The sequence below is a fragment of the Primulina tabacum genome, chromosome 7 (assembly GCF_025594145.1).
Source record: "Primulina tabacum isolate GXHZ01 chromosome 7, ASM2559414v2, whole genome shotgun sequence".
In the NCBI taxonomy this organism is placed as follows: domain Eukaryota; kingdom Viridiplantae; phylum Streptophyta; class Magnoliopsida; order Lamiales; family Gesneriaceae; genus Primulina; species Primulina tabacum.
Window position 1 is genome coordinate 11,224,883 of NC_134556.1, and position 72,089 is coordinate 11,296,971.

At 38.5% G+C, this 72,089-nt stretch overlaps 3 protein-coding genes, 1 long non-coding RNA gene and 1 pseudogene across 6 annotated transcripts; 2 read left to right on the plus strand and 3 right to left on the minus strand.

Moving 5' to 3' along the window:
• Positions 1 to 10,135: 10,135 nt before the first annotated feature.
• Positions 10,136 to 14,191, minus strand: LOC142551143 (protein FAR1-RELATED SEQUENCE 7-like; annotated as a pseudogene).
• Positions 14,192 to 14,921: 730 nt separating this feature from the next.
• LOC142551144 (serine/arginine-rich SC35-like splicing factor SCL28) lies at positions 14,922 to 18,866 on the plus strand. 3 transcript variants are annotated; one of them, XR_012821504.1, is made up of 7 exons: positions 14,922 to 15,140; positions 15,764 to 15,841; positions 15,954 to 16,118; positions 16,250 to 16,308; positions 16,483 to 16,522; positions 17,351 to 17,861; positions 18,126 to 18,358. XR_012821504.1 is itself a non-coding variant. In XM_075660205.1 (7 exons), the coding sequence occupies exons 1-7, from the start codon at positions 15,004 to 15,006 to the stop codon at positions 18,615 to 18,617; spliced, it is 756 nt and encodes a 251-aa protein (XP_075516320.1). In that variant the 5' UTR covers positions 14,923 to 15,003; the 3' UTR covers positions 18,618 to 18,866. The 3 variants fall into 3 exon arrangements, 1 of the variants encoding a protein (XP_075516320.1); XR_012821505.1 differs by having other exon boundaries at positions 17,351 to 17,868; positions 18,126 to 18,263; XM_075660205.1 differs by lacking the exon at positions 17,351 to 17,861 and adding an exon at positions 18,608 to 18,866 and having other exon boundaries at positions 14,923 to 15,140; positions 18,126 to 18,392.
• A 2,813-nt stretch (positions 18,867 to 21,679) lies between these two features.
• LOC142550502 (uncharacterized) lies at positions 21,680 to 23,236 on the minus strand. Its single transcript, XR_012821404.1, has 3 exons — positions 23,067 to 23,236; positions 22,322 to 22,461; positions 21,680 to 21,952 (listed from the first exon to the last, which is right to left on the minus strand). It is a non-coding gene; the product is annotated as an uncharacterized LOC142550502 (long non-coding RNA).
• A 14,075-nt stretch (positions 23,237 to 37,311) lies between these two features.
• LOC142551145 (uncharacterized) lies at positions 37,312 to 42,840 on the plus strand. Its single transcript, XM_075660207.1, has 8 exons — positions 37,312 to 37,570; positions 38,284 to 38,694; positions 39,181 to 39,298; positions 39,491 to 39,785; positions 41,167 to 41,239; positions 41,378 to 41,468; positions 41,537 to 41,616; positions 42,209 to 42,840. The coding sequence occupies exons 1-8, from the start codon at positions 37,490 to 37,492 to the stop codon at positions 42,341 to 42,343; spliced, it is 1,284 nt and encodes a 427-aa protein (XP_075516322.1). The 5' UTR covers positions 37,312 to 37,489; the 3' UTR covers positions 42,344 to 42,840.
• A 302-nt stretch (positions 42,841 to 43,142) lies between these two features.
• Positions 43,143 to 51,777, minus strand: LOC142550566 (acyl carrier protein 1, chloroplastic-like). The gene is made up of 4 exons (XM_075659640.1): positions 51,693 to 51,777; positions 44,155 to 44,270; positions 43,774 to 43,896; positions 43,143 to 43,508 (listed from the first exon to the last, which is right to left on the minus strand). Exons 1-4 carry the CDS (start codon positions 51,775 to 51,777, stop codon positions 43,386 to 43,388), a joined length of 447 nt encoding a protein of 148 aa, XP_075515755.1. The 3' UTR covers positions 43,143 to 43,385.
• Between the last annotated feature and the right edge of the window lie 20,312 nt (positions 51,778 to 72,089).

A 72,089-nucleotide genomic window follows, 5' to 3' on the forward strand; every position in this document is an offset into this window, starting at 1 on the left:
GCCAGCCCAGTACTATGGTTTAGTCTGATCAGGCGCATTTATGTATGGGTCACTTGCTTTGAAACATATCTCTACGTAAAATGATGAAGTTTATGTATGTTCAAGCATGTATGAAGCAAGCATGTTTATGAAAAAAAATTTATGATGATGGCACGTCTATGTTTATGCTACTACGTTCAAGTTTCAAGTATATTTATGCTATTACGTTCAAGTTTCAAGTATGTACCCTTTACTTTAAATATGCATGTGGTTTTATTATGTAGTACTTGTTATATCCAGTTTATACATGTTGAGTCTTTAGACTCAATGGACTTGATCGATTCAGGTGTTGATGACTTTGAGGAGACGAGGGGTGGGGACCAATGAGCCGGCTTGGACTGCGCAGGGGGCTAAACCCGAGGATCGCCAAGTTTTAAGATTTTATGCATGACGATTTTTAATACTCTGATTTCATGAAGTGGTTTATGATGTTTAAACGATTATTACTTTGGGAAACTTGGTTATGGTTGTTTTTATTGCAAATGTTTTTAGATGAGAAAGTTATTTTAATGCAAATTTGAAATTTTATTTTGTATTTAAGAAAATTTTTATTTTTCAGCAAATTTCAAGTAGTTCAAAATATGGTACGTGATACCTTGTACCTTGGCTAGGAATGGGCCGGGGCCCATGATCCGTTGTGGGCTCGATTTGGATGGGCTCATCCCTGGGGTATCACCAGTCTTCCGCTCCCAAGTCGAACTGAATCGCAGGTTCAAAGTTTGAGTACTTGCAGGGTTCTCGGCTTACAACATGTAAGTTGTGTATTCTTCTCCTGTCGCTCACAGCCTCGACTCCTCGTCCATCCCACAGCCTTGCACTCGCCCTCCTTCCTCTCGCCCATTCACAACATCCCCTCGCCCTCGTTGATTACCGCCCTTGCCTGTTGCCTATTTTATGCCCTCATCCATCTCCCTCGCCCTCGCCCTCCCTCCGTCTTGCCTATCTCGCCCTCACCTCTTTGCAGCCACGCCCGCTCTTTTTCTCCCCTCGCCTCTCAACTTTGCCTGCCTCTCATTCTCCCTCGCCATTGCACTCCTCGCCCACTCCGCAGCCACGCCCTCGCCATTGCATTCTCCCCCACTCTCTCCAGCAGCCCTTGCCCTCTGCACAGCCTCCTCGCCACACGCCTGTGCCACAACCCTCGACTCTCACCTCGCCGCTCCATAGCCACTCCTAGCCCTCGCCTTGCGCTGCCAGCCTCATCTTCCCTCACCCACGTCAAAGCCTCACCCTTGCCCGCAGCACCCCACCGCCTTTCCATATCGCCCTCGCCAGCCCTCGGCTCCCTGCCAGCGCCTTGCCCCCCTTGCCAGCGCCTTGCCCCCCTTGCCAGTGCCATATCCACTCCCAGCTCTCGCCTTGCGCCGCATACGCCCTTTCCCGCACCTTCCTTCCTCGCCTATTTTTCCCTCGCCGCCTTTCCATCACTTCACCCCGCACGCCCTCGCCCCATCCATCACCTGCTCCCCCTAACCACCCTCGCCAGGCCACCAATAGCCTCGCCCTCGCCTGCACATCCTCGCCCAGTACGTTGAGAATTTTATTTCGAATAGGATACAATGGAGATACAATGGATCCCCACAATTTTCGCAGCAGTAAACATTGTTTGTTATCAATAACATTGAATGAAAATAACTTCCACTTCTCCGCGCCCTTGACTCCTCTGCTAAAATAGTTCTTAGCAGGAAAAATAAAAATTTCACATCCTCATCTCTTGACTCCTCTACTAAGTTGGGTATTAGCAGGAAAAATGAAATCTCCTCCTCTTCACCCCTTTACTCCTCTGCTAGGCTATGTCTTAGTAGGAAAATAAAACTCTCACCTCATCATCTCGTAACTCCTCTGCTAAGCTGGGCCTTAGCAGGAAAAACCAAACTTCAACCTCCTCACCCTCTAACTCCTCTGCTAGACAATGCCTTAGCAGGAAAGTAAAATTTTCACGTACTCACCCTTTTACTCCTCTGCTAGGCCGGGCCTTAGTAAGTAAAATTTAATATCAATCTCCTCACCTCTGTTCCTTTACTAGGCTCAACCAAGTAGGTAAAATTTAATCTCAATCTCCTCACCTCTTCTCATCTACTAGGCTCAGCCCAAATAGGTAAAATTTAATTTCAATCTCCTCACCTATGCTCCTCTACTAAGTGATGCCTTAGTAGGTAAATATAATTTTATCTTCCACTATGCACCTCTATTAGGCGATACTTTAATAGGAAAATTTTAAATTTTCTCCTCCCCTCTACTCCTCTATTAGGCGATGCCGTAGTAGGAAAAATTTAATTTTTCTCTCTCACTCTGCTCTTCTACTAGGCGATACTTTAGTAGGAAATTTTAATTTTTCTCCTCCACTCTGCTCCTCTACTAGGCGATCCTTTAGTAGGGAAATTTAATTTTTCACCTCCGAAAAATTTAATTTTTCTCCTCCACTCTACTCATCTACTAGGAGATGCCTCAGCAGGAACGTTGAACTTCCACATCCTCACTCCCAATCCTCTGCTAGGCGATGCCTCAGTAGGAACGTAGAACTTCCACATCCTCACCCCCTGACTCCTCTGCTAGGCGATGTCTTAGCAGGAAAATAAAACTTCCACCTCCTCACCCTCTGACTCCTCTGCTAGGCGATGCCTCAGCAGGAAAATAAAAATTTCCACACCCTCACCCTCTGACTCCTCTGCTGGCCTTAGCAGGAAAATAAAAATTTCCACACCCTCACCCTCTGACTCATCTGCTAGGCGATGTCTTAGCAGGAAAATAATAAATTACACCTCTTCCTAACTCTTCTCCTCTAGTAGACGTAGTCTAAGTAGGTAAAATTTAATTTTTCTCCTCCCCAACTCTGCTCCTCTACTAGGCACTTAGGTAAAATTTAACTCATATCATCCTCATAATACAACAACATCCACAAACTTAATATAAGTACTTGGCTTTATTAAATTTCAACCGATTACATATGACAAATTCAAAAACAAAATACATCCACGATAAAGTCAAGAGTAATATTTCCTAAGGTAGTAAGAGTTCTAGGGTCTTTTTAAAGTCTTAGCCTTGCCTTGAGTATTCTCCAAGTAATAAGCTCCATACTTAAGCTTCTCAATCACTCTGAAAAGACCCTCCCACTTTGGGTCCAACTTTTCTCTCTGCTCTTCTCGTACCTTCTTCAGGACTAAGTCATCCACTTCTTCCTTTTCTAATCATGTTAACCTCTACACGCTTATTTTTCTCTCCTCCCTCACTACCCCTTCCTAACACCGACGTGCGACTTCTTGGTCTCCGCACAAGACTCCAACTACTTTTCTCACGGGAAACTTAAGCTTCTGATGACAGGTGGAAGCTACGGATCCAAAATCCTTTATGACTGGCCGTCCCAAGATTCTATTATACAATGATGGAGTGTCTACTACCGCGAAGGTTATCATCATGGTTATCCTCTGAGGATCACTCCCCACGGATAAGGGAAGAACAATTTGACCCAATGGCTGAATGACCTGTCCCGCGAACCCATACAGAGGGGTAGAGACCAGCTCGAACTCAAATCCTTCCACTTTCATCTGATCCATCGTTCTCTTGAACAAAATATTCACGGAGCTTCCATTATCAATAAAGATCCTTGCCACATCGTAATTGGCAATGGTGGCCGTTACCACCAAAGCATCATTGTGTGCAGGCACAATGCCTCGGAGGTCTTCCGGCCCAAAACTAATGATGGGATCTTGTGGTAAGTCTGCATCTCTGTATATCTAAAAGTTCTCCAACCTTCTTTCGTGTGCTTTCCAAGCTCGCCCGGAGTCTCCATCAGTAGAACCCCTCAAGATCATATGAATCATTCCTCTCGTAGGAGGGTTGTCTTCATTCATTCTCCTCATCGGATAATAGGCTCTCGAGGAACATCTTGATCTCGTCATTCCCTTCTCTGCTCCCCGACCCTCTGATCTATCCACGGAGGGCCTCGACCTCACCCGGGGGACTGACGAGACCTCGGTCGACTCTCGGATGAGGATCCTTCTTGTCTGTCCCGCAGAGGCAATCTAGCACTGCTCTCAACCTTTTGTGACTTATCCCACCTCCCCTTGGGCTCCCTCACCTCCATCACCTTGTCACGATTACTATTCAGAGGAACATGGGATGAGAATTGTCCCCTGCCCTTAGCCTTATATAAAAAAAAACTCCTCCCCATCTCCCGCACCTCTCTTTATACCTCCCCTCTATGCTCCCTCAACTCTACTTCCCCCAGACCGCTGCTCCATCCTCTTATGTCGCTGGACATCTTCTAGATTTATATATTTGTCCACCTGAGATAACATATTATCATAATTTGATGGAGGTTTCTTGAGCAGTGACTTGAAAAATTCCCCTCCTCTCAGACCTTGGGTAAAAGCACTGATCATGATGTCAGCGGTAGCCGCTGGTATCTCCATCGCAGCATTGTTGAAGCGCTGAACGAATTCTCGCAGAGTTTCAGCTTCTTCCTACTTGATCACAAACAAGCTCAATATTTTTTTGGCGCCTTTTGCTACTGGCGAATCTGTGCAAGAAAGCAGCGGAAAAATCCTCGAAAGATTGTATGAAGTTGGGCTGCAAGGTGTTAAACCATTGTTGGTCTGACCTCACCAACGTGCCCAGAAACACCCTACACTTGACTCCATCTGAATACTGATGCAACAGATCCGCGTTCTCAAACCTTCCCAAATGTTCTGGATCAGTATGTCCATCGTACTCTCCCACGTTTGACTGTCGAAAATTTGGAGAAAGCCTTCTTCCAAAATGGCAAGTGAAAAAGAACTTCCTCTCTTGGTTGCCGGCGCTCTGCTTCCCAACTTCTGCCTCAACATTCGTATTTCCTTCCATATCTCTCCCATCTCAATATTCTCCCAACTTGGGAGGGGCTGTGTCTCTTCCACCCTACTCTGGTGGCCCTCAGCATTTTCCTCTTGCTCCTGGCGAGTGGCCTGTTCTTCAGCAAACATAGACTCTTGGTTTTTCTTCATGGTTTCGTCTACTGTTCGGGTAATAAATTGGCCCAACTGTTCTAGGGTCAAGTTCCAAAAATTCTCATTGAGACGGGGTTGCTCATCCCTTGTCTCGTGACGGGGTTGTTCGGCTCTCGGCTCATGATGATGTTGTTCTTTTCTTGTCTCAAGACGAGGTTGTTCGGGTCCATCTGAGGACGCGATGATGCTGAGTTAGTTCTTCTGCTTCCTCTTCTGCCTACCATCTCTACGTCTCAACTCAAATTTCCCACAGACAGCGCCAAGTGATATTCACTGAAAATTTAAGGTCCAATTCCAGCAAATGACAATAGTCCAGACGCAGGCTTCAAATTTGCCCTGAGCCTGAAATCACGAAGAAGACCATTAAAAAGGGGTCGGAAGGGTGTCCCGGCATAGCGCCTCCGACGCTCAAGTCAGAGACTGAGGATATAAGAGGAGAGCAGCTAAGGATGCTGGTGAAAAACAATATAGTAAATCTGAATGAGTTGGACACTCAAACCTGGTATTTATAGGAGAATACATGGGCCTGTCATGGGCCTTCTACCATGGCTAGGGATGGGCCGGGGCCCATGATCCGGTGTGAGCTCGATTTGGATGGGCTCATTTCTGGGGTATCACCAGAAACCCTGTCAGGAAGGTGGTTTGTAAGGTCCAAAATTAAAACGACATAATCCAACTGCATGCAAATCTAAGAAAAATGAGAAATAGCTAATTAAATAATTTTTATTGCTTAAATTGATTATGTTTGATACGTTTATCTGGTTTTAAAGTAGTTTTCTACTTAAATGCATAAAATTGTATTTTTAAAGGTTATTCGAGTTGCGATCGAGGAACGGAGACCGATGGCTGAAAAATGGAAAATATTTTTATTAAATAATTTTTTTTAATTATTTAAAATAAGGTTGATACTTTTTGTTATTTATGAAAATAAGGAGTTTTGAGGCGATTTTATACGTCGAGACGTAATTTTTATCGGTATTCGATTTTCAACGAAAATACAAACTTTTTGACAACTCAGCTAATAATTTCACGAACGGTCCTAAACGAAATAATTTTAAAATGTACTATTGGGCTTATTGAGCCTAGTATAGCTTACTATTGGGCCCAAGCTTACACACAAATTATTTATCAAATAATTAGAGTCCAAAATCCTTCCCCATATTTTTATAAACTCACGCCCCTCACCCCTAAACCTCACAAGACTCCTAGCACACTCTAAACACACGCACACACGCATCAACAAGCAAGGAAGGCATCGGTTTTCTTGAGGAAATTCAGCCAAGGGTTTCTCGTAGCCGTTATTCGCATCATCAACGTATTTTCGTGCGTTATATACGCAAAGTCACGCCATAATTCTTTTTTTTATCATCTATCACACCTAATATGTATTTGATTATTGTTTCCATGAAAAACATGAATCCCTTTTCATTATTTTCGTTTTATGCATAAACATGTGTTTAAAGCTTGATTTTTGTTCCAAAAACATGATATATGTTTACATGAAGGGGCTGCCATGATTAAAGATCGTTTATGGAATGTTTTTGAAGGATCGTGTGTTGGGCACCTAGAGGTGCTTCAAACATAATATTCTCCAAGAGCTGCAGTAGCTCGTGTTCTAAGAATGTTTACACTGATGAATTAAATCGATTTTGATATAAATCAAGCAAAAAACACTTGAAGTAATCATTCGTTAAGAAAAATTAATATATTTTATATCCTGTCTAACTGAATAACTGAAAATATAGGGAATCAGTTGTGACATATATCAGTTCAGTTATGGTGAAGACTGAACTGACGCATGCTCTAACTGATCAAATCAGTTTGAAAGCAGTAGTTAAACAATTAAATACATAAGATATGTTTATGGATATTCAGAGACTTCAATTGCTCCAACGTCACCCCTTCTACCAACTCGGGTAGGATCCACTAGAAGACTTTGATTAATTACAACAAGTGTAATAACCTACACAGCTTAGGACTTACCCAATTGCCTAACTGAACTTCTAGACTAGATTGAAGGCAGTTCTTTCCAGCCAACACCTGTTTAACGTCTGTGTGTCAAATACTACATATACAAGTTTATTGTCTTTGTGCAAGATTATGTTTGAGTGGTGGTGGGATGTGTGTGTGTGTGTGTGAACTGATCTATGAGTTCAACACGAAAGTGTTCTCACATACTGAGGGAATTGTGCTTCTAATCTAAGCTGATAACACGATGAAGTGTTCCCTCTGGGCTGATTGCTTCTTGAAAGCTGATATGCAATACGCGTGCTTTTTCTATTGTTTTTCCACTCTTCTTTTTCTACAAAAAATTATATTGGTCTTCACTGATCTTCTATTTATAAGTGGAAAACTGATCGTACAGTGAGACTCAATAATTGTATCAGTTGCAGCTTGAATGTGTTCCTTGAGATTTGTGTCTCGACTTTTCTGACATCTATGCTGGAACATTTTGTGTTTAAGTTTTGCTGCAACGTCCATTGTTGTACCTTTAATCATACAATAACTTTTCCTCAGTGTCCATAGCCGGATTCCATTCAATAAGCTTGTCGTGTTCTGTAAACTGATTGATTTCTAACTGATGTTCTGAACTGGTCACTTGAACTGATCTTGAACTAGTTTGGTGAAATCAGTTGGCTCGTCAGCTGAACTGATTTCGCTGCTTCAGTTGAACTGGTCAGCTGAACTCTTCATCAGCTGGCCGGGCTTCCGAATGTCTTCTGCTAAACTGTCTATCAGCTGGACAATCAGTTGAACTGGTCTTTGATATATCAGTTGAACTGATTCAGTTTGGTCGATCAGTTGGTGTTTTCAGTTTGCGTCTCGATAGCTTCAGTTTTGACTCGATAACTGATCAGTTTGACGTCTGATCAGTTTCAGCTTCCTGCGCACTTAGGTAAATCATTAGAAACAAAATAAAAAATTTTATTATCATCAAAATCAAGATTGCGAACATGAAATGTTCCAACAGTTTTTACACAAGTTTAAGGGTCCTAGGATGCGAGGTATTGAAGCCACATGAACTAGAACAAGCTGGAACCAATAAATCACATTTTGATGTCAAAAGGCTCAGTTAAGGGGAAACCACGGTGCATGGCTCGGCTTTGGCTCGACCAGGGCTAGTTTGGGACGTGGTTGGGTCATTAGAGGAGTCCTAGCCATGCTAGGACTCGAGCACAATGGCTGGGAAGGTCCCAAGCCTTCTCGCATGATGTGCAGCTGTCCGCATGCGCTTGGGGCTCGGCCAGGGGGTCAGGACTGGGCTAGGCTAGGTCTGTCAAGGTCCTGTGATGGTCCAGAGGGTGAGGACTCATTGGTGGCTCGATGGTTAGAGGCCTAGCTGGAATATCAGAGTCCTACTAGATCGCGTGGCTCGGGTCCTTTGCACAAAGGGCTTCTGCGAGTTAGGGTTGGTCCAGTGGGTTCACTAAGGTCCCTGGGTTTTCTGGGAAGAGCTTGGCTCGGGGTGGCTCGGGCTTGGCTCGAAGAAAGCGTAAGGTGGCTCGAGAGTCCTAGTTAGGGTTTCAGTTTTAGGCTTTTAAATGGCTAAGGGTCGAACATGGTTCAACGGGGGTCGAATCATGGTTCACGAAGGTAAAATAAGTATAAAAAGTCTATGTTTAAAATCTGAGAATTTTATATTAAAGTTTGAATTTATTCGGGATTAAAATGCATTATGAATTGTTAATTGCGAAATAATTAGAAAGCCTAGAGTTTAAGCTAAATAAAAATATGAGAAATTTAAGTTAAGCTTAAATAATTATTTGGGATGATCTAGAGTCAATGAAAGTAAGAAAAAGTCAAAATCGAGAAATTTTACGTCTAGATGTAAAACGATCATTTTACACCTGAAAAATAATAAACGTCATGGCAGTACCGGGAATGCTGTAAAATATGCTAATATGATTATTAAAATTTTTCTAGAATTTTATGATGAAATTTTAAAGTTAAAAGATATGTTGCATGCTTAGTTTAAAAGAAAAATGATTATTATATGCATGAATTTTATAAAGTGATGAAAATACAATGAAGGAAGTGAAATAATTGTAACTAATACGATGATACAATGATACGATGATACATAAGGCCAAGGCTAAGTTGACGGGTGAGAGTGTCTATGATGTCCCCGCCGTCCAGTACTGTGGTTACATGTAGATGGATCCATCGACCTTTAATACGAAAGTAACAATTAACGATCTGAATTCAACGAAAGAAAAACATATAAATATATGATGAAAATGAATATTTTTATGATAATATGGAAAATGTTTAAGTTTATGCATGTTTATGAAATGTTATTTTAAGTAAAAATATTTTCACTGTTGTATGTGATTGTATATGTATTATTTGTTATCAAAAATATAATTTTCTGAGTCTTTAGACTCACTAGCTGTGATCGATGCAGGTGAACATGATAATAATGATAATGGAGGTTTTGATGGTTGATTTTACCTGACTGTAGATGCACATAACCCGATAACCAGCGCTAGTTTTCCGCATTTACATTTAAATTTACGTTAAAGCGACGAATTTTAGAAAATTAGCGACGAATTTTAAGTTTGGTTGATTTTATCTACTCAAAACCGTCGCTAATTAGCGACAAATTTTAGAAAACCGTCGCCAATTTTAGCGACAATGACTTTAGTGACGGTTTTAAATTCCGTCGCTAAAACCATCGCTAGACGGAAAAAACCGTCGCTAATTAGCATTTTTTTTTTGTAGTGAGTGACTATTCGAGCATTGACAAGTGCTTATGTTATGTAACACCACACTCAGATTGCTTTATGTAATTTCCCCTTAAAAATACTTGGGAAAGGTCGAAAAAGGTGAAAGAAAACAGTGGCAACAAAAATACTGCAAGATGGGATGAAAAAAAAAATTGGACTATATACAGATTATTGCAACGTGTTGAAACATGTTTCTTGCCTTTGCATCCAAAAAAGGAAAGAAAACAGGACATTGAGGTTGACACGGTACATTCTGCAGTCATAATATGTTCAAGATTGATGATATATGAGAGAAATCAAGCCCGTTGATTTGTTTTTAAAGAAGAGAGAAGAAAGGTTACAATTAGTGATGTCACATGGTGTCATGGCTGAAACTGTGCAAAAGAAGAACACAATGGTACAGTTTAACTGCATTTAAAGATCAGATGAATATTTTCTTAGAATTACAAAATATCACTCTAAGCTGCTTTTGAGATATTTGCTAGTTCTGCCAACAGAAATTCCTTCTACCCTCCTGCATGATCTCAAAAGCAAGTTTGAATCTTTCTATAGATGCAACTCCAGCTTCGATATAATTCCACGCCTCTTCTCTTAAACTCCACAGCATCAACGGTTTAAAATCTTGCAGACAACCTCCTGAATCAGCATCTCTTAGTATACCATATTTTGCATTTTTACTCCATCGATGCAAGATATAGCGAGATGGAAGCTCCTTTATATTCATTATTTGGAACACCTTCAGAGCATGCCTACAGAGAATGCCTTCAAATTCAAACATTCTACAGCTACAACTGATATTCAGATTTGATGCATTAAAGGCAATGGTGTTCCTCTCATCACCATTTCCACATTTTTGCACGAGATATCTATTAATGGCTCCTTCAACATTTATCTTTATTCCAACATAACTGTAGCATTCCAGAAGCTCCTTCAGAAAAACTTTAAACATTGTGACTGTGTAAAGACTTCTACATTGCTCTTCTATTGGGTCTTTTGTGTGCAAAACTGCTTGCAAATTATATGAGTTGAAATCTTCCTTTCTTTCCTCTTCACGGCGATTTTCCAGAGCTTTCTCATATCGCACAACGAATTCATTCAGAGGTGTTTCTGCAGTCAAAAGTGTACCGAAATACAACTTTAAGCTTCCATCCACTGGGATTCCAGCAAAGAATGTTCCCTTTATGTACAAGGGAGCCCAACTTTTCCGCATTCCGTACATCTCTTTAAGCCATGCATTCTCTCTCAGATTATATTTATTCATAATCATGTTCCAACCCGAATCAAATTCACTGGCTGTCTGACTTTGGAAAATGCAAGTTTCATATTCATATTTGAACTCAGTATTAATGGAGAGTAATGCACCCAAATTCTCCTGCTCTTTAGCGAGAATTTGCCAGGCAGAAAATCGATGATGTTTCCCAGGAAAAACTTGTGCAATTGCATGTTGAATGCTTGTGTCCTGATCGGCTATTATAGACACAGGGCGGCGTCCCAACATTGCTTTAAGCCAAGCCTTAAAGATCCAAGTAAAAAACTCCTCAGATTCATCGGCAATTAAAGCACAACCAAGAAGAACGGGTTGGCGATGATGGTTGACACCAACAAACGAAGCAAATGGAACCAAATAATTACTTCTCCTATATATTGTATCAAATACAATTGCATCACCAAACTGAGCACAGGAAAACCTAGATCGGGCATCAGCCCAAAAAATATTCATACCTTTTCCATCACGGATTTCCACAGAGTAAAAGAACCCCGTATCTTCAGATTGCCGAGATTGAAAGTATTCAAGAAGCATATTATACCAATCACATCCAATTTTGCTTTCATGAACTCGTTTGACAAGGCTAAGCCCCCATTTGTTTCAACCAAATCCAAGTTTTCCAAAACGCTGCTTCCTTCCTCTCTATATCCCTTAGATGCCACAGTCACTGGTCCACTAGGAGCCGTAGGACTACCAAACTCATGATTGTGTTCTTTCTGAAGACGATCGACCACCCACCTTCTCGATTCTTGTCTTTGAATTCTCATGTATGCTCCACAGCCAACCCTTGAAGGATGCTGACGCCCTTCCTTTGAGCACACAAATCTTCGCAAAGTAATTGTTCCATCAAGTTTAGAGCGGAATAATTGGCCGATCCTTACTTTGAACCCAGTATTAGCAGCAAAAGTGTTGTAGAATTTGTACGCTTCATTGGCAGAATTGAATTCGAGACCTTTGTAAGGTTCACAAGAGGACCCTGCATATTCATCCGTGCCTTCATTTTTTTGCCTTTTTACATCAACGTCAGATAGTTCATCAGTCTAATATGATCTGATTCCTGTCCTACTAGCTCCACCTGCTGATGATCGTGGAGTTGGAAAACTCTTCCTCTGTACCTGTGAAGGACAAAGCTCTCCAGAGACTTCAAATTCATGATTGTGTTTTTTCTTTATATTAGCTAACACCCATTTCCCAGAATCTACCTTCTGCACTCTTATGAAAGCAGGACAACCAGTTCTTGAGTTCGTCTGAAATCCCTCCTTCGAACACACAAACTTCCGGGATATAATAGCACCATCAACTCTGGATCTATAAAGCTGCCCTGTCCTGATTTTGAACCCCACTTGACTAGCATAGGTATTGTAAAATTCTTGTGCCTCTTCAGCCGAATCAAACTCTAATCCCACATAAGGTTCCATCTTAGATTCTCCATCATTCCGATGCCCATTAACTAGAGGTGGTGGCTTTGTCCTGACAGTCACGATATTTCCCAGCAACTCCAAATTCATATCAATATCTGCAAAAGTCAACAAAATAATATATTATAAAAGCAAATTATGCTATGTGCATACATATTCATGCTTATCTCATACTAGACTGCTTTTGAAAAATGAGCGCAATCATGGAAGCAACAGACAGAGATGAAAACATAAACATTGCCTCAAAAGGCCAAACAAATCTTAGCGAAGCACATAAATGCAGAAACAGTCAGAGTATTATAGTAAGGACTAAATAAATAAATCCTAAAGCAACTTAACCTTCGTAATTCAACATGATAATTTTGAACAGAATATTAGTCTAGACACAACAGTAAACAGTTAACAAAATTATTAGATACTAAGCATTAAAAAAATTGTAATTCCAGAGGTCATAGGTTTAGTGACACATACCAAATTACATCTGATTTGAAATCCTCGGAAACTGAAATTTGTTATAGAGAGTGCAAGATTGTATATCAGCAGAAACTGGCCATCGGGTTTTCTGGAGGAATACCAGCTCAGCATACAATATCATCAACTTACAAGTGTAACAGGGAATAAACTGAAACTAACATCAAATATAGTTGGTAAAATAGAACTTTAGAAAGAAGGATTGCAGATTTGGGTACCAGGAGGTTAACTGAAATGTACAAGTGCAACGAACAAACTGAAATGACCATCAAATATAGTTGGTGAAATCGAACTTTAGTAATTAGGGTGCCTGATTTGGGTGCCAGGAGGTTAATTGAAATTGTGGATGGAGTAAATTTTTCGAACACTATATGATGCTTTTCATTGTGATACAATTTAAACCTGGATTTCATGCCGAGTCACCCACCAATAAAATAAATTCCCATCAACCATCCATCTTGCAGAAGTAACAAATATTATCAATCAAACAAATTAGGCCCACATACAAGATGGAAAAATCCCATAGATTCATAAACCCCGTGAATTAGATCCCATCACAGAATAAACTACACAATAAATTCATGCACTAAGTAGATTCCAAAGCTACCATTTGCATTTCTTCTCTCCTCCCAGTCAAACTCTATCAGGAAAATATCAATAATAACCATTATAGCCATAGACTCGGCAATCGGCAGACCTAAAGAATCAACCGCATTCCTAAATATTAACCAACCACTTCAGTCCATACAAAACGGGACGCAAATGCACAGAGAACAGTAACGATCAAATGTTTGGAAATGAATGTGGAACACCAAGAAAAATTAAATAAGCGATCAAAGTCCACAACTTACGCACAAATAGTCGCGTACCTACCAGAAAGGAGTTAAAAATCCAAACTTTTCAGTTCCCAGATCAAAAAAAAAAAAGATCAAGAAACTACACGAGGCAAAACAGATCAAAATTAAGAACCAATTGGGATTTACCAAACGCATGCCGAAGGAACTGAATCAAACTCCCAAATAAAGGTTTCATCCCACATCAATCAATATCACAAAAAAAAAAAAAATCAACAAGCCAGTGAGCCACTCGCCCGCTTAGCAACTCCAAATTAAACGAATGCTAAAAGCGAAGATAATTCGCTAAAAAAATTGATTAATTAAAGGAAAAATATAAGCAAAATAATCAATAATTTAATTTGCAGGTTAATTTTGAAATGGGGAAAGATGATGGGCTTCTGGAAGAGCTACGGTTTTATCAATTTTATTTTGGTGCAATTGCCGAGAAACTGATAAAATATAATAACTATTTTTTTTTTTTGAAAATTGTAACTAATTTTTGTTCCAACAGAAAACGTAACTTTTGAAACAAATTAGAGATCCCAACCGTCACATCTAGGGGTGATCATTCAATCGGTTCGATTATCGACCGAATCGAATTAGCGATAAACGAACTAAACCGAAATATTTAGCCATAATCGAACCGACCGAATTAATTTTCATAACCGATGAAAATCGAACCGAATTAAAATCGGTTAATTCGTATGTAATTTTTCTTGAACACTACAATATAAACAAATGCATAAAAACATAGAATCAAACACATCACAGATGTATAAGTTTTATTTGAACACAATTAATACATATTATATCGATTTTAAAATTAAAATTTAAAATACATATAAAAATTAATAAATAATAAAAATTTATTAAATAATAATATTTATTATATCGGTTAATTCGGTTAACCGATTTCAAAATTTTGAAAACCGTAACTGAACCGATATAACCGAATTTTTTAAATTTGAAAATCGAATTTTCAAAATAACCGAACCGAATTTCCGAATTGACTCGGTTCGATCGATTAATTCGATTTAACCGAAATCTTTCTCGCCCTTGATCACATCTCAATTTGTGATTAAAAAATATGTATTTTTCTCGTAATTTAATTTAATTTAATTTTGAGAATAAATTTTATACAAAAAAATAAGATGTAAATCTTAAATCCGGAGCCATAAGGCTATACATATACCTTTGCTTCTTTCCGAGGTTAGGGTTTCACGATTGTTGCGCGGTTTTCGAATTTCCTCCAAGGTAATTATGCCCAGATATAGAAGCCGCAGTCGCAGCCCCGTGAGGCGAAGCAAGCACTACAACGACCCAAGTGACCACCGCCGCGAAAGACGCTCGCCGGCACCCTCTGGTCTCCTTGTTCGAAACATCTCTCTCAGTGCCAGGTTATCATTGTCATTCCTACGCTCTGCGAATTTGTGCTGTATGAAGATTGCTGCTGCTGTTTTTTTTTTTAAAAAAAACAATGTTTGGAATTTCGTGTTGGAATTGCTCTGTTCTGACTCTTCCAGATGTCTTGGAATGCCTCGAAAGCTTTCATTGAATACAGGTTTCTTAAATTCGAATGGGTTCTCAATTTGTTGGTTGGTAATCAATCAATTGGATATTTATCAACAAAAGTATTTTTTTGTGATGTAGTTATGAGGTGTGTGTACATTGTCATGATTGAGTTATGCAGGGTGTTCAATTCTCTTTGTACACAATTTTTGGGCTTGCATTTAATTTAAAATAATGGGCTACTTTCAATTTGGTGTCTGCTTAGACGACGATGCTGCATTTTGTAAAATATATAGTCTGTTGTACTTATTCCTTTAGTAGAGGAATATAGGAGTTGCATTAGATTCTTTGCTGTCAGCCAGCTGAAGCAAATGGTGCAATGTGTTATTGAACTTTTCAGTTCTCTAGCTTACTCAAAAGTTTGCCAAATCTGTTGCTCTTCATTTTTCCATTTAGTAAATCTGCTGCATCTATGAAAAGTGGAGATTTATCTTTATTTACTTCTTGGCAGGCCAGAGGACCTCAGGGTTCCTTTTGAACGATACGGTCCGATTAAAGATGTCTATTTACCCAAAAATTACTATACTGGGTATGCTTTCATCTCTTTACGGCTTTACATGATTCAGTCATCCTCGAAACTTTTTTTGTTTCTCAAATACCATATAAACTCTCTTCTGCAAACACTTTTGATGAAAATGCAGGGAGGCACGCGGCTTTGGATTTGTTAAGTTCCGTTATCCTGAAGATGCAGCTGAAGCAAAGAGCCAATTGAACCACACGCTAATAGGTGGACGTGAAATAATAATTGTTTTTGCTGAAGAGAACAGGAAAACTCCTCAAGAAATGCGTAGGGTTTCACGAGTAAGGTTTGTGTCCATGTCAATGTGTACTCTGTTAATGGCCGTTTCTTTTTCCTATGTTCAGAATTTCAGATATGTACTTCTTGAATCTTGAATCTTGATATCTGAGTATTTTTACTTTTTATCTTCTGTTGCAGCTCTCGGGTAAACAACCGGAGGCGGAGTCCATCATGGTCCCCTAGACGGCGATACCACTGTTAGTAGAATTTATATTCTTCTCAGTAGGCATTTTACTCCAAAAGTTTTTAGCATGTGCAAATCATCTACGTGATTAAATTCTGATTGGATAGACTCATCTAGGAATATAATGAAAGGACTCATCTAGGAATATTGTTATCCCGCTGAAAGATTTATGTTTCATATATGGCAGCTGACTCGCGCTCCCCTTCTCTACCACGCCGTGAATCAAGGTCTGCTTGATACTTGGATGTTATTTTTAATCTGGTTTTTTTACTTCTGTCAACTTCTTTCACGTCTTGTGCTGAGTTTTGAGGTTTAGAAAATCTTTACAACAATCTTCTTTTTCTCTTTCTTGATCTTGATCTTGAGTTTTAAAATGTCTGTGATGGTTGCGCTCGATGGCAGGTTAAATCAAAATTATTTTTGTTCTGACATATTAGCTTATTATTATATAGTGGATCAGTCTATTGCTATTCACTTTTTTTAAAAAAATATTTATTCCCATTCAGTTGGATGATTATATCTTCATATCTAATCATGAGACCTAAGAAGAAACTAGCACTCTCTCTCAAAACCTGTTTAATATTCCTTAGGATTTAATTAGTGTGATGTGTGAAGCTACTGTAATCCCTGCATATCCTTTAGTTGGGAATAAAATTACGAGTCTATCTGAAGATTTTGTGGATAATATGACATTTATCATATTCTTCTACCGGGAGGAAGGTGGTGAAGAGGGGGTTTTTTTTTTTTATCTATTTGTTTGTTTTATATATCTTTTTATCTTTTGACGGCTACCCTCTACTCTAAATAGTGTGCAGGAGCTAGAGTGTTCAAAACTTTATTAGTACAATATTACAGGAACATAAACTACTGCTTTTTAAAAAATTTAATTTCTATGCAAAAAAATGATGTCCATTCTTAGTTCTTTTACCTGGTTGGAAAGTGATGTTTGATCTTTTACTCTTCATTTTCTTGAGATTACTTTAAAATTATCTCAATCATCTGATGGATGGTTTCTGGTAGAATTGAATGACGAGCTGATGGCCTTATCTATGCAGATCTAAATTGACAAAGAGAGACATAAAGAACTCAAGACTAATAAAGGGAAATGAGAAAGGGATGAAAAGTCAAAGACTACTTGCTTTATATTTTTGTCAATGCCTTCCAAAATCATCACTGATAAATTTCAATTTGAAGAAATATTGCTTTATTTGCTTTTCAGCTTGTAAGGTTTCTGCCTTACGTGATTATAAGGAAAACAAAACTTTTATTTCTTTCTGTTAGCTTTTTAGTTTGATATCTATGTTGTATAATATCCAGTTAAAGAAAGAACATAGAGCTTATAGTTGGACAAAGAAAGAAATCATCTTCAAAGAAGCAAAGCCTTTCAAGGTTATTACTGATTGAGATGATGTGAAAATGGCCAAGAAAAGATAGTGTGAGGTTTCTAATTGTTGGGCGCAAAGAAAGCTTTGAAGTTTTGAGATGCTGATGTACCCGTATACTGCTATAAAGCCTTAAACAGTGTGTGGATCAAAATATCCTTGTTTTTCCGTGAAAAAGTTGCAGGTAAAGGGTAATGCTCAAGTCACTAGATATTTCAAGGGAGATTCTTGTCTTGGTGCCGAGGATGTTATATTGTTATTAAATTTTTTACTTGTGATTTTGTTTCAAAGTGAATTTTGGGGGTTCGGAAATGCTTTTCTGGAAGGTCATTACCTTTTATTAGAATTTGGTATTGCTAGGCTATTAGCTGGTTTGATGCGTTTTACTCTGCTAATTTATCGTGCAATGAAAAAATTGCAGCAACTAATTTTATTTTATGTATGGCAGGGGCCATGGCGCTGGGGATGATTACTTATCACCCCGCAGATCAAGATCTATTTCTAAATCAGTTTCTCCCAGGAATGATAGAGATCACAAGTATCATGAGAGATCTCCCCGACATTCCAGATCTGCCACGCGTTCTCCTTCTCCACGTCATGATAAAAATCACAGGCCAAGTCTCCAATCCTCGAGTCCTGCAGGAAACGGTCGGACTGGTTATGTACCAGCTAGCACATCCCAGAGTCCCAGAAGGAACTCTAGGAGTCCAGCCAGGTCTCTTTCTCTCGATCCTACAGCTCTGTATCATGTTAAAATTCCAACTCAGAAATATGTCATCATGTTCCCAACAAATGTTTTGGGCCAGTTTGTATTTGATTTATTCTACTGCATTCCATGCTGCTCTCTTTGGCGATAATTTTCTCATTTTAATGTATTTAATCATATCACGCAGTTCAGTAGGAACTGATTGCTATTTTTCTTATGCGCAGTCCTCGTTGAAGGTCCCTGTTTGTTCTGTTCTGGGCTGTTGAGGTGCACTCACAAGTGTTGTGTGAAGCATCGTTTACGAAAATGTGCGAGTAGCGCATGGTGAACTGTAATGTTTGCTTCTTCAATACTTCTATGTTTGATGTAATCATTAGTGCTAGCATTGGGTTGGAGCATGTAGCGTTTGTGATTGTTTTTCCTTTGAGTATTGCCTACTGTCCCAAACTTTGAAGCATATCTATTTCACTAGTTATTCTGCTATGTTTGGGGGTACATTTGTGTTTCCATTAGATTTAGAGAACAGTGATTGCTTAATTTGAAAAGTTGCGATCACAAGGAAGTTATAGGATAAGGCAAGACAGTTAGTTGCTCCTATTTCAACGAATGTGCCGAAGTATGTATAGATATATTATGGACTTGCTAATTGACATGGGTTCATCGCATTATACATATGAACACATTTTATTTTTGACAGGATAAGCCTGTAATTTTATTAAGCAATCATCCATTACAAGCGAGAAATTCTCAAGCTCCCAAACAAAAGGGGAGGGGGAGGAAATCACAAAAAATTAGCAAGTGCGTGTTTAATTTTACCTTCTTTCCGGAGGCCATCATCATCTGTCTTTCATGGTCGTGAATCACAACTCTGACTGCACAACCGTTTGATCTCTCTTGTACGCCGCATCAACATCCAATCGCAGGTAATTACTTGATGGCTTGGTCATGGCCTCTGAGAATTATTTTGGCTGCTGTCACGGCCAGTATGTAGTGAATTGCGGGCTTCCTGGAAATCCTGCAGCAGAGTTGTGCTCCAGTCTGCTTCGGCCTTTCGATTCCTTCTTTCTTTATCATGTATCAGTCCCAACCTTTCTTTCCATACAGCCCATGGGCGCATCACAAATAGCTCAAGGTCTTTCTATCAAGCTTTTCTTTCTTCCGTAGGAAAATATCAAGGATGTTTAAATTTCGAACATGTTTCAGGAGTTGCCTGAATATTGTCCCTTACCAACACATCTTCATCATTGGGTACCAAAACAGCACATGGCATTGTAGGGTCATCCATATTGGCACACTGGACATGTTCCTTTCACGGGGACATGATGGGCCAGTAGATTCTCTTCCGTGGGAATGATATTGTGTGGTGTGCGCCACCAAATATCCGAACCTCAGGGGCGATCGGCATCGTCCCTGCTAACTTCCACCAGCTTTTTGAACGTGGTTCTGAGCAATGACTCGGAGGGTCATAGAAACCACGGACCCATCCAATCTCACCGTTAAGAGAAAAAGAGTGTTTGATTGTTCGAAATCACTTCATCACCTTCTCGATCCAAACATAATAATAATAAAGAATACGCTAAACTATTAGCAATAATAGAAACTGCGGTCGTATAAGCTTCAAGGATGTGGCAAAGAAAGAAACTTCATAGAAGTCACCAAGAACCCCTAGTTTCTCCATAATCCGTTAAAGAAAGATCTATTCAAACCTATCATAAGTTTTGCTCATGTTGAGCTTTATGCTTCGTATTACAAATCACATGAACAGGCTCTGGAACTCGTCGACTGTCATCTTCAGGATTGGCCTAAGTTTGTTTGTTAAAGCTCGAGCAATTACACAAGCTTATCGGCCTAAAGTCCCTCATAGTCATGGGAACTTTAATTTTCGGAATGAGCGTCACAATTGTCTTGTTCCATTCATCAAGCTGCTCCCCCTCAATTGTACTATCTATATTAATAGCCTGTGTGATAGAAAATTCAATAAGAAAAGCATTTGAAGACCAAATTTATAGCCGAGTTTAAACTCGATTGAGTATTCGAGCTCGACTCATGAACATGATGAGTTATTCGAGAAAGCTAGAATGTATCACCATATTGTCAAATGTCACCATACAAACGTAATTGAAATGTGTCCTCTGCACCCATGATTTTCATTAGAAGTGTCAAATCAGGTTAACAGGACAGGCCGTCGACCCACAACCCACTGTAACCTACCACCATTAAGTAGGGCGGGCAGCCTGCTTCTTAGGTAGGTTGGGAAAACACCAACCCAACCCAACCAACCTATTTTAGATGACGGAATGAAGCAATCCGCCGAGCTTATGTGTAATTTGGTGGGTTGAGGAGAGACGACCCGCAACTTACCATTAGGCGGACTATACCGCTATTTGGTGGCTTGGAAAAATTGCCTACCCAACCCACCTCACCCCACTTATTTTATATTGCACGGCAAGCCAATCCAACAGACTTAACACATTTTGACACCTCTAATTTTCACAAATAGATTGATTGCAAGGGAACATTTGAGTATTCGCCAAATTTTCAGGCATATATACTTAAAAAGAAGTTCTTCACCAAGATTATGAGATTATATTTATAAAAAATCGATTTTTCAAAATAATAAATATCAGCAGGAAAACTAGAATTTTTCGCCAATTCTGTAATGAACTTGTTTTCCATCTGTCCCAATTTCTAAACAATTTCATACGAATCTGATTTTTGTTCGCTGAATTCTCATCGGCATCTCTTCTTCAGTCTCCTCGCTGCCATTTTTATCACGATATTCTTCATCAACGATAATGTAGAAAATTGCCAAATGTATTATCTTCAAATTTAATGGCAAACATGGTGATCAACGCCAACGAATGACGTTGCGGCCAATGTTCAGATTTGATTGAGAAGTGAAAGAAGGAATGAGGATGTACTATGCGGACACATTGACTTCTTTTACTAGGGTTCTTTTAGGATTTAAGCTTAAGGTTTATATCATAGTCATATTGACACAACTACCCTTCATTACACATCTTTAAATATATATATATATATACACACAAATATATATATATATAATCAAGTAGCTCGCAAGCTACACGTATAGAAACATTTAAAACTCGAACTCAACTTAGAGTTAAGAGTCGAGTTTTGACTGAGCAGCTCATGAGTTACTCATTATTAGTTAGACTCACTTGCACCCCTACACCAAATTTCAAAACTTTATTTATTATATGGCATAAATTTCATTTCTTCAGCTCATTGTTATAAGATGAGGAAATATCTATAAGATTCACATGAAAAGTTAGTGCGATCCAAATCCATACTTCCCTTAATTCTATGCATAGGCAATTACTAGAGTGAGGAATAGAATGCAAGAATGCATACAACTTCGATCTGTATGTGAAACAAATCATCGGTAAGTACAACAGACTTGAAACCGGAAGAATGCTTATTATCGTCTTTTCAAGTAACACGGTTCAAATGTATTTCCATGAAACGAAAACTCAGACGATGCCAAGCCATATTTCCTCAGATCATCAATGCTCACTTGAATTATCTCGTGCATCAGACTGCGCTTTCTGCAAATGAACAAAAAAAAAAGGATGAAAAGACCGTTCAAGAAATTATTAACGCCATGGCATCATCCATCAGTTCACACAACTTCGAACAATTGTACCAAACTCTTTAGATAAGGTACTAAAATAAAATTCCATTTTGCCAATAGGCAGCAGCTAATTTTGCCCATATCAATGACATTTAGGGAATATATGACCAATGTGTCTCAAGATTGTTTGCCTACTCCAGACATCCCTTTAAAGGAGCTAATTACCAATACAGCTCAAAGGAAGGTCATTTAAAGTCATTAGTTTCAAAATACACCATAGAGACAAAACCAGACTTATTCAGGTGAGCCTGAAAACCGTTTCTCGTAGAACTCGTGAAAGGACCTTTGAAAACTGGTGCTAGGAGCTTTTCTTGGCTTGTTTATCATGTTCTCTCCAGGGATTAAGAGCGTCTCTAATGGCCTGAGCTTCAGGGGTACTCTCCCAAGACCTCTTCTCCGCTTCCAAAACTGTTACTTTATCATCTGCAGTTATCCACAGAGAAAATCAAACAAAGTTGTGCATCTCAAGTGATACACCTGAACAAACAAATGAACATGAATCTGAACTTGATAATTCACCTCAAGAATCATATTGCAATTTCAATAATCCAAGTCCATCACAGCGAAAACGAGAAGAAGGAAGTTTAAAAGAACGACATCCAAAATACTCATATCTATTTTTGGATAAAAACGTTAGATCTACTTCATGTCTAGAAGGAAGGTTATCAATTTGCATCGCCCGATTCCATACGTAGAAAAATACTAATCTAAGTAATGGTATTGTTGAATCCTGATTACGAAAACAAGCATTAACCTAGGACACAGCAGCAATCAAGCCATGTCTTCAAGTTCAAATCTAGCCAACAAAAGTGGGCTCGGGTATCAATATTCAGAGATAATATTTTCAACAGACCAACTAACAAGCTATCCTCCTCATATACATTCAATCCTGGTTTCACCTCTGTTTTTCCCAAGGTTAAAGTCATAGTTTCCATGATACGCGAGATGGGTTCTCATCTAATGGGTAAAGAACAAAATCAAGAACTGAAAAAATGGAGATCGGAAGTGAAAAAGGAGGGTTCTCACACAGAAACCAGTTTTGATCATGAAGTACTCCATGGAACCTCCAATCATGGCCGAAACAATCGAAATCTTCAAGTACCAATCCACAAACTTCATCTTTTTTATTCTTCGATCTTCACACTAAGCCATCTGCTGAAGGGTTTCCGAAAACAAATGATTATTTATTAAGAAAAATTACAATTATTCGTCATAAGTTTTTTACTCCAAATATATAGACTAAATTCACTAATATATATATATATATATATATATATATATATATATATAATATATATTCTTATATATATATATATAATATATATTCTTATTGATTTTTTTTACGTACAATAATAATTAGAAAATAAATTTATTATTTTATTTGTATTTGTCAATATTTAAACAATAAAAGTATATCAATAAAACCGAAAAAATACAATTAAACTTATAACCTGAACTATGTACCTCACAACAGAAAAAAGAAAAAAATTATAGTATTATCGATGCTATTATCATTTCTCTTTTGTTTTAATGTTTCTTGATTGTACTGGTATACTTTGACGTTATGTGTGTATCTAAAGCACACGTTTGATGAAATTTATGATTTTTTTAAAAATTGTACCACATAATAATGTTCAAATCTTATGCCCTGAAATTGGTACACTGGGACGGATCCAATCCCACATTAAAACGGACCCTAGCCCTACCAAGAGTCCAAGTCCACAACCCCTAGCCATGTCAAATATCCGAGCCTCCGAGCCCACCAAAGGATCGGGAATCCTGGGCCTAACATAACTAAAAGACATGAAGATACTATCATCAATATATAAGGGTCCCGATGAATCCGAGATTCGGGTAAATCCAATCAAGATAAGGCTATAACTCTAACCACCATTGGTATAGAGTTCTAGTGTTTGAAGTCTCCTATATCATGTAGGACTCTATCTCAGCAAGAGTCTTACTCTAGCAAGATGACTAATCTCCTTATAAATACCAGGTATGTACTGCGGTTTTACACATTGGCACTCTCTTAATCACTTAGCACCGCTATATTCCACTCTTAAGTTCGCTCACTGGACTGACTTAAGCATTGGAGGGGTCACGCTGGAAAATTCTCCAACGCCCTCTAACCTTGTTTCTATCTGTGCAGAACCCAGAAATCATACCCAACCCATTCACCCTTGAATATTTGAATATCCGCCCTCCAGAACGAACCCGAGGCAAAATTTTGGTATCATCAATTGGTGTCATCTGTGGGACATTGAAGGAAAAGAGATAAGATAGTGAATACGGAAGACATCGTCAATTTAGACGAGGAAAACAGAAATCATAATGGTAACCAGAGCCTCATAGTGGCCGAATTGCCACAGTTAATTACGGCTACCATGGAGCAAGTGTTGGCCAAGCGCGAAGGAGGGGGTCTGCTGCCACCGCCCTCCGATCAGGAGATACAACTGGCCGAAATGAAGAAACTAAGAGAGAAGGTTGAGCAATTGAAGGACAAATGAATGGGAATCTCCATACCCCGACTCAGGCCATACCATTCTCCGCTGAAATACTGGCTAAAGAACTCCCTAAAAATTTCAAATTCCCGAATATCGAAGAATATGATGGGAAGGGAGACCCCGAAGACCATCTGGCACGGTTCGAAAACGCTGCACTCTTGCATCAATATTCGGACCCTATCAAGTGTCGGGTCTTCTTTAAAACTCTAATAGGGTCGGCACAACAGTGCCCGGGGACATCAAAACCTTCTCGGACTTCAGCCGAGCATTTCTCCATCAATTCGTCAGCAGCAAAAAGCATCTCATCACTCCTTTCAGCCTCTTTTCTATGAGACAGCAAGAGCACGAAAGCTTGCAGGCATACATGCGAAGGTTCAGCATTGTGGTCATTTAAGTACCCTCTGCCACGTCCAACTTATTGATCAGTGCGATCATCCAGGGACTCACCACAGAGGATTTTCTCGAATCACTGATAAAAAAGTCGACAAGTACTTATGACGAACTTCTAGCCCGGGAGTAAAAGTATGTTAATCTTGAAAAAGTCCAGCTTGCCCGGGCCCATCAATGGAAGAAGCCGCCCAACAGCCCCAAAAATCCCAAGCCAGTGAACTCCACTCCCCGTCCCGACCGACCAACATGTTCGGAGACCCTGGGCCAGTTCGCCGCATACACCCCGCTTAAGGTTAGTATGCTCGGGGCCCTCCAAATATGTGAGAACAACATCTTATAAAGAGGCCTTGGGGAAGTGATCAAGGGTCTCGGAAACCCAGGTTGGACAGATATTGCGACTTCGACAAAGACTATGGGCACATCGCCGATGAATGCAAGCACCCGGGTCATGAGATAGAACACATCATACAACAGGGCTTGCAAATGAAAAGCATTCTAACTCATCAAGGGTCGGACTATCGACCCCCAAAAAGGGCTAAGGAAGGTCCCGACCCTAGAGACAGAAGAAGATGAAGTGAACCGTGAAGGGAGCAATATCCTCCCCCGGAGCAAAATCAGCCCGGGCCTAACCAAAGACACCGTATTCCCCCTCAAAGAGTCACAAACATTGATATCAAGGAGACCACCAATGTGGACTCCAATCAAGCCAGAAAGACAAATAGTAGAAGATTGACAAACATGGAAATCATCGGGACAAAATTCCGGACAAGGCGTCTTACGTCATTCGGACCAGGGGACTTATCCGGATTGTCCGACCCTCACAATGATGTGTTGGTCATCCGAGCCATGATAGCTAATTATGAAGTGGCCCGAATTTCCGTTGATTCTGGAAGCTCGGTGAATATGATCTTCTAAGAAACTATGGATGCGAGGACCCGGACGCTAATTCATGTCTTAATCATTATTAATGTCAAATATAACAATTAAGAAAAGTGGGACTAAATTTTTTTTTTTAAATTATAAATGCGGAAACGTAACAGTAATCTATCTGATATACATGTCAAAATTAAAGTACAAATCATGTACTACATGTCTCTATCTCAACTAGGTTCAACGACTATACATCCAGTGCTGAATCCTATTTTGCTTCTGGGCCCGGATCTCCACGCTAACTATAATCTCTCATTCTCTTCCTGTTCCTGATCATGTCCCACCTGTTCTCAAGCACACATACAAACAAGACAACAGCCGGATAACTCCGGTGAGAATTACATTCTCAGTATAAATCATGTATACATGCATTTCATATAAACAAGTATAATAGTATGAAACATATATTCATAACATGTATCAACATCAGAAACATGAATCAATACAAACTCTGAATCACACTCCGTGACTCTGAATCGACTCATTCTAATCTAGGGATCCCGATCGGAATAAGAACATACACCCACCTACACTCCCGATCAGGGTGATGGTACGTTCTTATTCACGGACTTTGGCTCTTTCCATATCGAATATCAGTAATAGAAGAAACTCCAATTCTATCCACTTCGATAAAACCAAACATCCGGTGTCTTGGCGAATCAGCAACAGACTAGGCACATCCGCCAACCATCTAGGCACATCAGCCCTGGCATATCCTGCCAAACCTCTGTGACAATGTGCAATGGCCCAGTGACGATTCCATCACTATCTGGTACTTCTGTCACGAGATCAATCGTCTACGACTAGGCGCATCAGCCTATGACTCAATACATAAATCAATAGACCAAAAATATCAATCACATCAATTGCAAATATCAATGCAATAAGATGAAGTATGTGATTTTGGGAAACTCAAGTCGAATCGGACTCGAGTTGTGCAATCCCGTATCAACATCAATTTATAACTTTCGTTTCGTTCTGTCGATTTGACTCTGTCGAAGTCTCGAACTCACTGCCTGTCAAATCAATCTGGCAATAACAATATCGAAAACACTGTATCAATGTATAACTCAATTCAAGACCTGTTCTGATCAATACTCAAATCAAACATAATCTGATCCATATCAACGATATCATGATACGATCTCTATCAATACTGAATCAGATCAAAATCAATCCACTGATGTTTCGACGGCATAACAATACAGTCTTGATAACCCCGTCAATCTCAACATCACAGATATAATATCACAACTCATAATCGATATCAATACGAATCATAATCTGAAACAACCCCACTCCCATGACAATTAATTTAAATAAATAACATACGCGGAAGCATTACAATTTAAAGGAAAGAATACTATTTGCACCATAAACATTTCAAACTTTTAACCATAACCATTAACAAAACCATCATCATCATATTTTCAAAAATCACCCCACATTTTCTCACAAGATTCAAGTTACCAAATACATGATATTTTAAACTTTCAGTGTTCACCAAAATAATGGTTACATAACAAAAGTTCAAAAGTCTTCCCCTTCAACTTGCTATATGACTTCTCCCCCCTCGGACAATCAACTTCAATCCTTTTTATCGCCCAATTGGCACCAAGTCTCTTTGAACTATGTACTTATTCCAGGAGTTCATGGGTTCGAGACTTGGGGAGGTATCACTCCACCAACCTGGTGTGGAGAGTCCTATGAGTAATGACGCATGTGGAAAGCCCATGAGGGAAAAGGTCCCAGAGGGAACCCAAGATGGGACAAGGCCCCCGAGGAAGCCCAAGATCGGGATAGCCCATGGTCGTTACAATAAAAGGCGCCTTTTATTATAACGACCCATTACAGGCCCAGTGGACCGCCTATACGGCCCACTGCCCCGATCGACTCTAGGCTATCCCGATCTTGGGCTCCCTCAAAGGGGCTTTTTTCCTCACGGGCTTTCCATAGGAGTCGTACGGGTTACTCATAGGATCTCCCCCTCCCTACCAAGGGGTTTCTTTCGCCTCCTCAGGACTCGATCCCATGACCTATAGGATAAGTACATTGATATCAAGAGTCCTGGTACCAATTGAGATCGGGAGGGGAAGATCCTATGAGTAATCCATACGACGCCTATGGAAAGCCCATGAGGGAAAAGGCCCATTTGAGGGAGCCCAAGATCGGGATAGTCTTGGGTCGATCGGGGCAGTGGGCCGTATGGGCGGTCCACTGGGCCTGTAATGGGTCGTTACATAATCTTCAATAATAACAGGTCATAATATCAAATCTGCACACTATCAATCATATCGCTTCAGAAAATCATAACAATTATATAACCAGTCTGTTCTTCGATATGACCTCAATTATATACTGATCAGTATACCCAGAACACAATATATCAGTCAAATCATAATTCCCCCAATATCATAATTTCAAATTATATCAAAACGTAACAAAACTTACGTCCTTGTGAAGCTTGTGTCGAGAGGATCTCAAAATTGTGTTCGGATTAGAAATCGGATCGTTGTATCTTTTCAAATCACAAATCAAACGCTTGAAGAATTGAGGATTCCATAGGCGATTTCTTTCGGTTGGTTTTGCTAAAGGTTTGAGGAGGTTTGTACATTTATATAGCAATTCACAAACTGACGACAAGGGGTTCATCTTCGTTTTGCATGCCGCGCGCATATGCGCGCCCATGATTCGCGCATATGCGCCGGAAGTTCGGCTCAGCATTTCTCTTCTCGGCAGCTCGTGCATATGCGCGAGGTTCTCTGGAAATCACATTCAGCTTCCGCACAACTCGCGCATATGCGCGATGTCTTCTGCCACTGTCGCGCATATGCGCGACAAGGAGCCGCGCATATGCGCGAGGTGTTCTGCCCTCGCACATAGTCCGTGTTTTCTTCCGTCTTTTCGGTCTAATCCTTTCCGTCTATAATCACCTCAATTATCACCAAATCATTTCAGATTACGGTAATCAAATTCTCGGGCCTTACAATGGATCAATGGACTTGGGAGAATATAAAATCGAGCCAGTGCTAACTTTGCTATTCGGATTTACTGGCATTCCATTCGACCGATATGCATGATAAGTTTTCCACTCACACTCAGGGAAGCTCACACTAGGAAAATCAAAATTGTCAGTTACATAATTGTAGATGCCCCATCTGAGTATAATGTCATTCTGGCCGACCAGCTATGACTGCTTTCTCAGCAGTCGCCTCAGCTCTGCATCAGAAAATCAAGTTCCCAGTGGGAAACGAGGTCCGGGAATTTAGAGGAGATCAGAAAGTAGCGCGAAAACGTTACGTGGAAGAAGTGCTGGTTGAACAAAAGGCCACCAAAATCGAGCACCAAAGCCGACCAGAATCCCGGGAGTACAACCATTTGAACCTGATAGAAGACGCTGCCCACGTGACCTCGGAGGAAGAGTGTGAATAGATTGTCATCTCCCCCCCTATCGGGACAGTCAAGATAGCAAAAATGTTGGAAGAGGCCCTAAGGAGTCAGGTGATAACATGCTTGCAGAAGAACAATGATGTTTTTGCTTGGTCCGTGACCGACCTCACAGGGATCTGAAGTGAGGTAATGGAGCAGAAACTAAACATCACAAACGAATTCCGGCCCGTCATCTAGAAGAAACGTCATTTTGGGCCGGAAAAAGATGCTATCATTCGTGAACAAGTGGAGGATCTATTGAGGGCCGGGCACATCCAGGAGGTACATTTTCCAACCTGGCTGTCAAATGTTGTCTTGGTGCCTAAATCTTTGGGAAAATGGCAGATTTGCATCGAATTCCGCAATATGAATAAAGCATGCCCCAAGGACTGCTATCCCCTGACAAAAATAGAACAATTAATGGATTCCACAGGAGGCCATGAACTGCTAAGTTTCCTGGACGCCTATCAAGAATACCATCAAATTCCACTGGCAAGGGAAGACCAGAACAAAGTGAGTTTTGTCACATCCACAGGAATCTATTTCTATATTGTTATGTGGTTCGGCCTTAAGAATATCGGGCCACTTATCAAATGCTTATGGATCCGGCCCAAGAAAATGCAGACTGAGAGTCCAGACCGGAAAAATCTTTGGCTAAATGGTTAGAAGGAGGCGGATTGAAGCTAGCCCCCATAAAGTTCAGGCCCTAGCCACCATGGGTTCCCCTCGCAATGTCCAAGAGGTCCACAGATTGACTAGGAGGATAGCCGTCCTAGCCCGATTCATATCTAGGTCGGCTTACAGGAGCTTCTCTTTCTTTAAGATTGTGGGGCCCTTAGCTCCTAATCGTTATTACAATGCACTTTGATTAGGGTTAACTAATTACAGCGGAAAACGGGTTTAAAATTTTCTTTACAATGAGCCCAAATCATTTTATTTGAATACTAAATATAGTATTTCATCTCACATCATAAACATGCCCACACATAATCAAAACCAATCATATACCAACAAATCATATTCTCGGGCCATGCCCCGGTATATAGATACATATACATATATACTGGGAACAAGACATAAACATAAAACCTCAGCCCAAGCTGTGGCTCCCTCCAGAAGTACCCTCTCCGGTCTCCTGATATCCTGGAGTACCTGCCATTGTCCACACAAAAAGACAACAACAGCCCCTCTTGGGTGTGAGCAAAGCTCTGTATGGAACAACCATCATATATACCACAAGTATTTAAACAATGATATATGGTATGCAATGCATGTATGTCGTGGAGGTATCAGGTCAAATGCCCATCCACTGAGCACATGTCAGAATCAAACGAATCGCTATCAAATCAATGCTCGAGCTGGCACATCGGCCTCAATAAGGGATACTCGTATGATAGCGTCGACAAAGCGCCATCAAATCCCAAATCTCATATCCAATCATCGGGGCCACAAATGTCTATGTTTTTAAGGGTCATATAATACCAAACATAGCATTGTGTTCACAAACCACAGAATCCAATCAAATCATATCAGGGTATCCAAGGATCATAGCTCAACGTGCATGTCATGTATCGATGTATGCATCAAACGATGTGTGTTAACAAAACATTTATTTTATACATCGATATTCAAATCTCAATGTCATGTATGCCACATAAACTCAAAAATTAAGGCATATAGACACATATTCTCAATCCAATCAGTCAAATCAATCCAGCATATATCATATAATACAGATACATGTCGTATGTTACCCGGTCGCAACATACCTCAATTCTTCGTTTCCAATTGATGTAGCTTGAAGATATCGGTAAAATACTTTATCTACATCAATAACATACTCATTCCAATCAATAACATAATTCAAAATCATTAACATGAGTTTCAAATATCATTTGAAACTTCAAAAATTCATATCAAATCCAAATCATATCATAATTCAATTCCGACTTCGAATATGAGTTTATTGTCGGTTATTCTACTACATATAGGAAATTCAACTTCAAATACATGCTATTCCAGCACTTTGATATTTAGAGCTGCTGGAACTAGAAGAAAATTACCTCAGTCAGAAGCCCTCGACGCGATGATTCCGAATCTATAATTTGTTTTGCGTTTAGACAGTGTTTCGAAGTCGATTTGGACGGAAGAAAATCAAGTTTCTTTTCTCTTTCTCGAAACCTCTGAATTGCAAATGAAGAAAGAAAGAGAAGAAAAGTTACTCTTATCCTCATCTCTCTCGCGCTCGGGCGGTAGAATTCTCGCGCCCGAGCGCGAGACATTCTGTCCCCGAGCTATTTTGTACCGCGCTCGGGCGGTCACATATTACCGCTCGGGCGCGGCAAGTTCTGCCTGAACACTAAGTTTACATACCTTGGCGCTTGGGCGGTCATTTTCTACCGCCCGGGCGCCACATGTTCTGTACAATTATAAATTTTTGTACTATATTGGCGTCCGACTCCTCTACTCGAGCTCTTACAACGTCAATTCATATTTTATACTCATTTTCTCAATTCCATTGTCATGATATACATCAAATACATAATCACATGACAATTTCATAAATTATCGATAATCAACATAGGATTTACGATAATACGATACACGGTCCTTACAAAGATGCTCCGAAAGACCAAGAATATTGCATGGAATGAACATAATGAAGAGGCTTTCCGGGAACTGAAATCCTATTTGAAAGAGCTACTTGTTCTCAACAAACCAGTCTGAGGTGAAGAGCCGGTGGTCTACTTGTCAGTTACTCCCATGGCCGTCAGCTCGGTCCTGGTCAGAAGAGAAGGAATGACCTACCAGTTTATCTATTTTGTGAGTCATGTCCTGAGAGGGGCTGAGCTCAATTACACAATCCAAGAAAAGCTAGCCCTGGCTCTGGTTGTTAGGGCAAGGAAATTAAGGTTTTATTTCTTATCACATCCCATAACCTTTCTTACCAACAGTACCCTGAGCAGAATCGCAACATACCTAGATGCTTAAGGAAGCTTGATCAAGTGGTTAACAGAATTCAGTGAATATGACATCAAGTATGAACCCCGAACACCAATAAAAGCGCAAGCCTTGGTCAATCCTTGGCGGAAACAGTACATCTAGAACAAGAGGAACAATGAAAAATCTTCATAGATGGATCTTCTTGCCAAACAGGAAGCGGAGTCGGCATTATACTTATCTCTCCATGGGGAGAAAAGACAGAAATTTTGGTTAGGTTGGATTTCAGAGCGTCGAATAATAAAGCTGAGTATGAAGCACTCTTGCTAGGACTCAAAGTAGCCCGCAATCTGGTAATTTCCCGAGCTATCAAATACTCGGATTCCCAGCTGACCATCCAACAAAGTAATGAGAAGTTTGACGTGAAGGATGATAAGATTAGAGGTGGTCGGTATGGTATACCGTACCGAAATTTTGGATACCGTATACCGTACCGAAAATATCGGTATGAGAAAAATGATACCGTTACCTTACCGACTTTTCGGTATACCGAAAAGTCGTTACGGTATCAGTATCATACCGTTATACCGAAAAAAATATAAAAAAATTCATTCTCTTGTAATTTCAAGGTAAATGATTACCAATACTAAACAAATCCCTCAAGACAGTCAAAGAGACCAGGAAAAATATATACAAAACAAATCCATAAAGACAATAAATACCAACCGCAACATGTGTCTGGAGATCCAAGACATCAATGAACACCAATAAACTTCAACAGCAATATGTGCGACTTCTTCTTCCGCTATCTTTGCAACAATATCTGAGGTCCTATGATTTCTGAAGCATGTCAGCTTTTCAACAAGTCGAGGCTCAACATCCATTCCTCTAGCTAGCTGTAAGGGTAGGTTATAGAGATAAGACTTCTCAACAGTTTAAATTCTCAACTATGAGTCGAGGTACTTCACTGAACTTTGATTTGGACTATGCCAACATGATAAGTCAAAACAGAAGTTAAATTCTTTATTTTGGTACAGTATTGATATATATTATTTTATACCAAAAAAATATTTTTTAATTTATATATATTATTTCGATATTTCGGTATATACCGAAAATTTCAAATTCCATACCGTTACCATATCGAAAATTTCGGTACCGGTACCATACCGTACCGAAAATTTCGGTATACCAAAAATTTCGATAAATTCGATATTTTTCGGTATGGTAACCTCGGTATAACGAAAATTCGGTATTTTTTCCAGCCCTAGATAAGATGGTCAAATATGATTAGGTGTTGGATAAAGCCAAGGAATGGTTCTCTAAACTCATTCTGGAGTTGATCCCTAGGGAAAATAATGAGAAAGCAGATCAACTGACCAGACTGGCCAGCGCTCTAGATCGGGTGGCCGAACCCGACCCAGCTAGTCGGGAGCTTGTCTCTCAGCTCAAACAGTTGAATGACGTAATTGCTGAGGTAGAGGAATGAGGCTAGAGATACGATATCCACCAATGTCTAAAACATGGAAGACTATGCAGAGAAGAAAGAAAGGCAAGGGAAATCAAAAGAAGGGCTCTCTGATTTGTAATGATCGGGGACATCTTGTTCAAGAGCTCTTTCTCTCGGACACTCCTTAAATGCCTGGGAGAAACAGAAGCTAATTACGTCCTTAGAGAAATACACGAAGTATGCTCCAGAAACCACCTGGGAAGTATGGTCCTTGCCCGTAAAACGTTACTGGCATGATTCTTCTGGCCGACTTTGAAAAGAGACGCCTCTATCCTGGTCAAAGCTTGTCATAGCAGTCAGAAACACACCAACCTCCAAAAAAGGCCAGTAGAACTAGTGAAGGCGGTCGTCGCATCATGTCCATTCGACCAGTGAGGCATGAACATTGTTGGGCTCTTCCTAATGGGCTCGAGACAAAAGAAATTCATGTTGGTCGCAATTGATTACTTTTCTAAATGGGTGGTGGCCGAACCACTCGCCAGGATCACAGAAAATGAAGTTTTGAAATTACTATGGAAAAATATTGTATGCCGATTTGGAATGCCTCGACAACTCATTTCTGACAATGGAAGACAGTTCTGTGGATCGAAGGTTAGGTCCTGGTGTGAAGAGATGAATATCCAATAGCTATTCACCTCTGTAGCCTACCCTCAAAGCAATGGACAAGTTAAGGTCACCAATAGGACAATAGGACAGGCGCTAAAGGCTCGGTTAGGGGAGGCTCAGGGCAACTAAGCAGATGAGCTCCCGAGCGTACTCTGGTCTTACCGAACCATGACCCAGACTGCTACAAAAGAAACACCTTACAACATGGTGTATGAAACGGAGGCAATACTGACCACCGAGATTGGGCAAGAAAGTGCTTTGATTACGAGGTACGGCTGAGACTAAGTTGGTTCGAGCAAATTTGGAAATAGTTACACGTGGTTTGGATGAGTTTGGGTACGGGAAACCTAAGGCCCGTCTCCACTTGGTCAATGTAGAACGTGTGGAAACCCTCAAGGGGAAGATGAGCTCGGTTTGTCCGACCAGGGATACGTGCTTCATAACTACGGGGCATGCACGACCTCTCTCTGATAGAAGGCCCTAGGTTGGGATCTAAGTGGGAGGCTAAGACCTCATACAAGGGTCTTCCTTCAATCGGACTTCATCGGCTTTCAGTTACCTCAGTCTTCTTGATTTCTCCGCCCAGGTCTTAGGGTGAATGGGTTCGGGACTCTCACCCCCATCTCTCTCTCTCTTGGGTTCTAAGGGCTCAGAGGGGTCTGGCTCGGATTTAGGGGGCTCGGACTAACCCATAGGGGACAAGGTCTCATCTAAGTAGTCTAATAGCTCTTGGATATTGGAATCATCGAGAGAAGACATCTTAAAGCCTAAATACCAAGTTAGAATGAATAAACTTATTGAAGAAGGGGTCAGACTTTAAGGGCTCGGCTACGAAGTTGGATGGTCGGGAATTTGCTCGGAATTTCGGCAGAGTAACAGCTCGGGAGAAAGGAAAGTAAGAATGTGCTATGGATACCTCGCATTTATAGGGAACAGGAGCGTCAGGACAGCTGTCCAATCAACTAAAATCAAGGGCCTGTATTTTCTCGAGCAGGTGTACAGTCACCTCGGGAATCGAACGGGTAGAGAATCTCGGCCGTTCATCTATGCTTCACACAGATCAACTCCGAGACCGTCCGATGTGCTACGCATGATCGAAGAAACACACCACAAAAAAGGAAGAGCATGGGAAGAAGGGCTCGGAGTCTGACCAGATTTTCTTAAGTATAAATTTCATACTTCATTTAGACTAACAGAGAGGGTACTATTGACCAATCCCCCACCCCTGAAATTGATACATCGGTGCAGATCCAAGACCACATCAAAATGCACCCTAGTCCTTCCTACCAAGAGTCCAAGCCCAAAACCCCTATCCCTGTCAAAAATCCAAGCCCACCAAGGGGCTCGGATATGAGCCTACCAAAGGGTCGGGAATCCTGGGCCCTAAGATAACTAAAAGACATGAAGATATTTTCATCAATAGATAAGAGTCCTGATGAATCCGAGATTCGGGTAAATCCAATCAAGATAAAGCTAGAGTCATAGCCGTCGTTGGGATATAGTCCTAGTGTTTGAAGTCTCCTATCTCAGGCAGGACTCTATCTCAGCAAGAATCCTACTCCAGCAAAAGGACTAATCCCCATATAAATACCATGTATGTACTATGGTTTTACACATTCGCATTCTCTTACTCACTTAGCGCTATATTTCATTCTTCAGTTTGCTCCTCGGATTGACTTAAGCATCGAAGGAGTCACGCTGGAAAACTCTCAAGCACACCCTAACCCTGTTTTCTATCTGTGCCGAACCCAGAAATCCGACCCAACACATTCAGTCTTGAAGATTTGAAGATTAGCTCTCCAGACCGAACCCAAGGTAAAATTTTGGTAACATCAAAATCGATCTGTAAAATCGGTCCAATATGTTACAAAACTGAACTGAACCAAATTAAAATAATTCGGAGTTCGGATTACATTTTCATAAACCGAAAAATCGAACCGAAATTGGACAAATTAAAACCGAACTGACTTATGAATACTTTAGTTTATATAATTGGGATGAAGATAATATATTTTAACAAAAATAACATTTGATTAAGGAGATGATATCATTTAAAAAATGGCAAATGTAAAATCGATTTTAATCATTAGGCTTTGTTGGCTTTATATGGAAACCCGACTCATAATCGATTGCTCCTTCCAACCTCTGTGCCATACCTTTCTACGATGTGAGGGATGGTTGAAGGAGGTCATATCAATTAATTAAAGTTAAATATGCTCTCTGTTTCAAAATATATGTTATATTTTTTTCAGTATTGTTCTAAATATATAGTTCAATTAATACATACAATCATTTTTTGTATAATAATAAAATAAAATAAATTGTTTATAAACTTTGTTTTCCAATGATTTTGTTCATATATATGCAAAAGATAAATACGCCTTATATTTATTTGAGAAAATCAAAGTTTATATTTTTATTATGAATCCAATATCCATGTAAGAATTCAAAGTCACGAAAAACATCTTAATAATATTCAGAGCTAGGGTAGTTAACAAAATAATTTGATCAAACATTTTTTAAAAAAATGATAGTCTCATATATTTGAAAATACTCAAATACACTTGAAGATGTACATTTTTCAAAAATAAAGTTTGATCGAAGTTATTCACCCAAATATCCTTCATAGAGCCAAGTCATTTGTTTAAACATAAGCTCGTATTACTTCGAATCTGTTTACAAATACAAACAAAGGTATTTCAACTACATTTGATCGGACAACAAAACCACGAACATATGGAGATATTCCAACTACAGTTAATCTGATAATAAAAAAAATACAAAAAATTTGTAAAATTATTTTACAGAAAATTTTTATAAAAATTAAAATTTTGACCTAATTTTTTTTAAAAATATTAATTTTCATTGTAACCCAAACGCAAAATTTGATATGCTAAAAATTTTGCAGTGTACATCATGGCCCGTGAGCCATTTTATTCTCGTTCTTAAGAACAAGGATGTGGGTCGTTCGTACGGACCTCAGATCACCTCACTTTCTCTCCACCTTCCCTTTTGCGAGAGGGGGACAAGATAATTTCGCCGCTGTGCACATATCCTACAAATTTTCTGTCGATCGTGTAACACATATTTGTCCAAAGTCTTGATCGTATTCCTCAATTATTTTGGCTCTTGTTCTGTGAAAATGGAGAATCCAAAAGTAGCAACGGGTGGAAATGGAATGGATAATGCAATTTCGGAGGATAAAATAGCAGAAACATCACCGGTCAGCATAATTATTAAGATATGATCAAGGGGTTGTCTGGATTTAAAGATATTTGTAAATGAGTTTCTTTATCAAGATTACAGCTTTCTTTTTGCTGAAATTGTCGAAAGTTTTGTCTTTTATACGTGTTGTCATCCGGAAAAAATGGAATACTCTGCATTTTTTATTTTTATTAAATAGATTGCTTTTCAATTCTCGTAAAGGGTACTCTTTTTGAGCTCTCTGGAAAGGGGAAAAACCAAGAAAGAGGAAGATATTGATTTATAACCAAGTTTTACGGGTCAATTGGTCGAGAAGATTTTCTCCCTATGAAGGGCCTCAGATTACTAATTTGGAGCTAGGGAGTCTACTAGATATTTTTGGTGAACATAAGGCTGTGCCCATGTTTCCTTTACAAGGAAGAGGAATAATATTACTTGCTGACACCTTATGCTAATTATTTATTTATTGTATTAATCTCAGTGAATGTCTGGTAAATCTCATGTGTTTGAGTTATATATATGTTAATCATTGTTCAGATCTGAACAACGTGATGAGGTCTTTTTGGTTGAAATAATTGCCATTTTTATGTGAACTCAAGCATTAATCATGTCCCTCGGCATGACAACCATGTCAAGCATATTATTTCTCGACACTCTCCAAAGTTTCTTTTTATTTGATTATATCATGTGATGCAAAGTTATATTGGAGAAAAGGTTTCTTTCTTTACACAGGTCGACTGTCTTGGCAATGAATCCAGGAATACGAAGGCAAATTCAGGGCCTATCAATCGTCGTCTGGATTTAATTCTTCAAATACCTCCAAGAACTACCAGTACTTCGAGCATCCAAAGTGGCAAGGGTTTGCCTCAGTCTCCAAGTGTCTTAAATGGAAATTCTTCAGCGGGAGGGTTTTTTCGTGATTTAAGCTTTAAAAAAAGGACGACAACATTAGATGGTGAAAGAAGTCATCTTCTAAATCCAGATTCTAAGGCAACTCCTGAAAGCCCCGCCTTGAGAAATCTCATGCGAAATTTGACTTGGAAAATGTGTACATCCCTTCCAGTGACTCCTGCATCACACTTGTCCCCTTTGATCACCACCCCTTCATCGACCATAGCACCGAGTGAAAGACAAAAAACTCAGGTAATATGAGTTATGTACCTCTTTTTGGTTGATGTGAATGTCTCATTCAAGTTTGGTGACAAAGATTGATGAAAAGGTCTATAAGCATTCCTTCATTTTTTTTCAGATTTGTGTTCTTTATATGTTGAATATGAGTTAAATTTATTTGTTAAGATTGGATGCCCATTTTTGAAATCTTTTTGTGATTATAATGTTCGTAAGTTTCCATCGCTACGTAATGAACATAACCTTTAAAAATTGCTGTTCACTCAATGGACTGTGGAATGTTAGTTCGGTTATTTTACCTTGTTGAACTGCTTTACCTCATTCAATATTTTTAGATGGATAAAATTAAAAAAATAATTATATTTCTCTGTTCTTTATCGGCTGGCTTTCCTTCAAGTCCATTACCTAAGAAAATGGTTTACTGTTTATATATCATAAATTTGACTAGAATTAAATAAGAGGTGTGCTGAATTTTTGTAATATTTCGCATATTTACTGTAGGCAAGCACATCTCAAGCTACCGTTTCACGATCTCTCTCTATGCCTGGGAAGAATTTTGTCATTGTAAGATCTTCATCTTTTGCCACCAAGCAAAATCTTGCTACAGATAATGATGCTGGTATGTTACATAAATATGTACTATGTTATTTTATTTCTCTTTTTATCTGTTGCAGTAAATTTCATGCATACTTTGTTAGTTCTAAATATGATTTCTCTCGGCTGTACTTTATTTTGATATTACACTTTGAGTTTTTTTGCTAAAGCTTTCATGACCTTCCATCTATGAAATTGATTGCTTTGTGCAAATTAGATCAAATAATACCTGAACCTGTCACGGAGGATCATGAGATTCCAGAAGAGGAAGCGGTCTGCCGAATCTGTCTTGATTCGTGTGATGAAAGAAATACACTCAAGATGGAATGCAGCTGTAAAGGTGCGCTCCAACTAGTGCATGAAGATTGTGCGATAAAATGGTTTAGCACAAAAGGAAACACCTTTTGTGAGGTCTGTGGGAAAGAAGTTTCGAATTTACCTGTTATAATACTTCGAGTGCCAAATGCTACTCAGGGAGAGAATCAGGAACAGAGCCAACAAAATTCGATTAGGTATCTTTCTCTGTCACATAAAAGCTTATACTTCCAGATTGTCACTATTCTTATTTTGTTTGACAATTGATGTTCTTCAAGTTTGCTATTAATATTATGTCATAATACAGTCCATAGTTGTCAATCGCGCCCCATAGCGCAAAGGTTGCCCGTGGCTATAGCGCATAACAAATAGCATAGCGATGACTATTTGAAAGTAAAGCGCCACCCTTTGTTTTTTTAGCAAAAGTTACATGATATTCTCCATCCAATATCTTTTTTTCTTACTTCTTCTTGTAAGTTTTCTATCTTTTAAACTCTGAAAAGTACGAAAAAACTTTTCATTGTAAGTATTGAAATATCTTAAAGTTAAGAAAAGTAAAAATCTGTAAATTAAGAAAAATTATAACATCTGAAAATTCAGAAAAGTAAAATCCGAAAATTATTGAAAAGCCTTTAATAGAATAATTAAAATCTGAAAATTATTGTAAACGCAGAAAAGTAAAATTATTGTAAAATCTGAAAATTATTTTTAGTTTTTTCATTGATAATCTTACAAGACACAAAAATGAAGCAAAAAATGCAGAAAAATATAATTTTCAGCAAAAATCTAAGCCCACGCCAAAAAAAACCAAAATCAGAAAAAAAGAAAATGAACATAGAGCATAATATTACCGGCGGTGACATGAAGTAAGTCCGACGGCCGACAGTCCGAAGCCCGGCGAGCCACGAGCAACAAAAGAGGAGAAGTAGTGGAGAATTGTAGACTTTATGTTAGGGTTGATTGGGAGAAGAGGAGAAGATTGAAACAAAAGAGGACTAGCAGCGTTGAATTGAAATAGAATTGAGCCTAAAAAATGGTGCAAAATGGGCCTAGAAAGCATGAGTTACTTTTAGAAAAAATGTTAAGTAGTTTTGCTTTACGATAGCGCTCGTTACTTCAAAGTGCAGTGCGTGTAGCGCCCCGTAGCCACGAGGCTTCGTGTCGCTACGTGCAATAGCGAGACGCTCGCTATTGACAACTATGATACCGTCTTTTTTAGGACTTGCTACGTTGAACTTGCAATGCTTACATGTTGCAAATCATTTGGTCTTTATTGTCTATGTTAGCTTAATTTGATATACCAAAAGCTGTTGATGTTTTTCAGTGACAATCAGATTATTTTTGTTGGTTCAAAATTTTATTTATGATGAAAGAAAATTTTAAGTTCTAACCCTGTTTATAGAAATAAAAAAAGTACGATTATTTTGGTAATTCATGTTATTGAAAAGTGTCGATGGTATTTTGATAATTTTATACATGTCACGCCAAATACACCCAAATTTCTTCCTCTGGGTTAACATATGGCTATAGATTAATGCTTAAGGAACTTGACTATGTCTTTTCAATGGGTTTATCCAGTGCTTGGCAAGATTTTGTGGTGCTCGTCTTGATTAGCACAATTTGCTATTTCTTCCTCCTTGAGCAGTTATTGGTATGTTATTTAGCAATAAGATGAAATTAATTTTCCTCCCGCCCCCCTTTGGAAGATGAAGTAGAAACTAAGCCGTCTGACAATGCATATTCTGGATGACATTTTTATATATTTAAAGCATTCTATTTTACGTTACAGCTTCCTGACTTGAAGACTAACGCGCTTATAGTTTCTGCGCCATTTGCTTTCACGTTGGGATTTACGGGATCTATCTTTGCAGTTATCCTAGGTATGCAAATGCTCTGTGACGTTTAGTTTGGTTTGTATCTTGGAGTTCACCTTTTTTTTGTTGTGCAGCTATTAAAGAGTACATATGGACTTATACAGCTGTTGAGTTTGCACTTTTGGCCTTGATTCTCCATATTTTCTATGCACTGGTGAGAATCATTTAATTACAGCTCAAACTCATATCTAAAATTATTTTTTGTTGTCTTGTTCCCGTTTGGATTGGGAGGATTGTTGGTCCCTCGGGCCAATAATTTCTCTTTGACCTGTATGGCATAATAACCGAAACCAACTGAAGTGAGCTAAATACTTCTCGTCCCGTTTAAATTTGATCATGAGCTCAAACGTTCTTGGGGAGCTAAGAATTTGAGTTCAACTTAAATCAAAGCTTGAATTTTACTTCAAGTTGGACCGAGCTTGATTAATTTGAAATATGTTTATGAAAAAATTATTTAGTAAAGATCACGAGCTGTGGAACCTGCTAATTTTATCTCATTTGTTTCGAAGTATATTCGAACGTTTTAATAATTTATTAGTTTTCTATCGAATCAAATAATATTTTAGTTAGTTTGAAAAACTCGTGAATCGGCTCTATTCATCTGAACCTTTTGCAAAACCCGAAAATAAAGCTAGTTGTGACACACACGATAATGAATGAAACCGAGCACGCTTATCCTCTAATGTGCATGTTTGCTACTAATGTCTCTTTTTTTATTTCCCTTCTTTTCATTGTTAATTTTGCAGCTTCACTTGTCACCAGTTTTATCGATTCTGATAGCATCAGGACTAGGATTTGGACTGACTATGTTTCTCAACTCTCTGTATATTCGATTCTTTTCATGGCGAGTTCAAGGTGCTCAAAGCAACAATCGGGTATAAATATGACTGAATAACAGAATTATGAACTGGTGTGTCTTAAGGATTTGGTTGCTCGATTAGACGAAGTGGGAATATAAAGAAGATGGGCTCGACTAGCAATGAGTTGGGATGATACGCAGGCCATTATATTGCTGAAGTCTTTGTGTGCTGCTGATGGAGAGGCCACAGTATCAGACACTGGGTATTTTAATCATGTGACGCCTGAAGGAAACGCGATTTCTTAAATGTGGTGAGTTAGGAATGGATAAATCGTGCATCTTGAGCATGGTCTCTTAAGTTAGAATCCAAAATTTGGCTCGAGTCCAAAGTCTTTGAATTCAATTAGATAAACTGTATCTTGTGGTCGTGTATCGGTGTATGTGCATGGAGTTATGTGTATAAACTTATGAATTTTTTTATCGAGTTATTGTGTGGTTTGATGTTGCGAAATATACATTTTCCGTCAGGTTTGTAATCCAAACAGGATCGTGGATTTCACGAAACACTTTTGGTATAATAGTATTTGATGTTAGCTCGAATATCTTACTTGAAAAAATATACTGATAAGTATCACATGTTTGTTTTCAAATGAAATGTTTTGGCAAACACCTCGTACAAAAAATGCACCGACTTTTTCTTCTAGTTTAGCATAGAATCACCCGGATTGGGACGTTGTTCAAAAGAAACAAAAATCAAATAATTTACGAAAGACGATGATCACGTGAAAACGTAAGCATTTTTAAACTTTAAAAAACCAAATGAAAATCGATTCCTGTGGTGTTGCTTTAATTGTCACATTATTAAACAATAGAAAAAAAGCTTCTGCCTCATATACGAATTATGATGGAGCTAAAACTTAAGAATACAAGTTACTCAAACTTCAATCCAAACAGGAAGAACATGAATTATTGGCTGTAATTTAGGCATAATAGCCCAATTCAAGCCTAACACAAAATGTAAACAAAACAAGCTGAACAAGCACGGCACATTCTTTGCAAACTATGTAGGAAGCTCCAAAGATCTGCAGTTGCTAATAAGCTTTTCCGTATCAAGCCGAATCTTGTCAATTTTTCGCCATGAGTTTCTCTATGAGATCTGCAGCATCTTGAACGGTGGTGATACTCTGGGCACTTTCTTCCTCCACGCTTATACCGAATTCCTCCTCGAGCCCCATCACTATCTCGACCTAAAATGTCAAGAAAACCGACTAAGAAAAGAATGATGGTAATCACACAGGATATTGCTTAGATTTTCCTGAGAAAAGAAAACAGTTTGTGTTAATGTAAACTCGATGATCGTCTCCAGCATGAGATCGTGATTCCCCGTTTCACTCGTAAAATGCCATTTAGCTATCAAGAATTAATTACGTATGATGATAGAATCGAGCAAAAGGACTAACGATGATAGAAAGAATTTTGCCTTGTACCAATTAATTTCGAGCTAAGGATTACCGTGTCAAGAGAATCAGCACCAAGTGTTGCGAACTTTGAGTCTCCGGTGACGTCCCGATCAGCAGGAAGAGCCAGTTGCTTTCTAACAATTTCACACACTTTGCTCACCGTTTCTGGTTTGGCCTGCTCAAACAAATCAGCAAGAAACTCATGTAAGAGATACACAAGTGCATACTGAAATTAATTCCTGTCCAGATATGCCCCTTCATGTAAAATTTGAGATCCCTTGTAACTTTTTCACCAATGGTGGTTTAAATCAAATGTTGATTGACAGGATTCCAATTTCTTTTCTTGCTTCAATCAAGAAACTTAAGCAAGCCATGAAGAATATGATCAAGCTTAATATGGTGAAGAACTGATAATAATCATATAAAAACGTACCGCGCAGGAAACTCGGAAATGGAGGGCGGGACGTTTCCAATTCAGGAAGCCCTTTCCCCCGAACGAAAGTGATGCCTTCCTCAGATTTGAGACCTGTTGATCATATGTGAAACCATCTTAAACAGAGTTGATCGAATAAATTGGTGGAAATAAATGCAAGCTCAAATAGCCTAAAATAATGCCTTCATCAAGAAATCGTGGACAACAGAACCGATGAATTTTTTGAAAAGTGGAAAGAAGTAGCAAATTCCCATGGGTATTAGCATTAACAAAGTTCTCTTTTAATGGACTAAAAAGATGGAATTGAATCACTGGGACAGAAAAAACATGATAAATGAATTTTTGTCCAAATATCGACAATCTATTAGAAATGATCAGGCAGTACTACGTTAGAGTAAGTGTCCGGCAAGCCAACATGTGGCTAGAGCTTTTATTGACTCTAATGTAAAACAATCTTTATTTTAATAATATTTTATGATTTCATTCGGTTATGACATTATACTTTATCATACTCATGCAAGCTGCATATATAAAGTCTTTGAACATACAATAGGTACCATGAGGTCTATGTCGCAACGTAAGATCATGAAACTCACTAGGAAGTGTACCGTATATTCTAAACAGGTTCGTAGTCGAATCAGTCGTCTAAAACAAGGATAAAGGTCGCTCGAGTTTGAGACTAGTATCTGTGGTGTAAACGTCATGTTTCATCGGCAAGGACATGGAGATGTCCATTCACACAGATGGGTGATCACGTGATGATGCACTGAACAACCATGCCTCGGACTATCCAAGTGGTTCTCACTTACCGAGTAGAATAGTCCGCAGTTATGGTTGTATACCATTAATCTTTGACCCGGGACAATGTAGGCGCTATACGTACTAGCATGCACTTTAATCCGTTTTACCGACTCCATCGAGGGTCATCAGGTGGCGAGGTTGAGTGTAGTTTCGAAATACGTGGGAGCAAATGCATTGTATCGGGGATTCACCGTTCGCCTATGGGTGAAGATATCATATGTGATCTGATGAGTTAATAGTGCAAGCAGTCTCTGGCCAGAGCAAGAAATGTGCTTTAGGAAAAGGTGTTTTCCTAGTTGCACATACCATGCCACTATTAGTACTCAAAGATAAATCGCATCGTTATCAAAGTCACATTCAACTCTCGATGTGCCAATGGTTTGCAGATTCGATCAGGATATATGTGTTGAAGGGACCGTACTGTACGCTAAAAATGACTAAAGGTTCTTGCAGGCACTATCAGTGATACCTAAGGGATCATGGGGCGAACCTACTAGACGCTATTACCATGATCCGATGGGTGCAATCAGAAATGAGTTCTGACATTCTTGATCAATGAGTTGAAGAAAAGAATGAGGTCAACTAGGGTAAACCCGAATAAGAATAAATGTTATTCTGAATCACATAGAGATGTGAACCCACGACTAGGTGTATCCCTGAACCATTGAGGGTTACACAAGTATTGGATTCTGTGTTTCTGTTGAGATAGTCAAATTTCAAAGAGTTGGAATTTGACGATTATAATTTGATGGAGATTAAAAAGAAAGTTTATAAAGGAGTTTATGAGTTGATTCTATAGTATGAAAGAAATGGAAGTTAGCATGATTGCTAAATAAGGAAGGAGAGTGGAACTGTCTGTTTTGTGAAGGATCTCACTAAAACTGGCAGTTGCCTGATATGCTAAGTGAAAATTTGATCTTCGAAATTTTCAATTTTCATTATATGAACGAGATTTGTATCCTTGGTACATCGCCGCTCTCGGATCGTCGATTGAGCTTATAATGAGTTCGAAATCATTTTTTTGTGAATTTAGAATTTATAATTAAATGATTGTGCTATTAGTTGTGACTACTAACATGCACAAATTCCCATATATGTTCTAGAAGAGTCTATAATTAAATTAAACAAGGAGTTAGTTGATAAATTAAATAATGGTTATTTAATTTAATCTACATATACATATATATTTTATATGGTGTATAAAATAAATATATATGATATTATTATATCATGTATTATTAAAAGTTAATATAAATATAATAAAATAATTAGAGTCTTTGTGGAAGATGAACTCCTAATTAGATTAGGAGTCTCACTTTATATACACACCGGTATGACTTATAGTTACTAATCTAAGTTTTGCACACATAATATCACCAATATTCCTTCCTTTTGTCCATTGAAGCACACGGCCACCACAAGAAAAATTGGAAGAAATTTTGCAACAAAAAGCAAATTTGATTTTCTTAATTATTGATTAAGAATCAATTAACCAAAAATCCATGATTGAGAATCATGGAACTCACAGCCACTTCACAAATTATTTGTGAAAGTTTCGGCCACTTCTCTTCTTCCACCACCGCGCCGCTTCGTCTCCAAATTTTGAAAATTCAGTGGCTACAGTCTCAACGCACACATCGTTTGGATTTTCTAGTACAAACCAAGCGAGGAAAACAATTTTCGATCGTGGACCTACTTAGGCGATCAAAAGAGAAGAGCCGTTCGTATGGATTTACAAGATTGACTATATCAGCCTAAACACCGGAATAGTTTGGAGTCCAAACGTTAAAACGCAAAGATAAAATTCTTTGAACACCCTATGAATGTTTATAAACACACGACGCCCAAGAACAAAATTTTAAACTTTCACTACGTCTTGAGTACGAGAATACGATGTCTCAACATACTATATATATTGTATATATATATATATATGTATATGCAAACAAGATGTCATAAAACGCTTAAAGATACATACTCATTCCCAAAAACCAATCGTTTCAAAAGATAAAATCAGGATCAATAACATGCACCGCTTAAAAATCTGTCCACAGATTCCCGATTCCAGAAATTCATAAGAAATCAACCAAAAAAGAAAAAAAAAGTTTCACAAGCAAAGTTCCAAAATTAAACAGAATGTACGCAGAAAAAACAAAAGAAACACTTAAAACAGAAGAGATAATAACAGAGGAAGCAGCGAAAGACGCCATTTTTGTACGACCAAGATGAGAAGGGAAATGGATCTGAAAATGGATCAACGGGGAACGAGAAGAGGGTGGCGGAGAACACGAAGAATGTGATGTTACGGGCATACAAGTGGAACCACTCCACTTTTATAGACGCTGTTTTTCCTATTCAATCCGATTATTATTTTTTTAAATATTTATAGTATTTTTTTACATTTTAATTGAAAATTTTAAATTTCAGTCAACATACTAATTTATACGTATTTTTAATAATATTTATCCAATAAAATCTTCCACTTTTTAAAATTAAAAAAAAATTAGCTTGGGGTGTCACGATCTTCCCAATCTAGGTACGACACTTTATGATGCTCTAACTTTTTCGTAAAACGACAAGCATTCGATTCTATAATTAATATCATTTGATTATCATAAATTATAAAGAGTGTATGGTTTGTGGGGTACAATAATTATCTATATCGAAAGAACAACCAAAATGTCATGTTAGGATTGCGATATAGTTTTAAAAAATTAATACTGCATCATTGCAACAAATTATAAATTTTATTAAGCAAAAAGTGCTGGTACCAATTATTTTCATAAAATATTAAGAAATAATCCAGACATTGCAAAATTAAATTTTCTTCTACATGGATTTAGTCTTTTAGATTAGATAAACGTCATAATCATATTTAAAAAACTAACATTGAGCTATCGTTTTAGGTGTTAAAATTAAAATAATAATTTTCATGATCAAATAAAATAATGTTTGACTTGGTGATAATTAAATTAAGCTTTATTTTTTTATTTCTTGCAATAGAAATAATAAAAAATTATCGTTTAGTAAATAAACACCCATCATCTTTTTAACCGAACCAAAGATAATTGCTTCTTTCCCGACCACACGTAGACTTGGCCAAAGGTCGGGTCAAACTCGGACCTGAACCGAAACTAGCCCGTGATCAATGGGTTTGACCTGCAACCTGTTGGTACATCGTATTCTTGCACCAAAGATGCAACGGAAGTTTAAAAATTTTGTTCTTGGACGTCGTGTGTTTAAAACATTCATAGGGCGTTAGAATTATACCTTTGCGTTCTTAACGTTTGACTCCAAACTATTCCGATGTTTAAACATATATAGCCCTTCTTGTAAATCCCTACGAACGGCTCTTCTCCTTTGATCGCTTAATTGGGTTCACGATCGAAGACTGTTTTTCCTCGTTTGGTTTGCATTAGAAAATCCAAACGATTTATGCGTTGAGACTGTAGCCTCCGAATTTTCAAAATCCGGAGACATTGCAATGACGACAGCGTGGCGATGGAAGAATCCACTTGGCCGAAATCCATATTCAAATATTTTTGATGACCGAAAGATCATGATTCTAAATCATGATTTCTTGTGATTAATTATTCTTAATCATAATCAAGCAAATCTAATTCGCTTTTGTGGCCCAAAAAAATAAATTCTCCCAACAATCCTTTTGAAGTGGTCGTGGGTGTTTCAAGGGAGAAAAGGAAGGATTTTGATTTGTTTTGTGTGCAAATTTTTTTTCAATCATACAATGAGCCATAATGGTGTATATATAGAGTGAGACTCCTAATCTAATTAAGATTCCTTCTCCCACATGGACTCTAATAATGTCATTATATTTAAACTCCCACATAATTAATATATAATGTATTTATTAACCTTTAATAATACATGATATCATAATATCATATACACATATTTTATATCACCATATAAAATATATACATGTATATGTATATTAAATTAAATAACCATTATTTAATTTATAAACTAACTCATTGGTTAATTTAATTCTAGACTCCTCTAGATATTTATGGGAATTTGTACATGTTAGTAGTCACCACTACTAGCACCACCATTTAATTAGTAAATTCCAAATTCACTAAATAAACGATTTCGAACTCATTATAACCCCGATCGACGATCCGATAGCGCCGATGTATCAAGGTTACAAGTCTTGTTCATATAATGAAAATTGAAAATTTCGAAAATCAAAATTTTCATTTACCAAATTTGAAAATTACCATATATGGCAGTTACCATATTTGGCAGATGTCAGTTTTAGTGAACTCCTTCACAAAACAGGCAGTTCCATTCTCCTTCTTTATTTAGAAATTATGCTAACTTCCACTTCTTCCATCATATGGAATCAGCTCATAAACTCTTTTATAAGCTTCTTGCTTGATCTCCATCAAACTATAGTCGCCAAATTCCAACTCCTTGAAATTTGACTATCTCAACGGGAACACAGAATCCGATACTTGTGTGATCCTCAATGGTTCAGGGATACAGCTAGCCGTGGGTTCACATCTCCATGCGATTCAGAATAACATTTATTCTTATTCGGGCTTATCCTAGTTAGCCCCATTCTTTTCATCAACACTTTGAATTTCAGAACTCATTTTCGATTGCACCCATCGGATCATGGTAAGAGCATCTACTAGTATCTCCCCATGATCCCCTAGGTATCACTGATAGTGCCTACAATAACCTTTAGTCATGGTTAGCGTAAAGTACGGTCCCTTCAACACATATATCACGATCGAATCTACAACCATTGGTATATCGATAGTTGCATATTAATTCGATAACGATATGATTTATCTTTGAGTACTAATAGTCACATGGCATTTGCAACTAGGAAAACACCTTTCCCTAAAGCACATTTCTTGCTCTGGCCAGAGACTCCTTGAATTATTAACTCATCAGATCACATAGGATATCTTCACCCGTAGGCGAACGGTGAATCCCCGACTACAATACATTTGCTCCTACGTATTTCGAAACTACACCCAACCTCGCCACCTGATGAACCTCGATGGAGTCGGTAAACGGATCAAAGTGCATGCTAGTACGTATAGCTTCTACATTGTCCCGGGTCAAAGGAATAATGGCGTACAACCATAACTACGGACTATTCCACTGGATAAGTGAGAACCACTTGGACAGTTCGAGGGAGTGTTGTTCAGTGCATCATCTTATGATCACCCATCTGCGTGAATGGACATCTCCATGTCCTTGCCAATGAAACACGGCGTTTACACCACAAATGCTAGTCTCAAGCTCGAGCAACCTTTATCATTGTTTTAGGCGGCTAAATCGACTGGGAACCTGTTTAGAATATACAGTACACTTCCTAACGAGTTCCATGATCTTACGTTGCGACGCAGATCTCATGGTACCTATTGTATATTCAAGGACTTTATCTATGCAGCTTGCATGGGTATACAGATAAAGTATAATGCCATAATCGAATAAAATTATAAAATATTATTAAGATAAAGATTGTTTTATATTAGAGTCAATGAAGCTCGAGCCACAAGTTGGCTTGCCGGACACCTACTCTAACAATCTCCCTCTTGCCCTATAGCCAACTACCCATAGATCTTAGACCCATTGCTTCGCGATGCTTCTCAAAGAATGGTCCTGGCAGCGGCTTCGTCAGTGGATCAACAACGTTATCTGCGGAGGAGACTCTCTCTACCGTAATGTCTCCTCTTCCCACAATTTCCCAGATTATGTGAAACTTCCTTAGTATATGTTTGGATCGCTGATGAGACCTCGGTTCCGTCGCTTGCGCAACGGTACCGGAGTTGTCACAGTAGATCGAGACTGGATCAACTGTTTGAGGAATGACACCCAACTCTTGGACGAAATTCCTCATCCAAACACAATCTTTTGCTGCAGCCGATGTAGCTATGTATTCGGCCTCAGTGGTTGAATCCGCTGTGGTGTCTTGCTTGGAACTCTTCCAGGAGACATCACCACCATTGAGCTTGAATACAAATCCAAAGGTCGTTTTCGAATAATCCACATCTGATTGGAAGTTAGAATCAGTGTAACTTTCCAATTTTAGTTCTCCACTCCCGTATACCGAGAACAAATTCTTAGTTCTTCTCAAGTACTTAAGAATGTCCTTTACTGCTTTCCAATGCAGTAGATCGGGATTCGACTTATATAGGCTTGCAACACTCAGTGCATATGCAATATCAGGTCGAGTAGATATCATACCATACATAATACTGCCTATGGTAGACGCATATGGAATACGGCTCATGGTTTCTATCTCTTTATCTGTCTTAGGGCACATAGACTTGGATAGATTCACACCATGAGACATTGAGAGATACCCTCTCATGGACTCCTCCATAGAGAATCTCCTCAATATAGTATCGATATATGTGGATTGGGTGAGCCCTCGCATCCTCTTTGATCTATCTTATAGATGTGTATTCCTAATACATATGATGCTGCACCCATATCCTTCATGGAGAACTTGCCAGCTAACCATACTTTAGTTGACTGCAACATCCCTACATAATTCTCAATGAGTAGTTTGTCATCAACACAATGTACTAAGAATGTCACTGCACTCCCACTAACCTTCTTTTATACACTAGGTCCCTCAGGATTTTTGGCAAAATCAAACTCTTTGATAGTGTTGTCAAATATGAGGTTTCAGCTCCTCGATGCCTTCTTGAGTCCATAAATGGATATCTGAAGTTTGCATACCTTATGCTCACTTTCTACTAATGCGAATCCTTCAGGTTGAGACATGTAAATCTCTTCCTTAATATCTCCATTAAGGAACGCTGTCTTCACATCCATCTGCCATATTTCATAGTCGTACTATGCTGCTATGGCTAGTAGTATCCTAATGGACTTGAACATTGCGACTGGAGAAAAGGTTTCCTCATCGTCAACACATTGTCTTTGAGTATATCCTTTTGCTACCAGTCTAGCTTTGAAGGTCACTACCTTCCCATCCGCTCCAAGTTTCCTTTTGTAAATACATTTGTATCCTATGGGAACAATTCCCTTAGGTGGATCTACTAAGGACCATACTTGGTTACTTCAAGCCATTTAGATGAATCGGCAGCAGACAATGCTTACTTGAAATTTCTTGGATCACATCCAGGAATGGGCTCATCTTGGCCCTTTTCAAGAAGCAGGCTCGACCTATTAGACGGTCTTGGGATACATTCGGATTTCCTAGGAGCTTGTGTTTCTTTGATTGGCTGTTGAGGTGTAGGTTCTACTACTTGTGTAGTGGGTAGTTCTCAAATCTCATCGAGTTCTATCATCCAGCCTTTTCTATCTAATAGAAACTCCTTATCCAAGAAGGTGACATTCCTTGAAACAAACATCTTTGTTTCACTAGGATAATAATATCTAACAGAGTTCTTTGGATATCCCACAAAGTAGCACAAATTGATACTACTAACCAATTTGTCTCCCACTTCCTGCTTCACGTAAGCAGGGCATCTCTATATTCTTAGATAAGAATATTTGGACGGCTTTCCCATTCATATCTCATATGGAGTTTTATCCACTGCCTTTGTATAGACTTGATTCAACAACCTTTCCTTTGTTTCAAGTGCATATCCCCAAGGGGATGGCGGCAACTCAGTGAATCCCATCATAGATCGGACCATGTCCATCAATGTCCGATTATGACATTCTGACACACCACTCAACTGGGGTGTGGCAGGCGGAGTCCACTATGAGAGAATCTTATTCTTGTTAAGGTAGTCTTGAAGCTCACTACTCAAATATTCTCCACCTCGATCTAATCGTAGTGATTTAATACTCTTTCCTAATTGTTTCTCTACTTCTGCTCTGAATTATTTGAACTTTTTAAAGGCTTCAGACTTGTATTTCATTAAATACACATACCCAAACCTCGAATGATCATCGGTAAAAGTAATGAAGTAGAAATGGCCAAATCTCGTGCTAACATTTAGTGGGCCACAAACATCTGTATGGATAAAATCCAACAGATCATTTGCACGTTCCACTTTCCCTAGGAAATGAGCCTTGGTCATTTTTCCTTTCAGATAGGACTCACACATCTCTTAGAGAGTTTATGTCTGACGAGTCAAACATGCCCTCTCCCACTAGCTTGTGGATCCTTCTTTGGGAAACATGTCCTAGCCTAACGTGTCACAAATGTGCTTGGTTTAGACTATCTTGTTTTCTTTTGGTTGTTGAAATTGTGTTTTACTTGGACTTTCACTTATCATTGCCAAAACATTTCTGACCCAGATAATTTCTTATGTCCAGGCTTCTTGCAGTGAAGCAAACATGTTCTGACTTATTGGGCTTTATCAAATTCCAGGCCCACCACCTTCTCATTAGGCCCAATCATACTTACACCATGCTCATGGGAAAGAGCCCCATCTTGCATGCGTGTAGTCATGTGTTCCTTGAAAGTGGCGCGCATCATTATGCGAGTTTCATGCACTATGCAACTCTTGCATGTGTATTTGAATGTCAACAGCATTCAAAATTTTCTCAAACTGTCTCTACAGTTCATTTGACATAGAAGCAATCATATTACACTTTAGCTTGCATCCTATGGTCCTACCATTTTGAATGCTTTATCAGTTCAGCAAGACTAACATTAGTGTGTATTCTATTTTCTCCGAATTTAGAACAATTTTCCCAGCCAATCTTGAAAATTAGCGTTCGGTTAGCATGTTTTAATGATAGAAATGGATTAGTGACGAAATCGTAAATATATTGATATGGAAAGAGAATAAACGTTACTGACTATTTTAAAATATTTTGTAAAACGTAAAATATGGACTTTCGTTTTTACGAATTGCCTCCCACTATCTTGACATTTTCACCACCCTCTGATGATAAACGGGAAATCTAATTTCTTTAATGAGTACACAAGGCCCAATCGAAAAATTATGATCCCGAATAATATTAGCCAATCATAACTTCCAAAAGGTAGATCCCAATTGCAACTCCTTGCAACCCTTACGTAATTTTGCCTAACGTTTGAAGAGGGTCCAATAATATGATCCCCTTTCTCTTCACGTGTCGAGCCCGGCCCATCAATGTTGAACCTTAGTGGACGGTCACCATGAGATCCCCCAATAATATGAGCCGAAGTCATGGGAGTTCCACGTAGCGTTCATCATGCAACCACCGTTGATGGAAGGCAAGGAATTATTAAACTTTCTTTTAATTATCCTTTTAATGGGTTTGATTTAAATTTTGGATCTCATCCAAAATGAGGGATTTTAATTTTAAAAATTTGTCTCATCATTAATTTTAAAACTCGTGCCATGATTGTTTGTATGATTGCCGGATTCATGCAACTCTTGTCATTACATTAATAATAACGCATATACTGATTATTTATAATATATCACATACATCATAAATAATAAAGGATGATCGATAACCGAGAGCTAATTGTTTCGTACGAGCCACATACGGATCCATGTCCATAACCTAGGTAAATATAGGGATGCAAATGCAATAGTACATAAGCTTCCAATATTTTACATGTCTTCGATCTTCAAAACTCTTTCCGATGATCGGGCCCATCGTCTTCAAATCTTGATCTCCCACTAATTCTAATATTTACATTAAATATCCATAGCACATTGGGATACAAATTTAGGGGTGGGTACGGACCAGAAACCAGGTCCACTTTTAATTATCAAATAATCAAAAAATTACAACACGTAAAATATCCTAACATACACCTAGCATATTGGTCATGGCTCTCGATCATCCTTTTAAAATATAATTTCATATATTATATAAATTCCATAATATCACATATTATCAATAAATCGTGTATCTCGTAAATTATCACTAACCACCATAATTATCAAAATAAATAAACACTTTTATTTAATTCCAAATAATTAAATTTCTTGTAAAACACATTTTACCATAAAGAATTAAAATCGTATTTCAATTATTTATTTTGTAAGAAATTGATTTTATCAAAATTATTGTCGGAGTAAAATCGTCCGTATTTTCACAAAATATCAATTTAACCCAAAATTTTAAAAATCAGAAAATCGCCCCTGGCCTGAAAAATTCAAGCCCACGACCCAGCGCGGTGCCCGAGACGTTCCCAGGTACCCGCTCGCTTCCCGATCCGATCGGGTGCTGGCAGGCGCGTTGTGTGCTGGCCGCGCGCACAGGCGCCCAGGCCGTGCGTGCGCGCTGTGCGCCTGCTGTGCGGCGCCACGCTAAAGCCTGTCGCGCGGCTGTTGAACACGCGTCTGCCCGGAACAATTCCAGGTAAACACAATTTTGTTTTTCAAAAAACAGAATTTTCAAAAATAATTTTAGGGGCGTTTCATAAAAATTCTTACGCGGTTAAAAATAATAAACTCAACACAATTTAATTAAAACGCACGATTGAGAATTATCGGCTCTGATACCACTGTTGGGACATCGTATTTTCGCACCCAAGATGCAGCGGAAGTTTAAAAATTTTGTTCTTGGGCGTCGTGTGTTTAAAACATTCATAGGGCATTTAGAATTATACCTTTGCGTTCTTAACGCTTGAATCCAAACTATTACGATATTTAAACATATATAGCCCTTCTTTTAGATTCCTTGCGAATGGCTATTCTCCTTTGATCGCCTAATTGGGTCAACGATCGAAGACTGTTTTCCTCGTTTGGTTTGCACTAGAAAATCCAAACGATTTATGTGTTGAGATTGTAGCCTCCGAATTTCTAAAATCCGGAGACAGTGCAGCGACGACGGCGTGGCGATGGAAGAATCCACTTGGCCGAAATCCATATTCAAATATTTTGATGGCCGAGAGATCATGATTTCTTGCGATTAATTATTCTCAAACCATTAATCAAACCATTAATCAAGCAAATCTAATTTTCTTTTGTGGCCAAAAAAAAAAATTCTTCCAACAATCCTTTTGAAGTGGTCGTGGGTTTCAAGGGAGAAAAATGAAGGATTTTGATTTGTTTTGTGTGCAAATTATTTTTCATTATACAATGAGCCCTAATGATGTATATATAGAGTGAGACTCCTAATCTAATTAGGAGTCCCTCCCCGACAAGGACTCTAATAATTTCATTATATTTAAACTCCCACATATTTAATTTATAATGTATTTATTAACCTTTAATAACACATGTTATAATAATATCATATACACATATTTTATATCACCATATAAAATATATACATGTATATGTATATTAAATTAAATAACTATTATTTAATTTATAAACTAACTCATTGGTTAATTTAATTATAGACTCTTCTAGATACTTATGGGAATTTGTACATGTTAGTAGTCACCACTGCTAGCACCACCATTTAATTAGTAAATTCCAAATTCAGTAAATAAATGATTCCGAACTCATTATAACCCCGATCGACGATCCGATAGCGTCGATGTATCAAGGTTACAAGTCTTGTTCATATAATGAAAATCGAAAAATTTCGAAGATCAAAATTTTAATTTACCAAATTTGGAACTTAACATATATGGCATTTACTATATTTGGCAGCTGCCAGTTTTAGTGAACTACTTCACGAAACAGGCAGCTGCCAGTTTTAGTGAACTCCTTCACCGAAAGGCAGTTCCACTCTCCTTCCTTATTTAGCAATCATGCTAACTTCCACTTCTTCCATCCTACGGAATCAGCTTATTAACTCCTTTATAAACTTCCTGTTTTATCTCCATCAAACTATAGTCGCCAAATTTCAACTCCTTGAAATTTGACTATCTCAACGGGAACACAGAATCCGATACTTATGTGACCCTCAATGATTCAGAGATACAACTAGCCGTGGGTTCACATCTCCATGTGATTCAGAATAACATTTATTCTTATTCGGGCTTACCCTAGTTAGCCCCATTTTTTTAATCAACTCTTTGATCAAGAATGTCATTACTCATTTCCGATTGTACCCATCGGATCATGGTAAGAGCGTCTAGTAGCATCGTCCCATGATCCCCTAGGTATCACTGATAGTGCATACAATAACCTTTAGTCAAGGTTAGCGTACAATACGGTCTCTTCAACACATATATCCCGATCGAATCTACAATCATTGGTATATCGAGAGTTGCATATGAATTCGATAACGATATGATTTATCTTTGAGTACTAATCGTCACATGGCATGTGCAACTAGGAAAACACCTTTCCCTAAAGCACATTTCTTGCTCTGGCCAGAGACTCCTTGAACTAATAACTCATCAGATCACATAGGATATCTTCACCCGTAGGCGAACGGTGAATCCCCGACTACAATGCATTTGCTCCTACGTATTTCGAAACTATACCCAACCTCACCACCTGATGACCCTCGATGGAGTCGGTAAACGGATCAAAGTGCATGCTAGTACGTATAGCCTCTACATTGTCCCGGGTGGACTAATGGCGTACAACCATAACTGCAGAATATTCCACTCTATAAGTGAGAACCACTTGGACAGTCCGAGGGAGGGTTGTTCACTGCATTATCTTATGATCACCCATCTGCGTGAATGAACATCTCCAAGCCCTTGCCAATGAAACATGGAGTTTATACCACAAATGCTAGTCTCAAGCTCGAGCGACCTTTATCCTTGTTTTAGGAGGCTGAATCGACTAGGAACCTATTTAGAATATACGGTACACTTCTTAATGAGTTCCATGATCTTATGGTGCGACGCAGACCTCATGATACCTATTGTATATTCAAAGTCTTTATCTATGCAGCTTGCATGGGCATACAAATAAAGTATAATGCCATAATCGAATAAAATCGTAAAATATTATTAAAATAAATATTGTTTTACATTAGAGTCAATGAAGCTCGAGCCACAAGTTGGCTTTCCGGACACCTACTCTAACACAACCGTGACCAGGAACGCCCTAAAGTAGTCACATTATGGTTTACGAGTGTAAACCCGTTGATCCGTCGGGTTGGCGGGTTTGATCCCACGAATAGGCCAATTTTTTATATATAATTTAAATGAACAGTCACGATCTATTAATCAAGTGACCATTAAAGATCTATAGTCACAATTACGTGATCATTGTCGACATGACGGTTCGACCGTTATTTTTTTTATAAAAAAAATTGTTTGAAATCAACGGCCACATCACGAACAAACCTGTCAGTTCCGTTGGAACCTAGACCGGCGAGTTAACCCTTGAAATTTTTTTTTTTTGTACGAAATTTTTTGTATAAATACTCCCCACCCCTTCATTTTTCACACAATTTTTCTCTCAATATCTAATTCTCAGTTGTTTCTTGATTATCAAAATACCAAGTCTCGATTATTAGTTTATTCCCAATTGTTGATTTATTTTCATAACTACTTCAATTTCAAATTTATACAAATGGCTGGAGCCGGATCAAGTCGTAGGGGTGGCAAATGAAAGGGAAAGGGCATCATGCCACCCACGTTCAAGCATCACGACTTTCTTTCATTCAATGTCGATGATTATGATCTTGATTTTTCCAATGAAGAACATGAAAAAGAGGCTTAAGAAACACGTCATAATCAAAGTCGAGAAAGTATGAGCAATGCGATTCTCCTAAAAGTAAAATTCGAGTGGTGCCTTGCCCGACATCCGATATATTCACCAAATATTTCAAAAAGGCGGCGCTTCCCTCCGAAGATATGTAAATCAAATGCAAATATTGTTCAAAAACTTAAAATTTCAACAAGGAGGTGCTTATGGAACTTTGACGCGGCACATGGAGAAAAATCATATAGTGAAAATTGGTATTGATCGTTCTCAAACTCAAATTCCGACATTCTCTTCTCTATCGGTAATGATTGTCAACTTTTTAAATTTGAAGAAGCTAAATTTAGAGAAAGAAACGACTAAATCTTGTATGGTTTAACAAATTTATTTTAGTTTTAGTGATAAATATCTTTTGAAAATCGGTTTTCTACAAGTGAAACTCCTTCTATTAGACGTATCCCACTAAATACTCTCAAACGCAAACCTAAAAATTTTTTTTGTTTATATAAAAAAAGAATTAATTAAAGAATTTTCTAGTTTAAATAATAAAATTTCTTTGTGCTCCGATGTTTTGAGTGATAATTGGCAAAGTTGTTCATATATGAATATTACATGTCATCGGATTGATAATTTTTGGTGCATTCAAAGAAATTACTTGCATATAGATGTTTAAACGAAACATACACGACAAAAAATATTTCTCAACTTATATTTATTATTTTAGAAGAATATGGTCTAACTTCTCAAGTTTTTTCCATTTTCTTTGATAATGCTGTGATCGAGCTTTTCTTGGACTTTAAATACCCAAATAAATTAAATCTTTTATGCTCGAATAAATCACAAGTGCACAAGTCAAATTATAATATAATATATGAAGTGCAGATAGCATCCCGCAGAGACCGTATCACGCAATTGTTATTTTCAAAAATCAATATTTAATAGAGTATAAACGATAAATTGAATTGCGATTTATTCTAGCTTCAAATAAAAATATAATTCAAGGTAAATGAAAAGAACTAATTTAAATTAAATGGTAAAAATCAATTTGAAATGAATTTGTAGGGAATTTCGATTTACCACCTCTTATTAATTCATATAACTAAACTCGAATTTTTTTTTTTCAGGATTTTGACATGATTTCCTAAAGTATTAATACACCCTCTCAAGATATGCTAAATTAAATCGACATGATTAAATACTTTAACTATTTATCAACATGAGTTGCATGCATAATTCATGGAACCTCATAAATTTCGATCTATTAGACAATAAAATCAACGTATATTCAATTTCACATGTTTATACAAATTATAAATCCATAGATTGTGTTACTCGTTCCTACTGCAAAATATTCTCTCAACTTCCTCTACAATACAAAGCATTATTAAAGTTATCTAGACCTTAATAATTCAAATAAAAATAATAACACAATCAAGTATAAATCAAAATTTGAATGTTTAATTAAATAAAACAAAGTCTCGAGGCAAAATCCCCTTAAATCTCAACAAATAAAAGAGCTAGCTACTAAACGTCATAATAAAATATTCAAGAAAAAATTTAAAAAAGTTTTCAAACTAAAAATACTAGAGTAGATGAAGAACAGAAGACACATTGTGTGAAAATCTGTAATTCTTCAAGTTTCTCGACTCCAATTTTTCTTTTGTGTGCGGCAGCTCTCCCTAGCCGATAAAAGCTCTCCAAAGTTATGAAAGAATGTTCCCAAAAATATGTACTAGGGTTTCCAATTAGATATCCACAAAGATATTTTTTGCAAATTATTTTATTCCTAGTTACTTGGGTGTGCTAGGGCGGTCGAACTTGGCTGCCCAAGTGCGCATAAGGTCGCACATGTTTGACCACCCTAGCGCACAGTCCTCAACTTTAGGCTCTTAAATTCACTTTTCTTGATCAAATTATCTACAATTCAACCCAAACACACGAGAGACAATTACTATGAATAATATATAATAAAAAGACTAAACATAGACATAACATAAAACATTCACGAATGAGACTCCAAATGACACAATAAAACACATAAAAAGACACACATCAACCTTCCCATATCAACCTTGTAGAGCCCAAAATCAATACACGTAAAACTCATGCATTTATTTAATTGTTAAATTATTTAATTTAAGTTTAAAATGATTTTAGCGATACGTGATTTATGTATTTGCGTTATTTTAAATTATTTATGTTTATGTGATGCACGTTCAAATGTTTTCTTGAGTTTCATGTATCAGGCGATTATTCGATGCGGGAACGAGGAAAAGAGACCGACGCAATTTTGGAAATTTTAAAATGTGGTATTTTATTTTAAGTCAAGAAAATGACATTTTAAATGATTTATTTAGTTTTTAGCATTTTAAAAGCCCAATTTAATTATTAGGTGATTTTATGACTTAAAACTTTTAAAGTTTCGCAATTGTGCATTTTATTTTAAATTAAGAGATTTTAGAAAAGTTAGTAGAGGATTAGCATTTTTATTAGCATTTTAATTATCATCTTAATTGTGTAAATAAGCAATCTATTCCCTAGTTAATTAAAACACACGCACACACCCATAAACTCACACACACACACACACACACACACACACACACACACACACTCTTTTTTCGGCCATCACACACACACATTTTATTCCATTCCATTTCATTTTTTTGAGAGCAAAAGTTAGGGTTCATAGAGTTCATAGCAGCTGCTCCTTTCCTCTGCAATTTTTCGGCATATTCTCGTCCATTTATCTTCAAGAAAATCCGGCCACGTTTGTCCCAGATCAACCCTCGCATCCTTCCCGCTTCGGTATCGTCGTTTCAGAATTTTTAAAGATCAAAGGCATGTATATCCTATTGTTTCTGCATCGATCTCGTTATATTATGTGATGTGATGTTTATTATGCGTGAAAATCCATGTATGTTGTGAAAAGTTTGAGCAAAAACATTTGAAATGATTTTTGGATCAAAATTTTTAGATCTAAAAACGTGTCTGCTGTCATTTCGATTACTGCGAAAATTCAGTCAATTTTTTGGAAAAGTTTTCCACATATAAAACGTAGTACTTTTTGATACCTTCGATTTAACAGTAAATTCGTAATTTTTGGAAAAGAAAAAAGTGAGTTATAAACGTTTTTGTGGGACTGCTCAAACTGTGATTTTCTGAAAGTGTGTTCTTGATGTGTTTTTGAAGTTTATTTATTGCAAGCTTCGTTGGGGAACGTTGGGTGATCGCTGATGCCTTTAAGTATATTGAGTATGAGGTTGAGATGATTTTTGGTGCTTCGTTTCGTGTCGATAGGCACTGGGTTGCATTAGAAGACGTAGGAAACGTTTTGGTGTCAAAATGTAGTGTTCATGAGATGTGTCGCATTGCAGGTCGTGTTTTGTTGTTCTGGGGCGTTTGAGTGAGTTGAATCATTGCCATAGTATCCTAGGATGAGTCTTGAAGTGTTGTTTCGAGTCGATTGGGTGTGGCATAGTGTTTGCATCAAATTTTGTTCTCTGGGGTCGAGTTTACGCAGAGTTAACGCCGCATCGCTGACCAGGGAGCGCCGCAGCGCCCATTCTGCGCAAGTCTAGCGCCGCGGCGTTGCCCCTGTGGTGCTATAGCACTAGGCCTGCGGCCTGGCTAGCGTGCGGCGCTAGTGCCTAGTGCCTAGGCGCTAGGCAGTGCCGCAGTGCAGGCTGGATAGTGCCTAGGCATTTGTCCATGATTTTTAAAGCACTATTTTAGGCCCATGTCTTCTATATTTTGGGACATGTTAACACATCATTTTAGGATTGTTTTGGGGGTTGATATCATGGTTTAGTTCGTTGATTAAACGAGGTCGAGTCCCGAGTGATTTAGAACGTCATAAGTAAAGTGTCGTTTCGGGTGACGAGCATGACTATTACGTTTAAGTTATGAAAATTATGTGCATGAAAATTGTGTTAGTATGTGCAGCAGTGGCCCCAAGCAAGACCCAATGAATCCCTCAATGCCATGTAAGTATGTTCGACGTGCAAAAGAAAATATTTAATGTTTTTGAGATAAGCTAAATGTCTTGTGACCAATTGAACATGTTTGGAAGTCGGTGAACGTAGCCGAGGACCTCTCCACTCGGTAAAGCATGACCGAATTTAGATTAGGATTGGAAAGCGGTAAAGCAAGACCAGGGACCAGTAAAACATGACTGGGGATCTCATGTATGTGGTATTGGATTTCCCCTTCCAGCCCAGTAGTGTGGTTTAGTCTGATCAGACGCATTTATGTATGGATCACTTGATTTGAAACATATCTCTTCAAAATATGATGAAGTTTATGCATGTTCAAGTTTGTATGATGCAAGCATGTTTATGAATAGTTTTACAATGATGGCACGTCTAAGTTTATGTTATCACGTTCAAGTTTTAGTATGTACGTTCTACTTTAAAGATGAATGTGGTTTTATTATATATTACTTAATCTCCAGTTTATACATGTTGAGTCTTTAGAATCACTAGACTTGATTGATGCAGGTTAGGACGAGTATGAGGAGACGAGGGGTGGGGACCAATGAGCCGGCTCGGTCTGCGAAGGAGGCTAAACCTGAGGACCGTTTATGTTTTAAGAACTTTATGCATGTTGTTTCAAATACTGTGATTTTCTACGAGATCGTTTACGTTGTTTAAATGTTTACCTTTTCGAAAACTTTGTTTATAACAGTTTCTATTTCACATAACTTTGGACGAACATATTATTTTATCGCAATTTGAATGATTAATTTTTATTTAAGAAATTTTTATTTTTCCGCAAATTTTAAAATAGTTTAAAAGTACGGTACGTTACAGTTGGTATCAAACCGGTGTTCTTGTAAAGGGTTATGCCTACTGCCAGTTGTGAGAAACTCACGAAGTCACACCTCAAGTCTGTAAGTTTTAAAGCTGTAAATTCTTTCATGTATTTAGCATCAAGTCCTGATTTCATCATGTGGTTGTCTAAGTTCAAATTACGTGCATCTTCTGATATTAATATTATGTTCATGCATATTGGTTTTACGTGTTGAGTATATATTGGAACAGTATGCCTCCTAGACGTAGGATTTTGCGTAGAGCAGGCGATGAGGATAAAGAGCCTCAGGATGGGGAGAGGGCCACTCCTCCTCATCCACCCCCAGATATGCAGGCTCAGATACTTGCAGGGATGACTCAGTTCTGCGCACAGTTTATGGGGAACCAGACTGCAGTAGATACAGGGTCGAGGCCCAGACCAGAGGCAATCTACGAGAGGTTTAGGAGAATGAATTCGAAGGAGTTATCGGGGACTACTGACCCGACGATAGATGAAGGATGGATTAAGTCCCTCGAGGTAATTTTTGCGTTCATGGAGCTGCAGGATGCAGACAGGGTCAGATGTGACACTTTTCTACTGACAGGAGACGCCAGATTGTGGTGGGAGAGCGCATCTGTGTCAGTGAACCTGCAAACACTTACTTAGGATGGTTTTAAGGAGGTCTTCTACTCCAAGTACTTCACTGAGAAAGTACGATTCAGACTGACCAAGGAGTTCATGACGCTGCGACAGTGAGACAGTAGCGTTGCAGATTTGGTCAGGAAGTTTGAGAGGGGGTGTCACTTTGTGTCCCTAATTGCAAATGATGCCCGGGAGAAGCTGAGGTATTTTATGGATGGTTTGCGGCCGATCTTGCGCCGTGATGTGAGAGTTGCTGGTCCTACTACTTATGCTGTGGATGTGTCTAGCGCTTTGGTGGCATAGCAGGACCAAAGGGACATAGAGATTGATAGACATGGCAAGAGGCCCTACCAGACACCTCAACAACAGCAACAGCAGTGACCCCAGTTTAAGAGGCCTTTCCAAGGACAACAGGGGAAGATGCCATTTCAAGGACCGCCGAAAGGCAAGGCTCCTATCCCTCAGCAGAAGACTCTTCAGAGGCCGGGTGAGTACCCAGTGTGCCCGAAGTGCAACCGCCAGCATCCTAGACAATGTTTATGGGTATCGGGCAAAGGCTTCAAATGCAGAGCCAGCGATCATGTGCTGAAGGACTGCTCACAGTGGAGGCAGTCGGCTCAGGGGAGAGTGTTTGCCATGCAGGCAGAGGAGACAAACCCAGACACGACCCTGTTGACTGGTAACTTATTTAATTTAGAACCGTATTACCTTTCCTATGCATGTTTTGAATTTTATTTGGGATTGTTAGTGTGCTAGTTAATATTTTTGGTGACTCGTGTAGATGTTTTCTACTATGCATGAGGTTAAGATTAGAATTTTGGGATATAAGTTTTGTATGTTGTGCTAACGTCTCTCAGGAAATATTTTCATAAATAGAGTCACCACGAAGGCTTTGATAGATTCCGGGGTCACTCACTCTTTTATTTTGGATACGTTCTAGTCATCTGGACGTCAAGTCTATTGGACTCGACGTGAGTTATTCGGTGACAGTCCCATCTGGAGACGAGTTATCAGCTACTAGCGTGGTCAGGGATATTGATCTTGAACTGCAGGGCCACCTAGTGTATGCCGATCTGATTGTGTTGATGATGCCAGAATTTTATATCATCTTGGGAACGGACTGGCTGACAAAGAACAGAGTTCTTATTGATTTTTAGAGGAGGTCGGTGTTGGTAAGACCGTTGGGCATGGAGCAGTTTCTCTTTGAGCCAGATAAATGGAGGAGTTTCCCTCGCATGATCTCTTGAATGCAGGCTCGGAGACTTATCCATAAGGGATGTCAGGCCTTCTTGGCCAGCATTATATCAGCAATTGGCGTGCCGACTCCGTCGATATCTGATGTACCGATTGTCAGAAATTTTCCTAACGTCTTCCCAGACGACGTCACAGGCCTTCCACTAGAGAGAAGTGGAGTTGACCATTGATCTTATGCCAGGCACCGTGGCAATCTCTAAGGCACCGTACCGTTTAGCTCCAGCTGAGATGTTAGAGCTCAAGCAGCAGATTCAAGAGGTCCCAGATAAGGAATTCATCCGTCCAAGTTTCTCACCATTGGGGCGCACCAGTGTTCTTTGTAAAGAAGAAATATGGGAGCATGAGGCTGTGTATCGATTACCGAGAACTTAACAAGGTAACGATCAAGAATAAATACCCAATTCCAAGGATCGAGGGCTTATTCGATCAGTTGCAGGGAGCTACAGTGTTCTTGAAGATAGATATACGATCAGGGTATCATCAGCTGAAGGTACAAGATGCAGATGTTCATAAGACAGCCTTCAGAACAAGATATGGGCATTACGAGTTCTTAATGATGTCGTTTGGACTGACGAATGCTCCAAAAATTTTCATGGACCTTATGAATCGAGTATTTCAGCCCTACCTAGATCAGTTTGTCATAGTGTTCATTGACGAAGTTCTTATCTACTCGAAGAGCCATGAGGAGCACAGTCAGCATTTGTGTACAATTTTGCAAGTCTTGCATTGTCGCAAGTTGTTTGCAAAATTTAGTAAGTGTGAATTCTGGTTGGAGAAAGTAGTGTTTTTGGGTCATATAATTTCTAGCAATGGAATTGAGGTGGATCCAGTTAAGGTTTAAGGAATGAGTTGAGCCGAAGAATGCTTCAGAGATCCGCAGTTTCCTAGGCTTAGATGGCTACTACAGAAAATTTATTCAGGGATTTTCTTCGATTGCAGTGCCACTCACTTCATTGACTAAGAAGAATGCTAAATTCATATGGAGTGGAGAATGTCAAAAGAGCTTCGATACTTTGAAGCAAGCTCTTATTTCAGCGCCAATGTTAGCCATGCCAGCTGGGCAAGGTAATTTCATGTTGTACACCGATGCTTCTAAGCTTGGGTTAGGCGCAATATTGATGCAACATGGTCGGGTTGTAGCTTATGCTTCTAGACAGTTGAAAGTAATGAGAAGAACTACCCGACTCATGATCTTGAGTTAGCTGCCGTTGTCTTTGAGTTAAAGATATGGAAACATTATTTATACGACAAGAAATGCTAGATATTTACTGATCACAAGAGTCTCAAGCATTTCTTCACGCAGAAAGAGTGAATATGAGACAGAGACGGTGGTTGGAGTTAGTGAAAGACTACGATTGTGAAATTAGCTACCATCCGATGAAAGCTAATGTCATCGCAGAGGCCTTGAGCAGAAAAATTGCAGTCGTAGCACAGTTGGCAGTGCAGAGATCTCTTCAGTTAGAAATTTAGAGATTTGGTTTAGAGGTTTATCCTAAGGGCATGGTTCCTAAGCTGACTAATCTAACAGTCCAGTCTTCATTACTAGACCAAATCAGTAGAGATCATCCTTCAGATGAGCGGTTACAGAAATGGAGACTGAAGAATGAATCCAAGGGCAGTGTACTCTACTCAGTGTCTGATGGTATTGTGAGATACAGAGGGAGGATATGGATGCATGGGTGCCTTGTGTTGATTCGATCAGAGATGATATTTTGAAAGAGGCACATACATCTCCATATTCCATCCATCCAGGAGATACCAAGATGTACAAGGATTTGCAAATCCTGTATTGGTGGCCAGGTATGAAGCGGGACATCCGTTGAGTTGTGTCTGAATTCCTCACTTGTCAGCAAGTGAAAGCAGCGCATCAGAGGCCAGCAGGAATGCTTAAGCCACTCCCTATCCCCGAGTGGAAATGGGAGAATATTACCATGGATTTCATTATTAGAGGATCCAATGTCATTTGGGTTATAGTGGATCGACAAACAAAATTAGTGCACTTCTTACCGGTGAAGACGAATTTCTCCATGACTCAGTATGCAAAGATCTATATCAGGGAAATAGTTCGATTGTACGGGATCCCAGTTTCTATTGTGTCCGACATGGACCAGAGGTTCACATTGTCCTTTTGGAAGAGTTTACACGTAGCCATGGGGACGAAGTTGCTAGTCAGTACGGCATTCCACTCTCAGACAGATGGCCAGTCTTAGCGAGTGATTCAGATTTTGGTGGATTTGTTGCGGGTTTGTGTGATCGATTTACATGGGAATTGGGAATCAAAGTTTCCTCTAGTGGAGTTTACCTACAACAATAGTTTCCAATCGTCTATAAGTATAGCTCCCTACGAGGCACTGTATGGGAAGAATTTCAGATCGCAGATTCATTGGGATGAAGTCGGTGAGAGATCGGAACTTGGTCCAGATATTGTTCAGCAGACTGCAGATATGGTGGTTAAGATTCGAGACAGAATGAAGACCGTACAGATTCGTCAAAATATTTAGCTGATAAGGGGAGAAGAGATCTTGAGTTTGTCGTTGGTGACCACGTTTTTTTGAAGATAGCACCTATGAAGGGTGTTATGAGGTTTGGGAAAAGAGGCAAGCTAAGTCCGAGATTTATTGGACCGTTCGAGATTCTTGACAGAGTTGGGACACTAGCTTATCGTGTAGCCCTACCTTCAAATTTGGCTGGTGTACACAATGTGTTCCACGTCTCGATGCTGAGGAAGTACATAGCAAATCCTTCGCATGTTTTGAGTTTTGAGCCGTTGTAGTTGGCTCCAGATCTGTCGTATGAGGAGAGACCCATCCAAATCTTAGACAGACAGGAGCGGAGACTTCGGAAAAAAGTGACCAAGTTGGTCAAAGTCCGGTGGCTGAATCAATCAGTGGAGGAAGCCATTTGGGAGGACGAGGCAGACATGAGGAATCGCTTCCCGGAACTGTTTAGTAAGACTAAATTTAGAGGACAAAATTTATTTAAGTGGGGGAGGAATTGTAGAGCCCAAAATCAATACACGTAAAACACATGCATTTATTTAATATAAATTTAAAATGATTTTTGCAATGCATGATTTATGAATTTGCATTATTTTAAATTATTTATGTTTATGTGATGCACGTTCAAATGTTTTTTTGATTTTCATGTTTCAAGCGATTATTTGATACGAGATCGAGGAAAAGATACCGACGGCGATTTTGGTAATTTTAAAATGTGGTATTTTATTTTAAGTCAAGAAAATGACATTTTAAATGATTTATCTAGTTTTTTGCATTTTAAAAGCCTAATTTAATTATTAGGTGATTTTATTATTTTAAAGCTTTTAAAGTTGAGCAATTGTGCATTTTATTTTAAATTAAGAGATTTTAGAAAAGTTAGTAGGGGATTAGCATTTTTATTAGCATATTAATTGTGTAATTAAGCAATTCTATTCCCTAATTAATTAAAAACACACGCACACACCCATATATACACACACACTATTCGGCCATCACACACACACACTTCATTACATTCCATTTCATTTTTTCAGAGAGCAAAAGTTATGGTTCTTAGAGTTCATAGCAGCTGCCCCTTTCCTTTGCAATTTTCCAGCATATTCTCGTCCACTTTTCTTCAAGAAAATCGTGTCACGTTCGTTTCGGATCAATCCTCGCATCCTTCCCGCTTCGGTATTGTCGTTTCCAAATTTTTAAAGACCAAATGCATGTATATCCTATTGTTTCTGCATCGATCTCGTTATATTATGTGATTTGATGTTTATTATGCGTGAAAATCCATGTATGTTGTGAAAAGTTTGAGCAAAAACATTTGAAATGATTTTTGGATCAAAAGTTTTAGATCTAAAAACGTGTCTCATGTCATTTTGACTACTGCAAAAATTCGGTCGATTTTCTGGAAAGGTTTTCAACATATAAAACGTAATCCTTTTTGATACATTCGATTTGACAGTAAAATCATAATTTTTAGACAAGAAACAAGTGATATATGATCATTTTTGTGGGACTGCTCAAATTGTGATTTTCTGAAAGTGTGTTCTTGACGTGTTCTTGAAGTTTATTTATTGCAAGCTTCGTTGGGAAATTTTGTGTGATCACTGCTGCGTTTGAGTATATTGAGTATGAGGTTGAGATGGTTTTTGGTGCCTCGTTTCGTGTCGATAGGCAATGGGTTGCATTAGAAGTCGTAGGAAACGTTTTGGTGTCAAAATGTTGTGTTCATGAGTTGTGTTGCATTACAGGTCGTGTTTCGTTGTTCCGGGCCATTTTTTGAGTTGAATCATTGCCATGGTGTCCTAGGATGAGTCTGGAAGTGTTGGTTTGAGTCAATTGGGTGTGGCATAGTGTTTGCATCAAATTTTGTTCTTTGGGGTCGAGTTTGCGCAGAGTTAGCGCCGCAGTGCTCACAAGAGAGTGCCGCAACACCCATTATGTGCAAGTCAAGCGCCATGGCGCCACGAGGCTTGGGGCCTGGCTAGCGTCGCGGCGCTAATGCCTAGCGCCTAGGCGCTTGTCCATAACTTTTGAAGCACTATTTTAGGCTCATGTCTTCTATGTTTTGGGAAATGTTCACACATCATTTTAGGATTGTTTCGGGGGTTGAAGTCATGGTTTAATACGTTGATTAAACAAGGTCAAGTCCCAAGTGATTTAGAACATCATAAGTAAAGTGTCGTTTCGAATGACGAGAATGACTATTACGTTTAAGTTATGAAAATTAAGTGCCTGAAAATTGTGTTAGTATGTGCAGCAGTGGCCCCAAGAGAGACCCAATGAATCCCTCAACACCATGTAAGTATGTTCGACGTGCAAAAGAAAATATTTTATGTTTTTGAAGTATGCTAAATGTCTTGTGACCAATTGAACGGGTTTGGAAGTCGGTGAACGTGGCCGATGACCTCTCTACCCCAGTAAAGCATGACCGGGTTTAGATCAGGATTGGAAAGCGGTAAAACATGACCAGGGACCAATCCACCCAGTAAAGCGTGACCGAAGATCTCATGTATTGTGGTAGTGGATTTTTTCTGCCAGCTCAGTACTGTGGTTTAGTCTGATCATATGGGTTACTTGCTTTGAAACATATCTCTACGAAAAATGATGAAGTTTATGCATGTTCAAGTATACATGATGCAAGCATGTTTATGAAAAGTTTTTTGATGATGGCACGTCTAAGTTTATGTTATCACGTTCAAGTTTTTGTATGTACGTTCTACTTTAAAGATGCATGTGGTTTTATTATCTATTATTTTTAATCTCAAGTTTATACATGTTGAGTCTTTAGACTCACTAGACTTGATCGATGCAGGTGAGGATGAGTATGAAGAGACAAGGGGTGGGGACCAATGAGCCGGCTCGGTCTGCCCAGGAGGCTAAACTCGAGGACAACCTATGTTTTAAGATCTTTATGCATGTTGTTTCAAATATTCTGATTTTCTACGAGATCGTTTACGTTGTTTTAATGTTTATCTTTTTGCAAAATTTGTGTATAATTGTTTCTATTTCACATAATTTTGGACGAAAAAATTATTTTATCGCAATTTGAATGATTACTAATTATTTAAAAAATTTTTTATTTTTCCGCAAATTTTAAACTAGTTTAAAAGCACGGTACGTTACAAACCTTTTTCTCGTCCTCGAGCAAAATATGTTACAAAACACAACACAACAAAACAAATATATAGCTCAAGTGCATTCATGGTTCATAGCAATTGCCTCATCGAGTAACCAACATATTTTTCATCCATCAACGAACAATTCTAGTGTTCGCACATACCTTTTAGTGTAACGCCCGAAAAATCAACCTACGTAAACCACATGCATGCAAATAAATTAAATTGCATAATTGTTTTATTCAATTGATTTTAAATGTTTACTTGATGCATATTATATGATTAAAAGTATTATTGCATGATTAAAGGATTATATAGCATGATTTTATGAAATTGAAGGATTTTACCCAAATATTCGATAATAGGCTGGGGAGAGCAGACCGAGGACGAACATGACAAAATAAATATTTTTCAATAAATATTTTCAAGGCTTCTTAATATGAGTAAAAATTATTAATTTTTTTTCTAAAAATGATAGAATTCAAATTTTTTTACGAGACGAACTTGATTTTATTTGGTAAGCCGATTTTGGGCAAACGAGGGACTGTTAAAATATCAAATTCATTATTTTTGAAAACTAATTTTTATAAACTTTTATTTTTCAATTAGATAGGTGTTATTGGGGCCAATTTAACTATGTTGAGTAGGCGCAATTACTCTTAAACTTAAAGGTCCAAAACTAAAGCCCATTATCATGTAAATTAAAAACTATAAAATAGAAACCTAGGTCTTTTTGACACCATATTAACCGAAAATACACACACCACACACACACAATTTTTGAAAATTAGGAGAGGATGAAAACAAGGAGACTTCGTCGCCCGTTCGATCTTCTTCGTGCCCCTCGCCGACGATCGTATATTCGAGCGTTTTAAAATGAAAAGGCATGTTTTTAAACCCTTTGACGCATCATTCAAACCAAATTATGCATGTTTAAATTATTTTTGCAAGAAAAAATATTTACGTTCGATGGTTCATCGATAGGACGATTATTTTCAAAAGTTTTGATGTTTTTACACTCGTTTCTTTAATGTTATAATACCTAAGGACATGCTGCCAATAGGAAGTGTTTAAGGGACGGGAAAAGAGTCGTTAAGGGTTGAATCATAGGCTGGAAGTCAAGCTCGTCCAAGGAGGAGAGTCCTAGGGTTTTTACTAGACCACCCGAGAAGGAGATGGCTCGGCTTGGGCTGGTGCGTCTCGTGGCTCAACCAGGGCTGGGCTGGACGTGGTCAAGGGTTGGTGTTGGAACTTATCAAGTTCGCAATCTTGATTTTGATAGTAACAAAACTTGTTGATTATGTTACTAATAATCTACCTTAGTGTTCAGCATCTAGGATCACTCACGAGCTGTTTACATCGCAAGC

Excerpts from the sequence above, each read along its gene's own strand:
- LOC142551144 (XM_075660205.1), top strand. The coding sequence starts at position 15,004 with ATGCCCAGATATAGAAGCCGCAGTCGCAGCCCCGTGAGGCGAAGCAAG. Across the intron at positions 16,119-16,249 it reads CGTAGGGTTTCACGAGTAAG|CTCTCGGGTAAACAACCGGA; the intron begins GTTTGTGTCCAT and ends CTTCTGTTGCAG. Across the intron at positions 16,523-18,125 it reads CTACCACGCCGTGAATCAAG|GGGCCATGGCGCTGGGGATG; the intron begins GTCTGCTTGATA and ends TATGTATGGCAG.
- LOC142551145 (XM_075660207.1), top strand. The coding sequence starts at position 37,490 with ATGGAGAATCCAAAAGTAGCAACGGGTGGAAATGGAATGGATAATGCA. Across the intron at positions 39,786-41,166 it reads AGCCAACAAAATTCGATTAG|TGCTTGGCAAGATTTTGTGG; the intron begins GTATCTTTCTCT and ends GGGTTTATCCAG. Across the intron at positions 41,469-41,536 it reads TATCTTTGCAGTTATCCTAG|CTATTAAAGAGTACATATGG; the intron begins GTATGCAAATGC and ends TTTGTTGTGCAG.
- LOC142550566 (XM_075659640.1), bottom strand. The coding sequence starts at position 51,777 with ATGGATGTGAAGACAGCGTTCCTTAATGGAGATATTAAGGAAGAGATT. Across the intron at positions 44,271-51,692 it reads AGGATTCGCATTAGTAGAAA|ATGGTTTCACATATGATCAA; the intron begins GTGAGCATAAGG and ends ACTCTGTTTAAG. Across the intron at positions 43,897-44,154 it reads ATTTCCGAGTTTCCTGCGCG|GCCAAACCAGAAACGGTGAG; the intron begins GTACGTTTTTAT and ends TTGTTTGAGCAG.